Consider the following 53,383-nt stretch of genomic DNA (forward strand, 5'->3'; position numbering starts at 1 on the left):
ATAAAAAATAACAATTATTATGGGTGTAAATAAATAGAGGGTTCAACGAGTTATTCGTATAATATTCGTTTATTAAATTAAATAAATGAATAGGAGTAAGATTTTTATGTTCATTTACTAAACATAAGAATACGAACAAATGTATGTTTAATTTATTTATGTTCACAAATAAACTCATTTGAAAGCTAGTTTATTGGCTTATTTTCCCAATTTTCTTTTTCCTTTTATTTTTTAGATTTTAGATACTGGTAATTGTATGGACTAAATTGAATACATAATGAATTTCAGAGTTTGAACCATAAAATTTGAGGAGCTTAAAACTAGCGATGTAATTTTACAATTTTTCTATGGCTTTTAAATCATTGTATTCGAGAATGCCAAATAAACAAATTATCAAGCGTGTTCGTAAACGTTAAATGAACTAAATACAAATATCTTTAAAAATAAACAAATTAATATAAGTACGACATTAAAAATTTAAAAAAAATACGAGATAAACGTAAATATAATTAAATGGAAGCATCCATCACTCAAAAATAAATTATAGAGTGTTGTATTGTTTTTGATGTTAGTAAATTTTGTCGACCCTTACAGAAATCTGGAAATACAAGAGTAATAACAGCACATGAATATACATTATAATTTGTGCTCCACGTCAAATATTCTGCCCCGATATGCTTGAATTTGTCTTCGGCATTTCGTGTTGATAAGGAGGATTGGGAAAAAGGAGGGAAATTTGATGAGTAATTATGAAGCAGTAATAATTTTGCCGCACATGGTGGTGCTAATTAGATTAAAGTTTGGTCAAAACTTGTTGACTGACACAAGAATTGGTATTTTCCCAGATTTTATTAAACCTTTTCCCCCAATCTCTTTTCCGAAATATATTCTCTTTTATTTTATTTTCTGTATTTTTATTTTTTTATTTTACTTATTGTATTTTAATATTACTCTTATTTTGATCGATTCGAATTATTTTATTATTATTTTGATATTACATTATATTTTTATTATTATTTAATATAAATTAATTAAAAATATAAAAATAAAAATAGAAGGTGGTCGGACGGCACCACCAGTCACCGTCGATCGTCGTCGGTCTCAAATTTCATGGATCGGTTCGTTTCGACCCCTGATTCTGAATCTGGTGGTTGTTTCATCGGAAAATATCCCAAAACACATGAATTTCGAGTGAAACGTTTCGGCTTCCTCACTTTTAATCTTCAATTTGTGGACTTCGGAGCAAGTTCCAACAAAATGGAGAACAGACTCAGACTCACGGTGTCGAGGTGAACCGACCATGAAATTTAGGATCGAACGATCACCGTCTATGGCGACCGATGGTGGTGTCCGGCCACCTTCTGTTTTTATTTTATATTTTAATTTATTTTTATATTAAATGATAATAATGCCACGTCATACAAATAAAATAATAATAATATAATTCGGAATGATCAAAACATGAGCAATTCAAAAATTCAATTAGTAAATTAGAAAAACTAAAAACACAATAAGTAAAATAACAGAGATAATATAGTTAATTCAGTGATTAATGATATAATTTATTTATTTATTTATTTATTACTTTGCTGCCATATTCACCACATTTTCAAACGACGCCCAGCCTCGTTGATCAAAGAGCAATGAACCCAAAGTCTTTCATGTGTACAGTACACTGCCCTCCACTCCAGCCTTGCCCGTTTAATTATTCACTTTGAGGCATAATCTTGTGAAGTTGAAATAAGGAAGTTTTAAAAATAGTGGTTAGATGGGGGGTGCTCTCTTTTCAAACGAACTTTCACACGGCACAAGGAAGCTTAGGACAAATATTAAAAAGGAACACCGAGCCCAATGCTACTCCAACCCAGAAAACACGTTGTCTTTCTACCTAAAACCAATCCATCACTGTTTTTGATGCGTAGTTCCCCTTGTTAAATTACAAGGACATGGGATAGTGTTAAAAACCAATTAAGTTCATGCATTTCCCTCCTTAATTCTTATGCATTCTACTTTTTTATCTCTTTCTTTTTCCCTTGGAATATTGTGAACCCTACTACTTGTTCTACTAATTATCATGATGACATATCACCATAAGATACTGCTTCATCAGTATTGAAAATATAAAAATGCCACGTCATTATAATCGTTAATTTAATGACGTGTGAAAAAATGTGCTTAAGGATAGTTAATGAAGGTTGGTCATAAGAAATTATTGTTCAGTTTATTGTTTATTTTTATGATATATTTCTATGCTCTCCCTATATATATATATATACATATGGGTTAGGATCCATTTGTACATGTGTAGAACTTTTAATTTTACACTCTTTTAGAATCGTTGGATGAGGAGAAATCGAAGGTTGAGATTAACTGCTTATTTTTTTCCTATGAATATCTTTTCATTTCTTACTATTAATCTTAGCCTTTGATTTCCCCTTATTCGACGATCTTAAAAAGGAATAAATTTTTTTTGGTTTTACATATGTAATTGGATTATATATATAAAAGGAGACGGATTTTTTGTTTAATAACATTTTAAGTCTTGAGTCTTAGTCAAATGAACATTTTTCCTTACATTTCGAGTTTAAATATAAAATATTAAATTAAAATTTCAAACAGTTATAGCTAACAAATTATTTTTATTGAGTTTAAAAACAAAATAATTTGTTAATTATAATTTTATGCAAAAAGTATTTTAACCAATATCATTTATAATTAATTACTATGTTGCAATGTGTAATGTATTTGAAACCTGTCTTTCACCTTTTACCTGTTGAGTTGAGTGTGATATAACTGAGGGGTTGTTTGTTTGACTCTTAATGGAATCATTCAACGTTGAATGCTGAACGGTTCAACATTCAGCGTTGAATGCTGAACGGTTCTGCATTCAGCGCGTTTGTTTCGTACATCTGAATGATTTAGTGCTGACTGATTCAGCAAAACAATGATGAATGATTCAGCACATAAGTACATTCTGGATGATTCAGAGTCATTATCAAACAACATGTCACATTCAGAGCTATTTCATACAGAGCCTATGAATCATTCAGTATTTGAATCATTCAGCGCTTAATCATTCTGAAGTAAACAAACAGCCCCGAGTCAAGTGTCTTTCCTATTCCCCTTTAATAATTATAATTTAGTACCCTGATTTTTGTCTAAACCCTAATATTCACATTTATCCAAGTCCATAGAAAACATGATTTGATGTATAAACAAAATAAAAAATGTTTTCATTACTCTCTCCAGCGTTACGTGACATAAAGTGATTAGTGGATTATCAAATATTTCACATTTTGTTTTGAGTGATCAAGGAGAGATGAGTTGCTTGAAAGGCAAAGTTTCATTTCTAGTTTGTTTCATAATGTATTTTAATAAAAATAATAATTACATATAGTATGATTTAAATATTAAATATTATTTTTGAAAGATAATTACATGAATCAAATAACCAAAACTGAATTCATGGTATCATGTGTATATATATTTCAAACAGAAAGTTATGAGGTGTGCATCAGAATAGAAAACTGGCTTTTTGTTTTGTTATTTTATTGTATGCAAATAACAAAACAAAATCATTGTTATCTATAGAAAATTGAGTTTGAGGCTTCAATAGAGTTGTAACCCCCTAGACCCGGTCTGTGAGTTAGACCCAAACCTAAGTGGTCACATATCCCATTCAGAGGTTTTTTTTTTCACTTATAGGACGTTAAATATAATATAGAACATAATATTAATAATATAGATATGTCCAAAACGATAATAAAATACATGTCACCAAGCATAACCGAAAAACATATAGAAATATATGTTCGTACAAAATAAAATAGTTGATTTCTCCTGATGCCAAATCTGCTAGCTTATGGTCTGCTGTTATCTGAAAAATGGTAAAAACTACAGAATGAGCTAAAAAGCCCAATGTGTTCCATACAGTGTATATAAAAACATACTGATAAAAATATTCCAGTAAAGTCGGTTTATGCAATCATGTCGTCAAAAAAAAAATATGAACACTACCCCCAGCCCATCACAACAGAATGTGTAGGTTCCCCATAACCATACACCCAGCCCACACAACAAATAAGGCCCTGAGCACAAAGCCGAGGAACTTGCGGATATACTTCCTTCAACGATACCCCCCAATGATAGAGATGTTCATGAATGTATTTGAATGAAAACAATGATTAAATCTTTAAAACATAAAAGTGTTCATGCTTAACAATAATATACAGAGATACGTAAATCAGAAGACAAGTCAGTAGTATACAGAATTTCAGATATCGAATATTCAATATTCAGAAAATCGGTATAAAATACCGTAACCAGAAATCATATCAGAAATATGTGGCAAATCAGATGTCATATACATAATGTTCAGATGTATATTTTAAAACAGAAATAATTAACACTGTCGGGAAACACACCTGTAACAGTCTGATAAATCAGATAGGGAAGCCTATTACTGGGTCTGTCGATCACGTTCCACTGCAGCGCTAGATCCTACGAATTGGAAAATCCATATTGGAATCCTAATATAAATAATCTAAATATTATTTAAATAATATACAGAAACCTACGGGTAATTCTCGTAGTACGTGGTTCAGGCTGATCTAACGAACAGATAATACCGGACCTAATTGATCCTTGCTCAGGTGAAACACGAGTACCTTCATAAAATATTTTATTGAATAAATCCTTGACCAAATCTCATTTAAATAATCAAAATATTAAAATATTAAGCCTTTTGGGTTTACAAGCTCGATTCGGGAATTTCGGGTCAGAATTTGGCAAAACGGACTTCGGAATCAAATTCAGGACGTCGGAAAATATAAAGTATGACCTTCCGAAATTTCGAATTCTTGGTCAAAATTAAAGTAAACGGTTTTGACTGACGATTTGGAGACTTTCGGGTTTGAATTTAGCAAAACGGACCCCAAAAACGGATTCGGGACGTCGAAAACTATCAGGATAGGTATTCTCGGTCGAAAACAAAGGTCGTTTAATAGCCGGTCAAAGCCGGTCAAAGTTCTGGTTAAAGGAGGTCAACAAACTGTCAAACATTTTACACAAATAGCACCATTTTCGAATTAATTCCCAAAATATCATTTTTTTTTTCGAAAAATTACTAAAATAGCACCCATTTCGAATTAATTCCCAGAATAGCACCAAAACCGAATTAATTCCCAGAATAGCACCGGTCAACGGTCAACGGTCAACGGGTCGGGTCAACGGTCGGGTAAACGGGTCGGGTCGGGTAAACTGGTCGGGTCGGGTAAACGGGTCGTGACCGGTCAAACCGGTCAAAACCGGTTTCCAGCGTTCACTCGCCTGCGGCGGCGCGTGTGGTGCGTGCGACGTCCTCCGGGGCTCTAAAAATCACGGAAAATTTTCTAAAAATTATTTTGAGCGATTTCGAGATACTTACAAAGATCGGTTCAAATTTTTGAACGGCGGAGAGCTCGATTTTGACTCGGTCGAATCTTTGACTGATCCACCTCCCCAAGCGCCGCCGTCAACGGAGGTCGAGGATGACACCGGCGGACTCGGAACGGCACAAGGAACACGATGGTGCGGGAGGTGTCGTAAACGGAGCAACGATCGGCGATGAATTTAGGATTTTTTCTAAGCGATTGCTAAAAAAACGTCGATGCTTTGACTTGAAATTCACGGCGTTTGGCAGCGTTTCGCTTCAATTAAATTGAAGGGTTTGTTCCTCGCTCGATGATGAACACGATGGTGGTTTTTAAATGACGATCGGAATTCGGACGGCGTCGGGATCGTCGTCGGAAGTTGAGGTTGGGAGAGGGAATTTGGGAAGAATTGGTTTCTGAAATCAGAAACCAATTCACGTATATAACAGCCCTTACCTAACATTTTAGGGTAAATTCAGGACTTGGTCCCTGAATTTTCTTTAACTCTTAAACAAGCTTCAAGTTTTAAAAACTTTCAATTTAGTCCCCAAATTTTCACCAATTACTCAATTAAAACCTCAATTCCCAATTAAATATTATTTTAAAATTTCCGGGTTGTTACAATTCTCCCCTTCTATAAGAAATTTCATCCTCGAAATTTACCTTATGAAAACAGATGAGGAAATTGAATCTCCATTGACTCCAATGTCTCCCAAGTAGCTTCTGAGGGGCTACGATTACTCCATTGGAATACGCCTATTCCGAAGAACTCGCTCATCCCTCTCTAAAACTTGAACAGGCTCCTCCTCATATGACAAATCAGGTCTCAGCTCTACCTCATCAACCTGAATGATGTGATCTGGATCTGGACGGTATCGCCTCAACATAGATACATGAAAAACATCATGAATACGACTGAGCTGGGGAGGTAACTCAAGTTGATAAGCAACAGGTCCGACTTTCTTCAGAATACGATACGGCCCAATAAATCGCGGACTCAGTTTACCTTTACGTCCAAATCTCAATACCTTCTTCCGTGGAGATACCTTAAGAAAAACCTGATCTCCAACCTGAAACTCGATATCCTTACGTCGCTTATCTGCGTATGACTTCTGCCTATCAAATGCCTCCCTTAAGCGATCACGGATCAGTCTAACAGTATCTTCAGTCTCTCGTACCAAGTCTGGACCCAAAGTTTTTCTATCATGCAACTCTGTCCAACATATAGGAGTACGACATCTACGTCCATACAGAGCCTCATACGGTGCCATGCGAATACTTGCCTGATAACTATTATTGTAAGCAAACTCAGCTAATGGCAAGAAATCTTCCCAACTACCACGAAAATCAATCACACAACCCCGTAACATATCCTCCAACACCTGAATCACTCGCTCAGACTGTCCATCAGTTTGAGGATGAAAAGCTGTACTGAAATTCAAACGAGTACCCAGAGCCTCGTGCAAAGCTTTCCAGAACCTGGAAGTGAATCTCGGATCTCGATCAGATATGATAGACAACGGAACACCATGAAGTCTAACGATCTCAGAAATGTACAACTTAGCCAGTTTATCCAGAGAATAATTAACCCGAACAGGGATAAAGTGCGCTGACTTGGTGAGTCAATCAACAATCACCCAGATAGAATCCTTTTTGGAAGGAGTTAGAGGAAGACCAGTAACGAAGTCCATCGTAATACGCTCCCATTTCCACTCAGGAATCTTAATTGACTGTAACAATCCAGACGGTTGCTGGTGCTCTGCCTTAACCTGCTGACAAGTCAAACACCTCGCCACAAAATCTGAAATATTTTTCTTCATACCAGTCCAAAAGTAGCGCTCTTTGAGATTATTGTACATTTTATCCCCACCAGGATGCATAGCATAAGGACTACTATGAGCCTCCTGAAGAATAACCTGTCTTAACTCATCATCTTTAGGGACGCAGTAACGACCGTGAAAACACAAAATACCATCCTGATCCACAGTATACTCCGAACTCGATCCCTGTTTAACTTGTTCAATAATGGGAATCAACGAGCTATCAAGGAGTTGTTTGGCCTTAATCTCATCGGCCAAAGTAGGTTTAACTTGTAGCTCCGCTAACAGACTGTTATCATCAAATAAGCTCAAGTTGGCAAATAAGGATCTGAGATCTGATATCGCCTTACGGCTCAAGGCGTCTGCCACTACATTAGCCTTCCCTGGATGATATTCTATCTCAAAATCATAGTCCTTTAAAAGCTCCAACCAGCGACGCTGTCTCAAATTTAATTCTTTCTAAGTAAGCAGATACTTCAGACTCTTATGATCAGTATAGATATAACACTTTTCTCCGTAGAGGTAGTGTCTCCAGATCTTTAAAGCAAAAACCACAGCAGCTAATTCCAGATCGTGAGTAGGATAGTTACGCTCATGCGGCCTTAACTGACGTGACGCATAAGCGACAACTTTCCTATCTTGCATCAAAACACATCCTAATCCAGAATGAGAAGCATCACTGTAGACAGAAAAATCCTTCCCAGATTCAGGCTGAATCAACACTGGGGCTTGAGTTAGAACAATCTTCAATTTTTCAAAGCTAGCTTGTTGGTCCTCAGACCAGACAAATGGAACATCTTTCCTTAATAGTTTCGTCAGAGGAGCTGCAATAAGGGAGAACCCCTCAACGAAACGACGATAGTAACCAGCTAAGCCCAAGAAACTACGGATCTCAGAGACGTTTCTGGGTTGCTTCCAGTTTAGAATAGCCTCCACTTTGCTTGGATCCACCTGAATGCCATCAGCGGAGACGATATGTCCAAGAAAAGTCACTTCGCTGAGCCAGAACTCACACTTGCTCAACTTAGCGTATAGCTTATTCTCCCTTAGAGTCTGAAGAACAATTCTTAAATGCTCCTCATGTTCTACTTCACTTCTAGAATACACCAGTATATCATCAATGAATACAACTACAAACTGGTCCAAATAAGGTCGAAACACTCTATGCATCAGATCCATAAAAGCAGTAGGGGCATTAGTTAACCCGAATGACATCACTAAAAACTCATAATGCCCATATCGAGTACGGAAAGCAGTCTTTGGAATATCCAAATCTTTCACTTTAAGTTGATAATAACCAGATCTTAAGTCTATCTTTGAAAAGATAGAAGCCCCTCGAAATTGGTCAAATAGATCGTCGATTCTGGGCAGAGGATATTTATTTTTAACAGTGAGCTTATTTAGTTTTCTATAATCAATACAGAGTCTCAATGTCCCATCTTTCTTCTTGACAAAGAGAATTGGAGCTCCCCACGGTGATACACTAGGTCGGATAAATCCCCTGTCCAACAACTCCTGGAGTTGGATTTTTAGTTCTTTAAGCTCCTTTGGGGCCATACGATAAGGAGCCATTGAAACTGGGGTGGAACCAGAATAGACTTCAATCACAAACTCGACTTCTCTATCTGGAGGTAATCCAGGTAACTCCTCGGGAAAACATCAGGAAATTCCTTGACAATTCGGATGCTTTCAATATCGGATTGTGTTCTCCTAGTGTCCAAAATATAAGCAAGAAACGCCTCGGAACCATTCCTGATCATCTTCTCTGCTACCAAAGCAGACACAACATTCGTCAGAAATCCACGTCGTTCCCCGATCATTACAATCTTTCGATTATCTGAGGTTTTCAGAACAGCTCTCTTAGTCTCAAAATCAATATTTACTCGATGTTTGTCCAACCAATCTACGCCAAGAATCAAATCAAACTCTTCAAAGGGTAACTCCATCAGGTCAGCCAGAAAAATCTCCCCATTGATCTCTATAGGGCACTCTCTAAAAATACGATCCAACACGATGGATTGGCCTAAGGGACTTTGAACTATCACTGAACGCTCAGTATTCTCAACAGGAATATTTAGACCCTCAGAAACGGAATGTGATACATAGGAATTTGTAGAGCCACTATCAAACAATGCAAAGTATGGAACTGAATGAATAGTAACAGTACCTGCAGTCACATTAGGCCCATCTCGATCTTGTCGAAGTCTAGCAGTGTAAACCAATTCAGGTTGTCTAGCCTCAGATCTGACTGGACCCCTACTCTGAGATGCTCGGCCTCTATTAACCGATCCAGGTGCTCTCTCCTGAGTACGACCACCTACAGGAGTCTGAACAGTACTCTGAGTACGAGCGGGAGTACGAGCTGGCGTCTGAACTATAGTAACTGATAATGGACAATCCCTTATAAAATGGTCACCAGAACCACATTTAAAACAAGTACCAAATTTTCTCCTGCATTCCCCAGGATGAGGTTTTCCACAATAATTACATGGCTGCGAACCAGAATCAACAGGTCTAGAAGATTGAACAGCTGGAGAACCGGATGCTACAGGCCTGGCACTTGCACTACCTCTCTGAAAAGATTCACCCCTGCCCCTCTTGCTAGGATGTGCAGAAGAATTAACAGAACCAGAAGGCCTCCTGAATCGGGTTTGAGCTCGATCACTATCTCTCCGGTGCTCCATACCCAGTCGCTCTATTTCCTCAGCAGTCTTGGCTATCTCAACCAAAGCATCAAAATTCCTCTCTCGGTGAGTAGCGACTCAACTCCTGATTTCATACCTGAGTCCATTCTCGAACCTCAAGCATCGATCTGTCTCAGTATCCACAAGTCCAGGAGCATATCGGCTCAATCGGATAAATTCAACCTCATAATCCATAACAGACATATTACCCTACTCCAGATTCTGAAACTCCTGGCGTTGCTCCTGCAGATATCTCTCTCCGATGTAGCGACTTCGGAAGCGCGTCTTGAAAAGATCCCATGTTAATTGGTTCCTCGGAATACTACCAGAAATGGATTGCCACCATCTGAAGCTTTCTTTCTTCAACATAGTTAGGGCCCCCTTTATCTTTTGCTCAGGTCTGAGGTCCATCTCATCCATAATCCTCTCTGTGTCCTCCAGCCAATACTCAGCGTCTGTCGGAGGTCCACCAGTAATACCCTCAAATGGAACTACACCAGCAGCGACCAAAGAATTTGAAATCTCCACTGCAGTCATGTTACTAGGGGCTCTAGCAGCTCTCTGAAACATGCGGAAGATAGCTCTATTAATGGCGTCTTCATTCATCTCAGAATCCTCATCTTCAGTGACGGGAGGGTCTCTCACAGGAGTAAACTGATCATCATGAGAAAGAGTCGTATCTACTTGCTGAACAGGAGGATCACGTGGTGACATCGGATCATCTATCGTAACGGAAAGTCGAGCGACTCGCCCTCTACCACGTCCACGTCCACGTCCAGTACTACGACCTCTAGCAACATTCATCGTTGGATCTATAAGGCTCTACAGAAAGAATTTGAAACATATGTCAGATTAGCATCAGGGATCTCGAGAAAACTTTAAATCATAACTAAGGTGACATGTTTTTTTTCCTTAAAAATTCAAAGTTTAGGACCCATATACAGTCCGAGTGTTTAAAACCGAAAGCTCTGATACCACCAAATGTAACCCCCTAGACCCGGTCTGTGAGTTAGACCCAAACCTAAGTGGTCACATATCCCATTCATAGGTTTTTTTTTCACTTATAGGACGTTAAATATAATATAGAACATAATATTAATAATACAGATATGTCCAAAACGATAATAAAATACATGTCACCAAGCATAACCGAAAAACATATAGAAATATATGTTCGTACAAAATAAAGTAGTTGATTTCTCCTGATGCCAAATCTGTTAGCTTATGGTCTGCTGTTATCTGAAAAATGGTAAAAACTACAGAATGAGCTAAAAAGCCCAATGTGTTCCATACAATGTATATAAAAACATACTGATAAAAATATTCCAGTAAAGTCGGTTTATGCAATCATGTCGTCAAAAAGAAAATATGAACACTACCCCCAGCCCATCACAACAGAATGTGTAGGTTCCCCATAACCATACACCCAGCCCACACAACAAATAAGGCCCTGAGCACAAAGCCGAGGAACCTGCGGATATACTTCCTTCAACGATAACCCCCAATGATAGAGATGTTCATGAATGTATTTGAATGAAAACAATGATTAAATCTTTAAAACATAAAAGTGTTCATGCTTAACAATAATATACAGAGATACAGAAATCAGAAGACAAGTCAGTAGTATACAGAATTTCAGATATCGAATATTCAATATTCAGAAAATCGGTATAAAATACCGTAACCATAAATCATATCAGAAATATGTGGCAAATCAGATGTCATATACATAATGTTCAGATGTATATTTTAAAACAGAAATAATTAACACTGTCGGGAAACACACCTGTAATAGTCTGAGAAATCAGATAGGGAAGCCTATTACTGGGTCTATCGATCACGTTCCACTGCAGCGCTAGATCCTACGAATTGGAAAATCCATATTGGAATCCTAATATAAATAATCTAAATATTATTTAAATAATATACAGAAACCTACGGGTAATTCTCGTAGTACGTGGTTCAGGCTGATCTAACGAACGAATAATACCGGACCTAATTGATCCTTGCTCAGGTGAAACACGAGTACCTTCATAAAATATTTTATTGAATAAATCCTTGACCAAATCTCATTTAAATAATCAAAATATTAAAATATTAAGCCTTTTGGGTTTACAAGCTCGATTCGGGAATTTCGGGTCAGAATTTGGCAAAACGGACTTCGGAATCAAATTCAGGACGTCGGAAAATATAAAGTATGACCTTCCGAAATTTCGAATTCTTGGTCAAAATTAAAGTAAACGGTTTTGACTGACGATTTGGAGACTTTCGGGTTTGAATTTAGCAAAACGGACCCCAAAAACGGATTCGGGACGTCGAAAACTATCAGGATAGGTATTCTCGGTCGAAAACAAAGGTCGTTTAATAGCCTGTCAAAGCCGGTCAAAGTTCTGGTTAAAGGAGGTCAACAAACTGTCAAACATTTTACACAAATAGCACCATTTTCGAATTAATTCCCAAAATATCATTTTTTTTCGAAAAATTACTAAAATAGCACCCATTTCGAATTAATTCCCAGAATAGCACAAAAACCGAATTAATTCCTTGAATAGCACCGGTCAACGGTCAACGGTCAACGGGTCGGGTCAACGGTCGGGTAAACGGGTCGGGTAAACGGGTCGTGACCGGTCAAACCGGTCAAAACCGGTTCAAAACCGGTTAAACCGGTCAAAACCGGTTTCCAGCGTTCACTCGCCTGCGGCGGCGCGTGTGGCGCGTGCGACGTCCTCCGGGGCTCTAAAAATCACGGAAAATTTTCTAAAAATTATTTTGAGCGATTTCGAGATACTTACAAAGATCGGTTCAAATTTTTGAACGGCGGATAGCTCGATTTTGACTCGGCCGAATCTTTGACTGATCCACCTCCCCAAGCGCCGCCGTCAACGGAGGTCGAGGATGACACCGGCGGACTCGGAACGGCACAAGGAACACGATGGTGCGGGAGGTGTCGTAAACGGAGCAACGATCGGCGATGAATTTAGGATTTTTTTCTAAGCGATTGCTAAAAAAACGTCGATGCTTTGACTTGAAATTCACGGCGTTTGGCAGCGTTTCGCTTCAATTAAATTGAAGGGTTTGTTCCTCGCTCGATGATGAACACGATGGTGGTTTTTAAATGACGATCGGAATTCGGACGGCGTCGGGATCGTCGTCGGAAGTTGAGGTTGGGAGAGGGAATTTGGGAAGAATTGGTTTCTGAAATCAGAAACCAATTCACGTATATAACAGCCGTTACCTAACATTTTAGGGTAAATTCAGGGCTTGGTCCCTGAATTTTCTTTAACTCTTAAACAAGCTTCAAGTTTTAAAAACTTCCAATTTAGTCTCCAAATTTTCACCAATTACTCAATTAAAACCTCAATTCCCAATTAAATATTATTTTAAAATTTCCGGGTTGTTACAAGAGTTAAGTTTAAGATTTATTTCTTTCATTTTGAGTCTTTTTAAGCTTTTACGAGCTTCAATTTATGATTTTGAGTTCGAGTCGAGCTTGAAAAATTTTAGCTCACGAGTTTTTGAGTCGAGTCGAGCTCTATTTTAGAGTTTTCAGGTCGAAACGAACTAAACAATACTGGAACTCGACTCATTTACTGCCCTACTTAGGGGTGTACAAAAAATCCCCGCAATATTATAATATTACATGTCATACACCTTTTCACCAAAATTTATGCAATACAAATTAAAAATATAATGTAAGATTTGAGGTTTATATAGAAATTTGTCAAGAAACATAATAAAAAAGTATTAGATACTAAATTAACTTTTAAAACTGATATATGTCAATTATAAAACATTTCGTAATTTTTTCAGCACAATAAGTAGATGCTTGTGTTGAAAGTTTTAACAATATAAACTTTAATAATAAATATTTATTATTAAGTTTTAAACTAAATTAACTTTTGGAATTGATATATCAATTATAAAGCAATTCATAATCTTTTCAGTTCCGGTAGACTCGCAAGTTCATTCGGGATCTCCCTTTAAAATTGCTGAAGCTCAGATACCTAATTAATTTTCCGATTAGTAGGAAGCAACGATTTTGATTATCATAACGTGAAAAAAATACTTCCAGATGTTTCTTACAAACGTGTTAGACTCGTAAGCTCGCCAATTTCAGCAAATTACTACAATAAAAACATATAATTAAATAAATTACATGGAAATTACCGATTATCTCATAATCTAGATTTAAAACAAATGAACATACAATATTTTAAAGCGTTTGAGCCGCCCGAATATAATTAATTTTATATTCGATCTTACTTGAGTATACCGTTTCCCCTTTTATATATATCAACTGCAAAAGTTAATTTACTATAAACCTTAATAATAAATATTAATCTAATGTAATTATTTAAATATATTAACATATAAAAATATATAATTTTAATTAATATAAACTTTAATAATAAATATTAACCTAATGTAATTTAATAATATTGTATAAGTAAATTCATTAGATATAGAGATAAACAAATTAAGGAATACACATTTTAACTTTTATCACACATTGTCAAAAAACATAACATAAACACTTCAATATGCCTATATAAACTAACTCCATTAAACTTCAACTATGAAACTAATATGTATTAAATTATGATGTTAGTCGTTATAGTTTTATTTTTTATTTTTTAAAACATACTTTTTTAAATATTTTTATGATGATTTGGACCTTAGAAAGTATGTCATTTGAAATGTATATTCTTATATAGTGTTATGTCAACATTTTTCCTAGAATGTACGTTTCAGGAGACACTTTTACCATCTAATCAAAATCATATTTTACCTAATAGGTAGAAATAAGGTTATATCGATAAAATTTAGAAAAATAATGACTGACAAGTAATATTATGATATTTTATTGGTTTTTGGGTAGAAATCTTAGGCACAAAAGACTACTTTAATTCAATAATGATTGATTGGTTATCAAAACTAAAATATTAGTTTAGCCAGAAAATTTATTGATATAAAATATTAGTTTTAAAAAGATTGATTCTTTATATTTTCTATAAAATTTATAATATTTATCGATATAAATATAAAAAATAGTTTTATATTAGTAAAAACACAAGATTCAATTATTTTCTAGCAACATGTATACATAAAATATGATTGTTATATTTGAAAGCCATTGATGCTAAGCTACATTTTCATATCAGATGGAAGTTGAAAAGACACTGGACTCGAACTTTCAACTTGCGCAACATGCAAGTAGGGATGGTAAACTGGTAGAGCGGGTGCATATATTCTTTTTTTTCTATTTTTATACCTTTTTAATATTTTTGTATTATCACTTATCTACATTCGTTCACGTGGATATATTTTTAAATTTGTCTCCACACCTACTATCCAACTAGATATTCATCACTCATCTCGTACTTGTTTATACCTGTCAATATCTGCCTGATAGCAACCTCACATATTACATAAGAAACAAAATATAAAACAAATACATCTATTGAAAAACATAATAAAATAAAGGCTTATATCATAAATAAATATATAAAATATACTATTTTTTCATTTAAGTACTTAAAGTATTATTTGGGTCAAAATAAATACCTAAAATCATCTTTTTAGTTAAAATAGACACTTAAAGTATTTTATGTCAAAATAGGTACCTAGATTATTCAAAAAAAATTATCTAAATTCTAAAAAAAAGTAACATGTGACATTAATTAAAGAATACTTTAGGTATTTGAATGAAAACAAATTGGATACATTAATACCTATTTTGTCCAAAAAAAATACCCTAAGTACCTATTTTGATCAAAAAGACGACTTTAATTATTTATTTTGATAAAGAAATACTATAGGTACTTAAATGAAAAAGATGATATACTTTAAGTATTTATTTGCTATATAAGCTTAAAACAAACCAATGTTTAATTCAATTTATACCCTAACATTCGATTAAGTTACAAGTTATGTTCTATAAAAGCTTAAGATTTATAGAATATTCTTTGAAATTATACTTAAATTCATAATGATCCAAAATTTTTATGGTGGGTAATTAGTGGGCATGTGGATGCAGAGTGGGCAGATGCGGAGATGATAAGGTCTTAAACCTATAACCTAACCCCGCTACCCACTAAACTTATATCTATCTTTGCTCTAATTAAAGTTGATACAATACGAAATCTAAGAAATTATACCAGTCTATCATCCCTACATGCAAGATTATAGCCCCTCGATAACATGTTTTTGATAGGTTTGGCGATGTGGGATTCGACGTCAAATTTGTTAGATTTCCATTTCACTCACTTGATGTGATTAACTTCCCATTAATGATGTAATTTATGGTATCCTGGCATGTTTAGCTTAATTCATTTTCATATTGGAGAGGCTGATGGGGGACCATGGACCAGTAGGACAAGGCTTATCCTAGTTCAGTTTTGGTCCAATGAGCCCGTGCGCTTTCAGAGCAGAGTCTGACCTAATAGTGACATAACTTGTACTTTAAAATCAAGTTTTAATCTTCACGCTGTGAATAAAGAAAATGCAAGAAAACATAAATCCAGTCGTTATTTTATTATATCGTGTATATGGCGTTTTGTTTTGTTATTTTATTATATGCCAATAACAAGTTAAAATCATTTTTGCATCTAGGGATGTAAATGAGATGAGACAAATCATGAATTACGAGAGATCGATTCGATCAAAATTTGATAAATACTCAATTTAAATTTTTAACGAGTCAAAACGAACTACTTGATACTTGACTTGAAAAACTCATAAACAGCTAAAAAATATAATATATTAAGATTTTTTTAAAAAAAATTATTAATAACATTAACAATTATGTGTTGATTTTTTTAAATACAGTATAAGATTTCTATGTATTTGAGGTTCGAGTTTGAAGTTTCAATCGAGTTAAATTTAAGATTTTTTTTTCATTTCGAGCATTTTCGAGCTTTTACAAGATTCAATTCATAATTTTGAGTTCGAGTCGAACTTGAAAATTTTATACTCGCGAGTTTTCAAGTCAAGTCGAACTCCATTTCAAAATTTTTGAGTACAAATATTTATTTAAAATTTTATTCTCCAATTATTTTTATTTATAAACATACAAATATTTATTTAAAATTTAAAAAATATACAAATATTTACTTATTTATGAATTCTTCAATTACTTGTGTATGTGTTATGTTCGTAGAAATAGATCCGACAAAGTGAACCATGTTAAGATTTTGTTATCATCTATTCTTTTGATTATTATCTTGTAAAATGATTGTAGTAAATTACTATGCCATTCCTAACGAGTTAATGGCTTCAATTTGAGACGTTTTTTTTTAAATGAAAAGGTTTCAGTTAGGGGTGTAAACGAGTCGAGTCGAGTTCTAGTATTACTGAGCTCGACTCGAAAACTCTGAAATGGAGCTCGACTCGACTCGAAACTCGCGAGTTTAAAATTTTCAAGCTCGACTTGAAATCCTGAACTGAAGCTCGTGAACAGCTCGGAAAGGCTAGAAATGAAAAAAAAATCTTAAACTTAACTCGATTGAAGCCTCAAACTCAAACTCAAACATAAACCTTAAATACATAAAATCTTACAGTATTTTTAAAAAAAAAAAATACATAAATATTAATATTATTAATAATTTATTTATTTTTAAAAATAAAATCTTAATATGTTATATTTTCGAGCTGCTCACGAGCTTTTCGAGTCGAATATCGAGTAGCTCGTTTCTGCTCGTTAAGAACTCGAGTCGAGCTCGAGTCGAGTCGAGTCCATTCGATCCGAGTATTTATCGAGCCTTGATCGAGTCGATATCGAGTAGCTCACGATATGTCTCGTCTCATTTACATCCCTAGTTTCAACAACTTTAGTCACTAAATGAAGGCTTTTTTTATTTTATTAATCTAGAATGGTTATAAGTGATAATATTTATTTTATAAACTTTTAATTATTTGATAATAAACACTTAAATACTTTATAATTTTTTATGCACGAACTCAGAACCTCTAGGGATAACACCAATTCTTTTAACTACTGAGATCGTTTGATTCGTACTAAAGAAGGCATGAATTGAAATTTTCCCAATTCCGTGGTATAACCTATGAAGCAAAACTCAAAACTCAAACATTAAATTCATGTTTATAATTCGATAAAATCATGAATATCATATATTTTATTTATATTTTTTTATTAATAATAAAAAAACTATGTTTTTTTTGTTATAAAAATCGTATGTTTTCTAATTTCAAAGATAAATACATCTTCAATCGGTTAAACTTTTACAAATTGTAATTTTGTGTGTATGATTCTAGCAACCATCAATGATTATGCAAACTCCACAAAAATGGATTTTTATAAGAAATAGCAATCGTTTAATTAATGATAAAGTTTTGGAATCGTACATGTGAACTTACATGATGGTGACATTTTCATTTTAAAACTATATTAATCAACCATTGTTTTTTATCAAATATATTAGTGAATGTTTAATAGCATTGTGTAGTCTCATGTGAGGGGGTTTGTTTTAGCAATAACACGAGTCAAAGTGGAAAACACTGCAATTCGTTTATATGAACACCGCGCACCGACCGGCCATTTGGTCCATCTGGTCGGTTTAGTCTCATCTACCTCCAACCAACATCTGCCCTAAACTTTGCCTTGATTGATCCGTGTCATACACTTGTTTCGGGGTGAGTCTCTCAGTAGGGTTTTTATGCATACACATAGACTCGAAATCGAGATATTACTTAAACGTTACCAAACTACTTACCACTTGAACTGACTTTATTGGTTTCAAGTTACATGGAAAATCATCAACTGTTGCATGCTTTGAATTTTAACGTTTTTAAACCACAGAAACTGCGTAAACATGGGATGGTTGGTTGGCTCCCGTCTGAATCCAACTAATATTAGGGTTTGAATCAATGGAAACACGAGAGAGAAGACCGGCAGATCATCAACAATTCATTTCTTTATTCATAAATTATATGAAAGAGATGAGAGTAATAGAGACGAGGAATAAGGCAAAAGTCAAGGAGGAAGAAACTAAGCCAGATTGCAGATCCTTTTTGGGGACTAATTACATACTACTACACTCTCATTTTTATTTTCAAATGAAAATAGCTATACAACTTTTAATATATATTATATCTCTGTGTATTTTTCTCCTGTACATATAATGAACTCAATTCATATATAGTTGAAAAATTAAAGATTTTACCTTTCGGGATAGATACAAATTTTATATTAATCGTTGAATTTTTAAAATTTTAAGAAACGACAGAACTTATAAAATTTAAAGTACAAAAATATACTCTCAATAAAAAAAAAAAGAAAAATATCTAAAATACTATATGATAATTTAAAATTTTTAAGACTCGATTCATCTTTGTTATCAGCTCCCGAAGAAGGTATATAGATGAGAAAGGGAAAAGAAGAAGAAGAAGCTTGTTATTCAGTTAATCAAGCAAAAGGTGCAATATTACAATGAGAGTGTTTACATAAAGGTTCCTGGAAACTTTAATCAAACCTAAGAAAGAAATTCTGCCAGTAAAACTCCAACTTTCAATGGAGAAAAAAGCAAGGGGAAAGAGGGGTCATTTGCAAAATTTCAGGTCAAAACCCCTCAAAAACCTCTTGAAGCTAAATAGCTATGGTGGAGAATCCAAATACAGCCAAGCCAAGTAGGGAAAAATTAAACGTGGTGAGCTCCACGAAAAAAAGATAGTTACCAAACACATGAAAACCCTCCTCTGCTTCAAAACCTTGATCCTCCGAGCTATTGAATATAATTGCAGGTCACTGGCTACTGTTTCTCTCTTTAAGGTTTGAGGTAAAAAACACCAAACTATATAAAATCATCACTGATCCAAAAAAAATGTAAAAAGAGCTCTGTGTAGACCTTATTCCTAGTTCCAATCTTGTTTTGCAGTTGTTCATATCAGATGAACTTAAGAAAAGCCAGTCGTAGGCATTTCAAGAGATCCTTCACTGTCATCGAAAACTCAGCTTCCATCTGCAGATGACGATAATAAGTTAATTATCATGGAATATTCGAGGTTTAAGTTAAGGGTTTTTAACCTGTAAATCGTACAATACCTGAGCAACAATGGTTATGTTAAGAGTGGCTTGTCCGAAAGGTAATACATTGGTATTGAGCACAGAGAGATGAAGCTTTTCGACTTCGTTTAGGATGTTGGAGATGAACCCTTTGTTCTTCTCGCAGTGGATTCTAATCAGCACATCTTTGTCTGAAACTCTTGCTTCGATCTCAGGGAAGGGCTTATTAGATTGAATATCAAAGTTCTCATCAGATGAAGATGTCTCATCGTCTGCATAAATTTGGGTTTTCTTCACGAAGATCACTGATTCCACTGCTTTCTTAGCAGCTTGTTCCTCGAGTGTTTTCACTTTCTCTTGGAGCTGTTTCAGGTACTTGATAGCATCTCCAAGAACAGAAGTCCTATCCGTCTGCATAAACACATAAGATCACCATAACTCATAAGCCAATGTCTTATTTGGATCTAAACTATGAATCTATGGTGAAACTGGAAGACTCGGTACCTTTTTCAGGCTAGGAATGAGCGCTGAAAGTGAGATGAACCTCTGGCTGAGCTTTTCACGGCGTTTCCTTTCGGCAATAACATGATCTTGAGCATGTAATGGAGTTCTGGTCAATGAACCCACTACCCTTTTTGGTTTCACACCGCAGTCTAGACCGTAGTGTTGCTGAGAGACAGCAGGAGGTGAATTTGAGTTGTTGAAAGAGATTATTTGGGAAGATGGGGAAGAAGAAGAAGAAGCCTTTTGTAGGATGTTTTCGCTCATGGAAAAGCCCCAGTTGTTGGTCTTAGGTTGTTTCGTTGGCCTTTTGAACTCATCTTCCACTTGACGATAACCTTCAATACTATTGCATGAAACATCGTTTTGAGAGATTTTCTGGTCTATATTTTGATAAGACGAATAGCTCTCAGAAGAAAAGGATTGGAAATTTGTGTCGTCAAATGAATAGTCGACGATAGAAAATTGTGGGAAAAAAGTGCGATCCTCCATTTCCTGCAAACCATACAACTTTCATAAGAAAAAAATTGTTTTTTTACGGTGGCAGAAATAAGAACGTTTTACCAGTTCAGATATCCATTTGCTTGAAAGGATTTCCATTAAAAAAAAGCTTTTCTCTTTCACTTGATTTCCTGGGATGATCAAATAAAACAACAGAATCTTAGCAAACAATTAAGACCCAGATTTTTTTTTGAAGAACATGGAAATTAACATACGAAATAATAAATGGAGAGCTCCAAAAACCTTCAAAAGTCGGGAATTTGCCAATTTGGAGTTGCAAAGGAAAAGCTAACCTGAGTATAAAGAGTGGTGTTCAGATGTGAGATTTGAAGTTTGATGCAAATGATTATCTTTCCCGTGTTGACTGGATGAACCAATCCCTTTGCTAAGAGCTATATATATACATACATACGTACATATAAACACACATATATATATATTCTACCAGACGTACGCGCTTCCAAGTATTAAATTGTGTTCTCCCACGTGTGAAAATATCGCTCCACTAATTTTTCTTAAGGGTAAACTTAAATGGACCAATTAACTATTGTTAGATTTCATTTTAATCATTGACATTTTGATTTAATCAATCATATTATCGAACTATTTAAATATTTTAATCAAGTCACTTGCCGTTAATATTTAATGAAGTAGGTGACATAGCAGTTAAAACATTTTTCTATAATTACACGATTAATCCATGTTATTTATATACTCTTTCAGTTTAATCATAATTTTAACAAACTAAAATAAATTTAACCTTTGAATTAGGATATGTTATGTGTCATCATTTAATTGAAGGACTAATTTCATTTTAAATTTATTTTTAATTTAATAATTTTTCTCCAATCTTAGAGTAACACGTGTCCCCTCTATTTGAAAGAAAATAAATTAACACACATGGGGCAGGGGGAATCAAACCAAGTACGCATTGAGTGATGCAGTAGGAACCAAACTATTGAGCCAAGGTAATTATTTGATATATTTTGGACAACAAATAATATATATATCTTATATCTTAACATATAAACACTAAATTCATAATATTTTATGTTCTTAACTTTTAAAAATATATTTTATTTTTTAATGTGTTAAATATATTTTATTCTTATTTTAATATAAAAATATATGGTTTAATTTTATCTTTAGTTAATTATATTTTATTCTTATTTTAATTTTAAAAATATATTTTATTCTTAATTTAAAATATATTTTGAAGTTAAGATATTTTAAAAATAATTTTTTAATTTAAAATTATAATAAAATAGAATTTTAAGTAAAGATAACAACAAAATATATATTTGAATATTAAAATGATAATAATAATAAACTATTTAAATATATTTTAAGTTAATATATTTTAAAAATTAAGATAAGAATATAATATATTGTTAAGTGAAGATAAGGGTAAAATATATATTTTTACATTAAAATAAAATAAAATAAAATATATTTAATAAGTTTAGATAAAATAAAAGATATTTTTAAAATTTAAAATATATAAAAGACTTTTAATTTTATGTAAAGTATTTATATATTTAAGATATAAGATATATATTATATGTTGTCTAAAGTATACGGAATGGTTGCCTTAACTCAATGATTTTGTCCAGCTACTTCATTTAGGGGATCCTTGGTTCAATTCTCCTTGCCCACCTTGTATGTTGATTTGTTTTCTTTCAACCAGAGGGTGACACGTGTTATCCTCTGATTGGAGGAAGCTAAATCTATAAATTAAAAATAAATTTAATCTTTCAATCAAATGATGACACATTTCATCAATGATACATGACACTTCTTGGTTTGAGGGTTAGATTTATTTTAATTTATTAAAATTAGGCCTAAATTGAAATAACACATAAGTAACACTGACCAATTATGTAATTATACCAAAATGTTTTAACAGTCACGTCACCTACTTTGCTAAATGTTAACAGTAGGTGGCTTGATACTCTGTTAAATATTAATAGCAGATGGCTTGATTGAAGTATTCAAATAGTTAGGTGGTTTAATTGATTAAAATGAAATATGACAATAGTTAAGTGGTCACCATTGTAGTTTACCCATTTTTTATTGGGTAAAGTATATGTCTAGTCACTAAACTATTAGGGTGGTTCTATTTTGACAATTGAATTATGAATTTTATCAATTAAACCACTTAACTATTTAATTGATGTCCATCAAACTTCTTACTGTAGTTAAATAAATTTTTATAATTATATATTCAATTCTCATTATTTATATATTCAATCAATTTAGTCCTAATTTTAATTGAATTTAATAAATTTAATCTTTTATAATAAATATTTTTTACTGTGATGATAAGTGTTACCATTTAATTGGATGAAAAATTGGTAACCAAGTATAATCAAAAGGGATCTAACCTAAGAAAGACAAAATTTAAAAGAATCAACAGTCTAGCCAAATTCTTTATTTGATTAAAAGATTGACAACATTCCTTATTAAACATTATCTTATTGGTGAAAAATTAAAGAAACAATTTACTAGGTATAGGAATATATTATCACTTAGTCAAATCCAATATTTGATTAAAATTGACAACATATTATATATATAGTTTAAACTGTAATTAATAAACTATTAATATCATCATGTGTGATATTATATTATTATTTTAATAATATAATAAAATAATAATATAATTAATAACTTAATTTTTAACGCTCAAAATATATTTATTAAGAATAATTATTAACAGATTTATATTATATAAATATTTCTTCTTTATATGCTTATATAAATATTTATTGAATATATTATTATTGTAAAATTTTATATAAAATGTTTTATTTCATTTAAATAGTAAGTATGATCTATTTTAATTTCATTTAAATAGTTTTGCATGATTTTATTAGGAGAAACACGTACAAACTGACATATACTTCGTTGAAAATTTTTCTTAAACTTAAATGGAGGTTAGTTTCAAAGTAAATAATTTCATTTGATTAACGAGTAAGTCTTTTGAGAACAGTAGTTAAGATATAAGTAATCTGAATTATTTTATTCTAATTTTTATTTTAAATTTTAAATTTTTATTTATTTCATATAAAATGTTTTATTATTAATATTATATATATATATCTTTAAAAGTTTTTTTAAACCGGTCACTTATTGTATCAAGAGTGAAAATGGTAAGAGGAAGGGAGAGATATCCAGTACCACATTTTATTCAAATTGTTAATGAGACAAGATAGATCGCAAGCTACTCGAGACAGACTCAATTAAAGCTCGATAAATACTCAACTCGAATGAACTCGACTCGAGTTCTTAACGAGCTGAAACGAGCTACTTGATACTCGACTCGAAAAGCTCGTGAGTAGCTCGAAAATATAATATATTAAGATTCTATTTAAAAAAAAGAAATTATTAATAATATAACATTTATGCATTGATTTTTTTTTAAAATGCAATATAAGGTACATGTTCGAGTTTGAGTTTAAGGCCTCAATCGAGTTAAGTTTAAGATTGTTTTGGGTAAATTACATGTTTACTCACTGAACTTTATTCTCTCACCTATTTCACTCACCATACTTTCAATTTTTTCAATTTACTCACTGAATTTTAGACATTGAACTTTTTTATCACTATTTCGATGACATGTATTATTTTAATATTTGGGTAAATTACACGCTTACTCATTGAACTTTATTCTCTCTCCTATTTCACTCACTGTACTTTCAATTTTTTCAATTTGCTCACTAAACTTTAGATATTAAACTTTAGACGTCAAAAAAATGGCTAAAGTTCAGTGAGCAAATTGAAAACATGGTGAGTGAAATAGGAGAGAAAATAAAATTCAGTAAGTAAGCGTGTAATTACCTTTTTTTTCATTTTGAGCTTTTTCGAACTTTAATTCATGATTTCAAGTTCGAGTAAAACATAAAAATTTTAAATTCACGAGTTTTTTAAATCGAACTCTATTTCAAAATTTTTAAATAAAATTAAGCTCAATATTTCAAAAAATTTTAAATAAATTTTTTAAACAAACGCCGCAATAGGTGTTGATATTTAGCGGCGTTTTTCCCACAAACGCCGCAATAGGTGTTGAGATTTAGCGACGTTTTTTCCACAAACACCGCAATAGGTGTTGAGATTTAGCTGCTTTTTTACACAAACGCCGCAATATGTCTTGAGATTTTGCGGTGTTTTCCCCACAAACGCCACAAAAGATCTGGTATATAGCTGCGCTTTTTAGAATAAACGCCGCAAAAGGTTATATCTATAGCGGCGTTTTAAGATACAAACGCCGCTAATTACCTCTCTATAGCTAAGAGAAATTGATTTTGCAAATTAAAACTAATTTGTCAAATGTTGTTTTCTACTCTTTTATTACCCAAATTTAACCTGTAGCATTTTCCAATAAACTTGACATCTATACCGACAAACTTAAAATCCATAACAAGAAAATTAAAATCCATAATAATAAATCAAAGTTTACATTAACGTAAAATATAATGTAGTTCAACATTATTAACTATAATAAACAATAATATCTAAGATATTTTGCTTCTAATCTGGGAAAACAATGATGCAGAGCTAGTATCGTCCTATCATTTCTTGCATAGATATTTTGCTTCATGAGGTCTTACTCCAATTGGCATGCCACTTGAAAAGGCCCCATCCATGGCAATGCAAACCCGATCTCTAGTTTCATATCCAAATAAATCATCAGTTTATATGAAAATCCATTATATCTTACGTTAAAAAAGTTAACAACACATTTCTGCATGGTCAGTCCCAGCAGGCAACAACTCTATGATATGCGCAACCATCATGATGATAAGCAAAATATAGAGATAGATCTTAATAATTGTGCAGAAACATCCAAGCTTGAATTTCATGATAACTTTTAACAGCTTATCGGACCAAACATATTTTAAAACAATAGCGCCCAGAAAAAGGCTCCAAAACTGCATTCCTAACAAACAGAAAGATAAAAAGATAAAAATATGACAGCTTACCAAGGACCAAATCCTTTTAAGCATTCCGCTAAAACAACCTGAGAACAGACAAAAGCACAATCTAACTTAAAGATACGGAAGCAAAAAGAGAATTTAACGGAGATTGTAAATTAATATTTTATCCCCATTTGTCACCTCAGTATTTTCCCCAAGAATTTCAATTATAAGCCCCATCAACTTATGTGCATAGGCCATTGGTTTCAATTGAATGCTTTTCTGTGCCAAACTGTACATGCTTTCTAACCCCTAGCAGAAGAAAATAAATAAACGAGATATGTAATACAAGGAAAATATATACCACTGTGAATGGCCTGATGTATAACAAGTGAGAAATATACAATTCTATCCAATGGCATGTTGCAGAGCATAGACTATTAACATTACCCAACATTATTTGTAACATACTTCTCAAACCCTCATGAGTTTGTTGGTGAGCACACTGAAACCAGAACACCTTCAGAAAAGTGAATAGGTGAAAAGCTTGACGGATGGAAATACAAAGAATATATGGAACTACTTAGTTGATACAACCAAAACAGAACTAGCATAATAACAACAATCGTTTCCAAGTTAAAACACATTTTGGTCAAATAACTGAACAAAGACTTGCACGAACCTCTTAACTATTAAAATGTTTCAATGAAACTAAAGGTAAATAGAACTACATCTTTTGGATGCAATGCATAATAATTAATCTATTACCAACCTCGCAATTGCTGAGTTGATCTAATTGATAAGATCCATGCAAGCGCAACATTTTAACCTGCATGTGAAAATATAAAACTGCATCCAATCATAAAATTCCACTAAAAAAATAACCTAACATGCTTTCATAATTTTATTAAGCTATAAAACCACATTAGTCTGCCAGACACATACCACGATATCTAGCCAACCCACAGCAAATGCTGATGACAAAACTTCCCAGTATTTGGGATTATTCTCCACAACCTACATTCAATAAACTGGTTAAATAACACCATCTTAGATGAATACATAAGATTACAAATCAGTCAAACAACTCACAATCAGAAACTCTAGAACTGTGTTAGTATCATACAAAAGAAGTTAACTTCATAAGGAAAATAAAAGGTTAATTATTTCAGGACCTGCAAGTTTACAAGTTCTTTTTGAAAATCAACAAGCTTTGCATGCACTGTTGGGTATGTTCCTGAGAAAAGGTTGTTGTAGTCCTGCCAAGACACAAATTGGTTATTAGTAAACAAAAATCTTTAAAACCAACACAATGTAACACTTAATGGATATAGTTAAAAAAAAGGGAAGGGATTTATAGCTAACCGATCAACAAGGCGTTCAGGTAACCATGAATGAGATGACTTTTCAGCATAAAACATTTCCAATAGCTCCCACGCAGCCTTTAAACTAGTTGGCTCCTCTCCTTTTTAGGGTAAAAAAGGGCAACTTGAAATTAAACGAAAGTACCATTAGATTAAAACCTTCAAGCTTAACCATTAGATTAACACATTCTTCATTCTCCTTCCTTTCCATTCTTCATACCAAACAGAGCCAAAATGTCTATTACAAAATAAAAGAAGAAAAGAAGAGGAAATTACCAATATGACTGACTTCGGGTAGTCGATAACCGGAACTGAATCCAATTTCTGACCACCAAGAAAGGCATTTATGTCTTTTTTGTACTCCATTATGTAATCCCACCTGAACACAACAAATTCAATATTTTTCAGAACAAAAGAAAATAAACTCCAAATATATTTTAATAAAAATGAAAATTTGAAAACTAATTACCAGTAAACATCGTAAGGTGAGGAATTCATTGATATTTTTGACAAGCTGGAGACGACGTTTTTTCTGCTTTGGAGTAGAGCAAAAGGAGAGACCGAACCGTAGGCGACCCTCCACCAATGAGCATCACTGACTTTGCCATCTCTGCCGCCGAGCTTTACTTCCACTATTTTTCCTCCTACATCGTTTTCAACAGAGGAAGGAGCGGCGAAAACCGAGACCCGAAGGTAGTGGTCGCGTGACCATGAGACAAAGAGCCTAGAGATTGGAGACTTGAGGCAATGGCGGAGGGGATACACCGTCGAACCCTGGGAATCTGTACAAATCGGAACTAAAACACCTCTGCCATAATCTGATGAGACGCCGGGCATTTCTTTTCGCCAGTAAATCAGTGAGTGGGTCTGCTAGTCTCGGAGTGTTAGGGTTTTGGGATGGAGTATGCAAATGTTGCATTGTTGAGGAGAAGATTAAAAAATTCTTATTAAAAAGTTTCATTTGTATGGATTAAAAGTAAAAGTATTTAATGGAGTTTGTGCTTAAAGTGCCACTAAAGTACGAGTATTTGGCGGTGTTTGTGCTTAAAACGCCACTAAAGTACATTATTTTGCGGCATTTATATAAAAATGCCTCTATAGTACGAGTCTTTAGCGGCGTTTGTATAAAAATGCCGCTAAAGACTCGTACTATAGCGGTGTTTGTATAAAACGTCACTAAATTACAGTGTTTCGCGGCGTTTGTATAAAAACGCCACTAAAGTAAATTATTTAGCGGTGTTTTTAGAATAAACGTCGGTAAAGACTCGTACTATAGCGGCATATGTACAAAAACGCCACTAAAGAACATTATTTAGCGGCGTTTTTATAAAAACACCGCTATAGTACGAGTCTTTACCGGCGTTTGTTCTAAAAACGCCACTACAAATGCCGCTATTAACCCATTTTGTTGTAGTGTATTATCATCCACTTCCTCAAGCGTTGAGATGCTCATACCCCTTTATTGATATAAAGACGTCTCCACTCATTGTCTGGACTTCTCCGAAATATGTTGAATCGTCATCATAGGTCTGACACCAGTCGCCTTATAGCTGAGGTATTTATATCTTGAAGAAAGGCTGAGAAATGTGACACTCTTTATCTCACTGACTGTAATTCTTCACCCAAATCAAAAGAAATGAACTGTAAATATCTATAAAACTAAATTATTTCCATGAACCACAATATGTTTGATTATAGTGATTATTAATTTTGTTGGAAGGAAAAATGAAAAAGAAAAATAACAATTGTGACACTAAAACGAAATGGCTAGCCGTATCATATCATCATGCTACGTAGTTATTGACACGGACACATCTTCAACCACGACCATATTCATATTGTATAATTGGTGAAGATTTGTCTGGTGTAGGGGAAGGTGTCTCGGGGGAATAAACGCAAAAAACAAAACGGACTGGGGGAGTTCCCAACTCGGAGGAGATAATTGACAGATTGCTGCACTTTTCGCCTCCGAATGGATATTATCCCACAAAAATCACTACTCGATCATGCTCATATGTCTTTCTTCTCTTGCTGCATTTCAATCCACCATGAAGGCGGCCAATAATGTCCTTCCTTCATCTCGTTGTTGGCAAGTACTCAGTGACAGATCTAGAAATTAAAGAAAATGTTCAAAATTTTAATAATTTTTTTAAAAAAAATGGGTATGCTAACTTCACTTCTTTATTTTTATTTTCATTCTCCTAATAAATTAAACTAGATTTAACAATTTTTTTCAAAATAATGGGTACAAAATTGACCTCCTCAAAATCACATTCACCCACCCCACCCAGCTTCTGCCATAGAAAAGTTCCAATTCACTTTGAACTTGCCCATTTGTAAAGCAGTATTTTATGGGTTCTTCAGTTGGTCGTGGAATCGACGATATATCACCAGGTCTGGTCGAAGATTCAATCCATCGGAGTATATTCGAGGTATATGTTGTTATTCTTTAAAATTTTGAATTCGAGCATTAGGAATATTAGGGATGTGAGTGTTTAATGTCAAATGGTTGAGAGTTATATTTAAACATATATTACTTTAAGCTTACCCATATCGATAATAAAAATGTATATGTGGATTATGGAAAGTGAAATAAAGAGAGATGTTTTTTTAGGAAGGTTATATGAGTGCTGCTGCAAAAATTAAAATGCGACGTGTAAAAGAATTATTAGTGGGTTACAAAGAGATGCACAAATGAGGAGCAGAAGATTTATGTGAAATTTTAAAAACATAAATAATTAAGATACACACTAAGTGCACATAAATGTGATTTTATTCAGAAGAAATGGGCATAGTAATGATACACACTAAGTGCACATTTGTTTTTTTGAAAACATTATTGGTATATATATTAGTTGTATCAATAATGTGCATTTTTTTTTAAAATATTATTTAGTCTAATAATTATATTGATAATATCTTAAATGTAAAACATAGATTGAGTGCAATGGAAAGAGTTCTATAATCTTTCACACTAGTATCTTTTAATTTAATATTAAAAATTAGGGTTAACTACATGATTGATATTTTTATTTGTGTTTTGTCCACTTTTCCTCGTTGATTTCAACAAATATAATATATGGTAACTTTCGTTCTTACTTAATTAAGATAATGCCACTTTAGTTTTTATTTAATTAATATGTGGTCACCACGGGTTAAATATCATTAATTAGGTGACGTGATATTTTGGTATAATCACATTATATATACTCTCGATTTAGTCATACTTTTAATAAATTAAAATAAATTTAATCCTCCAATCGAATAATGACAAGTGTTACTGGTGTCATACGTCATCATTTGATTGGAGGACTAACTTTATTTCAATTGATTTTAATTTAATATATTTATTTTAATTTATTCGGTTGGTAAAAAATGAATATATTAAATTAAATAATGTTAGTCTTCCAGATGAATGACCCATAAATTGTATTAAGCCGAATAAATCAAATAAATATGATTAATGTGTATACATTGGCACATAAAGACGCAACATCATCAGCGGCCAGGATTCCTTGATCTATTTCACAAATACCAAATTTCTTAAATACCCTCGTATCCTTAAACGAGAATAAAACAGGAATTACCTAGTTTCGCCAATCCCTTTCTGGTCATTTCATCCTCCAATCATCCACTTCTCCTCCTCCTCTTCTTCTTCCTACTCCCACCGAGATTTCGTCCCCGCTATCACGCTGCACCGCAGATCCGTACGCTCTTCCCTTTCATTTTATCAGTTAATATGTATTCAAGTTTTATTTATTAAAATTAAATTATTTGATTTCTTTTTAATCTTATTCTTATTTTCTCTTCATCTATCTTCAATCTTGTTTACGTGTATGGAATTGTTTTGGATTTCCCGTTTTCTTTGCTTTTGATTTCTGGCGCTTTAGTTTCAGTAATTGAGTTGCAACTCTTAATGGCGTCTTAATTGTTTACTCGTTCGATTAAAATGTTAATTCGATTAAGGTGTAATCTGTTTGATGTTATTTTTTCCGATATTAATGCGATTAAGATAGTAATTGACCTTTCTAGCTTATACATCTTATATTCTGAGGTTAAATTTGTTGTTGCAAATCTCGCACTTGAATGACACACGTCTTTTAATTTTCATATTGATCTGAACACTGGATTTTAATTATTCATTTTGTTGCAGGGATCATCTCAACTTTCACTATACTCACCGAAGCTTGAGAAGGGTAATTTGATATTAATCTATTTGTATTATGATTGGCATTTTCTTTTTCTTTGGCATAATTTTTTACTTGGAAAGTTTCTTTTCTTTCTCATGAATTAGTTGATGTCTAGTTGTAATTTACATTATTATAAGATTTTTTTTTAATCTTTTATCCGATGCAAAACTTTTATCTATCTTTTAGCGCGTATTAATTTGTTTATCTGAGTCTCGGATTAGTCATGTTCCATTCCTAGCCTATGACTTCCTTAAATATCAAAAGCGTTCATATAGAATATATCTCATGGTTATGCAATTACCTCTGACAACAAGAATACTAACTTTAAAATCTAATCTTTTGTCCTCTGTTTATGTAGTATTGGCTATGCCATGCTTATCCAAAACTATTGTCTCAGACTAAGTAAGACTACTAACTGTTTTGTAGTTGCTATCCGCGGCCTTGTTTCTTCCCATACCTTGACATTGACATCTTTTGTTAGACAGCTTCTCTCTGGTGTATTTCTAGATCTTTACATTTCCAATCCGCCTTAAATGTGTTCTCCTTCTGTTTGTACTCAATCTACGCAAACTTCCACCTTCTCTTTTGTACTCACATTTTTAACTTCTATGTTTACTTGTTCAATCCTGTGATATTTTGTGAGTCTTATTTTACGTTTAACAGAATTTTCCCTAGGTTTAAGCACAGGACATCCAGTGTGATTGGTAATATTTTATTTGTCTTCATGTGCATTTGGAAATCAAGATGTGGTGGTCTGCTTGTGCAGCCAACTAGAATGATTTAAGCACTTTGTTGGCACATGCAACTTCTTCCATCTTATTTAAAACTAAACGTCAATTAAGTATGTGGTCGATATCAGCCTTGAAGCTAAAAGTTGTTATATCAGGTCTTGTCTGCCAATTTGTTTTCATCATGCTCTCTCTATTATTCATATGATCTACTGCAACCAAGCGTTTAAATTGAATACACTATTGCTATATTTCACCTGCTACCAACCTTTAACTATATTGGCTGCAGATCTGGGGTTTTGGTACATGTTTTGTGTGTGTGTTGCCACATATAAATTCTTTGAAATTAAATATTAACTGATAGGGAGTTTTTATTGTTTTCTTTGCAGGGTGCTTCTGTGACAAAATATTCTAACATAACGATTGATACAGTGAACAGGATTAAAAATGGAGTTGAATAGCCTGAAAGATGCATTTGATCGCGTTGCAAAGAAGCAAAAGCTGTTCTGCTCTAAAGCTCACGAAGTTATGGATCAGATTGTTCAAGAAATCGAGAAGGCAATAGAAATGATGCAACCAACGACCCTTGATCATAAATCCATACTAGCTGAACTGAAGAAAAAACTGCATGAAATTGCTCCACTCAGTCAGCTTGAAGGCACACAGAAGGAACTCAACATAGCATTGAGCAAGTACCCAAAAGCTCTTGAGAAAGCCCTTAATCCTGATATATCCAAAGCTTATCGAAATATTGAGTTTGATTCCCATACAGTTAATCAAATAATTGCCAGCCATTTCTATAGGCAGGGCCTGTTTGATGTTGGTGATTGTTTTATAACCGAGGCTGGGGAAGCGGAAGCTGCTGCTGCTACAAGATCACTTTTTCAAGAAATGTGTCAAATACTTGAAGCAATGAAGAGTAGGAACCTAGAGCCCGCCCTGAAATGGGTGGCCGAAAACTCTGATAAACTGAAAGAAAATGGTTCAGACCTTCTGCTTGGACTCCATCAGTTGCAGTTTGTGCAAATATTACAAAAGGGAAGCAGAGATGAAGCGCTCAAGTACGCAAGAACCAACTTCGTTCCCTTTGCTGGAAACCATATGGCTGAAATCCAGAAACTCATGGGGTGTCTCTTGTATTCCGATAGACTTAGCGAGTCCCCGTATGCTCATTTATTGTCGCCCACCAATTGGGATATAGTGGCTGAGGAGCTCACCAGACAGTTCTGCAAACTACTGGGGCAATCATATGAGAGTCCATTGAGTGTGACAATAGCAGCAGGGGCGCAAGTGCTACCACCTCTTCTAAAGTTTATGACAGTTATGGCTGGGAAGAAGCAAGAATGGCTATCAATGAAGCAGCTGCCTGTTCCAGTGGAGTTAGATAAAGACTTTCAATTCCATTCTATATTTGTGTGTCCCGTGTCTAAGGAGCAATCGACTGAGGATAACCCACCGATGCTGATGCCGTGTGGTCACGTGCTCTGCAAACGATCTATCAACAAGATGTCAAAGAATGGATCGAAAACTTTCAAGTGCCCGTACTGCCCATCCGATGTCGATGCAGCACGGTGCAGACAGTTGAATTTCTGATATATGTACCCTAAAATGCGATTGGGGTTGTACTAAAAAAAAACTGTTTCGTTTGGACCGAATCAAAAATGTGTAGAACTATAAATTGTTTGTGGTGAGATGTTGGCAATGCTGTGCAACAGTGTAGTATTGGCTGGACTTTATTGTAAATAGAAATGCATCCCAATATACATGCTGGTAATAAACCGATAAGCCTCTTTTAATGTTTATATGTTGGTGTGAACATTGAACTAGTTACTATTATAGGATTTTGGTTTGTGTTTAAATAGTTTGTATATAAGGATATCCATTACAAAGATAGGATGAGAAGGAAAAATAAAATATAAATTACAAATGAAGAATCATAATATTTTGGTTTGTGTTTAAGTAGTTACAATTATATTTTTCAATATAAATTACTCAGTTTCGAAACTCATCATTTGCACGAATAAATTTACCTGAGTGGTTAAAGAAATTGTTGTTCTTAGAGGTTACTGGTTCGAGCACTAGTAGCTACAGTAAGATGATTGAACGTTTATTGTCAAATAGTTAAAATATTTAGAGAACATATACTACTTTGTAATATAAAAAAACTCGTCATTTGATTTTTTTTTTTAATTTTAACGAAAAGGAGCTTAAACATTAGGTCTCAATTCTGCACACATCAAATTTGCAACCTCACTCGGTGGTGGTTCGAAGCAGTTCAAACCCGAAGGAAGATTACGCGCTAGCTTGACCATCGCGTCCGCAACTCGATTCCCTTCCCTGAAAACATGTTGCACAGTCACAGCCCAATTCCGACGAAGCAGCACCATCACATGGGGAACCATATAAGACAAAACGATCCCCTCACCATCTTGTCTACATTGCTAAAACAGCATCCTTGCAATCCGTTTCAAGGACCAGTCGACGCACCCCAAACTTCCACGCTAAATCGAGCCCTTCATAAATACCCCATAGCTCTGCATCGAGACTCGAACACGTTACCACCTTCTTCGAAAACCCAAAGCACCATCTTCCCATAGAATCTCTTAAAACTCCTCCGCACATAGCCATACCCATCGAAGGATGGCTCCCACCATCTGTATTTAACTTCAACCAACCATCAGACGGTGGCTGCCACACAACCAACTCCCGAACTCTTAGCCCCAAGGACTCCGACCCTCCTCCTTGGCGCTCCCTCATATCGGTCGCTTCCAAACATAGACGGGTACTTCTTTGGATAACACTCTCTCGAACAGCAACATTTGGCTAAAAAATTGTAAGTGAACATTTAATACTATGTTTTAATGCTTACAATGACTATTACTCCTCTCCGACGACTACAAATGTCTATAAAAGTATTAAAAGACAAAAATTTCAAGAATCAGTGAAAGAACATCAAGAAAAAAAATCAACATTCAAACATAAAAAATTAGTGTTTGAGCATCGAAATCTATTTTTTTTTAATCTTGTAAAACCACTTGCGAGCCATTTTATTATTACATTGGCTAAAATGTGTAATTGGGTTGAGCTTAAATGTGCAAATTCTTTAATCTCGTGATGGTTACTCTTTGTTCGTTAAATTTGTATTTTTTAGAGAGGTTTAAGCTTAAGATTTGGGTTGAAATAAGTGTCTTTATCTTAAGATTTGGATAGAAATTTTAATGGTTATAAGCTGGGATGGACCGAGGGTGACGGGTGGGTGCAGTCGTCCCCTCTAAAAATTTATGATATGTACATAATTGAAAGCACCAAAATTAATCATTTTAATCACGTATCCGACTATCTGGTTTGATCGATGGATACATAATTTTTAATCAAAAACAAAAGTTTTAAACTATTCATAAATAAGTTATGTAGGATTAAACTTAAAATATTTAGATTTAAACGATACAAAGCATCCAAAAATATACTCATGTCGTAACATTAATTCAACGATATTAGAAAGGTGATTGGGTTTTTAATTTTACAACTAAACAATGGACTTTAATTGATTGATTTAATAATGGTGTTGAAGCAAAACGGCTTGGTTGGGGGTGATAATGAGGAGAGCCGTTTATCTTTATTTGTTTATTATTAATGACAGCTAGGAAAGTGGTTTTTTTTCAATTATTATTCCTTTACTTCATAAAAAAAGAATAATTATTTGTTTAAATGGTTGATGTTTCATTTGTGTGCGTGTATTTATTTAGTTCGTAGGAAGCGGACGTAATTATGGCCACCCACCATTTCATGTTTTGCCCTAATTTCTTTTAATGAGTAATTATGGGTTTTGTTCATGGGTAGATATTTTTTTCCGATGAAGCTAAGGTGATTATAAAATTGTGTTTGTTCTAAATATTTTCAACTATTTAACATTGAATGCACAATCACCTTGCTGCAGTCGCTGATACTCAAATCCGTTACCTCTATGAACAATAATGATTCCTTTAACCGCAATCAAATAAAATTATTTCCCCTACTTTAACTTGTTTAATGCTCAAATGATTAATCTGGTTTGTATTATTTTATTCATACAAATGTAAAGGTTCTTTTTTTGTTGAATTAAATACCCGAATTATATTGTTTAAATTGGTCTCTAAACTTTTGAATGTTTAGATTTCATCTTTAAACTACGATTCTCGTTCTAAATTGGTATCCAAACTTGTGAACATTCGAATTTTATCATGTAACTATCTATGTATGCTAATGCATGTCCCAAGTAATTAAAACTGTTAAAATATATTAATTATCATGTAAATATTGACGTGTATCGTGTAATAATATGATGTGATATAAATTGTAATTAATGTTGGATTATTTTTTTCGAGTAACATGAGGTGTAATTAATGTTGGATTAGAGAATGTGATATGACATTGAATATAGTTTAATCACATCATCTTATTATATATCAATGTTTGCATGATAGTTAACAATTTTTTTAAATAATTTTATTAATAAGAGACTTTATTAGCATACATAAATAAGTTAAAGATAAAATTGAAATATTTAAAAATGTAAAGATCGATCTAAAAATTAGCAGTACTGTTGACATGATATCTTTTTATTATTACAACATTACGTTTTGATTCTAGTTTGATAATTCATTGTTAAAAAATTAACAGTAATACTTACATTACATCTTTTATTGTTTTTGAATACCAGTATGACATTATCTCATACTGACACATTAACATCATTCCTACCTTTATAACAAGGAATGATCAAAATAGAAACAAAATGTAATATTAGATATAATTTTTTAGAAAGTAATATTTGAATGACCCAAACAAGAAATAAGTAATAAATGGATGGCCAAATAGGTAGTTTGCCTGTGTTTTCTTTAAATAATTTAAATTCAAATAATATTATATGTAATTTTATTCAAATAAAAAATATAAATACTAAAAGAATGATATAATAATAGGTTAGGGTACACGTCACCATCTCCATGTCTTCATTTAATTATTCTAAAATAAATAGATTATCTTAAAATAAAATATAATTGCCTACATTGCATTAAATCATTTAAAAAAAGGGGGGAAAGAAACACTAATTTTGGTTTTATTATTTTTTATGTAATTCCATTATTTTGACTTTTGTGTTACAAAATAGAAAAATTAAAATCTGGCATTTTCAAATCCATGCAAATCGCTAACTCTATTCATATGCTTCCTCATGATCGCCATTTTTGCCAATCTCTCCGCCGTTCTCCAAGCCGACGTCGGCGTTAACGGCTCAGCCTTTTCCTCCACTCTCCCATTATTATTAATTACCCTTTGTTTCTGGCGCCGCCGGCTCAACTCGGCTAACTCAGACTCCAACCGCCCAATAAATCCCTCAGCCGAGCTCGAACCCGATTGCATCAACAAAGCTCGAGCCGAGGTGAGCAAATGCTGAGCCCCCGATAAATCGTTGTGCTCAATCAATCCACGAGACTCCGCCACAGCACGCGTGCTCACGTGGAGATTCCTCAACCGTGCGACGCCGGAAGATGGAGATCGAACGGACTGCGGCAGCCGAGGTAAAACCAAGCTTTGATCCCTCGAGTAGACCATCTCCCCAGTGAATGGATCCGTGTAAGATGATCGTACGGACATCATTCTATGGGACCCGCGAGAAGATACGGGCACTTTCAGTTCCACCAATAGTTCTCTCTCCTCGCCCGAATGCAAATCCCCAACCCGTACTGAACCCGACCCGAGTGCAGCCGGTTGGGCCGTCAACGAATAGACCGATAATATCTCGGCCGGGGCCGACCCAGATTCGAATCCCAGTTGAAGCCTCACATCTTGAACCACCACGCTTAACAGACCGTTGATGATTTTACAAAAAGCATCCTCGTTTGGAGCGTGGGTGCACGATCCGAAGCCGAATGAGTGCACGGGGATTTCTGAATGGCTCAGGCGCCTGGTGGAAACAACTGGAAGGTTCTGATTGGTTGAACTGGACTGCGACTGTTTATCATTGTTGTCAGATAAGATCATTATACTTGACAGCGCGTTTTTCTCTCTACGATCCTCCAATATCTTGACCGCCTTTTTCAGCGCGTCGTTGACACTCATCCCTTGCCTGTTTCTTCCCAGCCCGTCGATGATCCTTCTCGCGAATCTCCGTCCGCTGGAACTCATCCTTTTCAACGGCAACAACCGTTTTGAACTCGACGAGAAAATCACGATCGACAATCGGTCCTTCTCGTTAAGCAAAGAGATAATCCACCGCATCACGCGTTTCAGCATCTGCAACCGCATCGCACCACCGCTAACATCCAACACCGTAACCAAGTCGATCGCGGCCCTCTTCAACCCACGCGTTACTGTCGGCGCGCTCACTTTCATAACTACCACGTAACTTTCGTAACTCCTCCCGATCGCCACCATCGCCGCCTCCTGCGACAACCTAGCCTCCACGTTCCTTGCATCACTCCTCGGGGTGACAAAAAACCCATGGAATTCTTCCTCTTCGTCGTCGATTTCGGTTTCCTCGGACTCAGGGATGGGGTTAAACTGGGAAAGAGAAATAGGTGAGGCCAATGGTTCATCGTCGTCATAGACCTTTAACGACTTCGTTTTGATGTCGCCGAAAGATGTTTTATGGGGTTGTTCGGGGTGTTGAAGGGAGAGTAAAGGCAACTCTTTCCAGGTGGTGGAACAGACGGGGCAAATTTGTAATTGTTGCTTCCTGATATGAACAGCGACGCAATGGAAATGGAAGGAATGAGAGCACTCCGCCGTGAAAATCGCTGTTCCCCGCCCCGTTTTCACGTTTTCCAAACAGATTCCACACCGACCACCCTGGAAGAGAAAACAAAACAACAAAAGATCATTATTGAAAAGGACAAAATTTTGCATAAAGATAAAGAGTCAGATACAAATAAGAGTGGAAAAGCTTACCTTGGAGAGGCAGAGAGTGGATTTAAGGAAGGAGAAACTGGAAGGGGAGGAAGGGGAGGAAGGGGAGGAGAAATGGGAAGTTCTGCAGTGGAGTTTGGGGCTATTCGGAAGAGAAGAAGTCGGGGTGCAAGTGGAAGTGGTTCGGCAACGAAGACTCGGGCTTGAAACCGGCTGAGATTGTAACCTTGGGGTTGATGGGTTGGAGAAAAACCCAAACTTCGACGAAAATCTTGGACTTTTGGTGCTGTTTTTTTGCTGCTGTTGTGGTTGTTGCTTTTCTGGTAAAACTGGGCTGTCTTGTTTCTTGGGAATGGAAGTGCAAAAAGCTCTTCTCCAACCGGTCACCATTCTTCGAATTTTTTGTCTCTGTTTTCAGTCAAGCAGAATCTTTTTCTCTTCACTTGAGGCCTGAGGGGGGATTTTAGTTCATATGGAAGAATTTAGTTGGTTGTGAGGGAGAAGAAACGGATCGGGCATAGAAATGAAATTTCTGAGGAATTAGGGAAGCAAAATAAATAAAGATTAGATGGAGAAGAAAAAAGAGAGTAGCTATGGCCCCCAAAAGATCACTGCTTTGCCCTTTAACATTTTCTTTTAGCCCGAGACTATTATATTGTTCGCTTGTGTTTCGAAATCTCCCCCACAAAAAGATCACTGCAATCAAAAGCATTCGTTAGTCCAAAATTAACGAAGGGCCTTTTCTTTAGGGCACTGAGAGCATATCTATGTAGTGCGGGGCACATGAGCTGCTGCACATCTCACAAAAAAGGGTCAAATTTACTTCCTTTTGCATTCATTGTCCACACACACCAATCCCCAAAATACTCGCTGGATTGCTCCCTTTTAACATTTGATTGAAAAAAAAACCACAATGAAACGAAAGTACTTAACTTGTACAATGCTCAAATTATTCATCTGAATTGTATTATTTTATTCACCAAGAGACGAAAGACATTGACACACACAGCTAGAAACATTATAAAGAAAATTACCCTTTACCCCATCTCATCTTTGCTGCTACGTTACAAATCTTTAAACGGCGTTAATATATTAAAAAAACCTAATAATAATTAAAAAAAAAATTAAGAACAAGATTTTAGAAAAATAACTCCTAAATTATTCACGTAGGACAATCTCATGTCCTATAAAATAGGATTGATGTATTTCACGTTTTATAAGACGTGATACCTATCAATTTTTTCAAATAAAATTATTACATATTAAATGAAGATAATAATAAATACATAAAATTTATTTTTTGTAAAACACAAAATTTAATCTCAATTTTTATATAATGCGATGTTGACAGTTTGAGAATTATTCTTTGAACTAATCTGTTAAGGGTTGGTTCTTCAAAAAATAATTATTAAAGATTTTTAATATAATAATGCCTCTTTAAACTCTTGATTTGACTCACCACCCAAACAATCACTCTTTTCTACGTTTTTAAATTTTGGATGTTAAAGCGATTAATTTAATTAAGGGACAAAAAAATGTCTTATAATATACGATTTTAATCAATTTTTTTTGGATTTGCCAAAATGATCAACTAAATCGTAATGCGATCGATAATTCGTAACGCGATCTCCGGTATCGCAAATCAATTTCCAGATTTGTAACACGAACTTTGACTATTGTAATGTGAACTTGGACTATCGCAACGCGAACTTGCGAACTTTGATTATCGCAATGCGAATATGTAAATCGCAATGCGATTGTCGAAGTTCTCGTTGCGATTTATTCTAAATTCGTTGCGATAGTCTAAAATCGCAACGACTGGTGATATTGCATTTGTTTCTTAAAAATTTTCTCTAAAAAGATAGTATTCGCGCGGACGTGTCGAAGACACGCACTACCACTACCACTACCACTACCACGACACGACCCGAGACGAGACGGCGGAGGCAGCGGTGGCGCGCGCGCGAGAGTCCCCCTTGTTCTCTATCACTCAACAAGGAAGTGGGAAAGCCAAGCCTTAAATACTATTCCCAATAGTGTTTTCAATACTATGTGGGATTGAGCATTACCAACACTTGTTCCCAATATTATGTGGGATTGAGCCTTAAATAGTGATATTATTTTTGAATGTTTTGCTTAAAATTACAATAATCGCGATTGATTGTAGATTGACTTTTAATTATGACATATTTAATTGTATAATACTAATGTAATTGGTTGCTGATTCAGTTGTTTTAAGGTGCATGATTGTTAATTGTTTCATGAATAATCACATTGTATTGGAAACAAGTGTTGGTAATGCTCAATCCCACATAGTATTAGAAACACTATTGGGAATGGTATTTAAGGATTGGTTTTCCTACTTCTTTGTTGAGTGATAGAGAACAAGGGGGACTCTCGCGCGCCGGCGCCGCCGTCTGTCTCGGGTCGGGTCGTGGTCGTACGTGTCTTCGACACGTCCACGTGAATACTATCTTTTTAGAGAAAATTCTTAAGAAACAAATGCAATACCACCAGTCGTTGCGATTTTGGACTATCGCAACGAATTTGGAATAAATCGCAACGCGAACTTCGACTATCGCAATGCGATAGTCGACTATCGCAATGCGAACTTGGACTATCGCATTGCGATTTACATATTCGTATTGCGATAGTCCAAGTTCGCAAGTTCGCATTACGATAGTCGAAGTTCGCATTGCGATAGTCGAAGTTCGCGTTGCGATAGTCGAAGTTCGCGTTGCGAATCTTGAAACTGATTTGCGATACCGGAGATCGCGTTACGAATTATCGATCGCATTACGCTTTAGTTGGTTATTTTGGCAAATCCAAAAAAAATTAATTAAAATCATATATTATAAAACATTTTTAGTCATTGAAATTATTTTCTCTTAATTTAATCACTGATCGAACTGAATATTTGTTGTTACGAGCCATATTTGTTTTTTCGGTTTGTAGGAATGGCTATGATGTTAAAAATGATATATTTTGGTGGATATTCATTGCATTATATTAATAAAAATAGCGGGAAAATAAAAAGAAAAGGAGAATAAAACCAAAAAGGCGATATAGATAAGACTAAGAGAGATGGGTGAGGATTCAGTTCACCATCTCCATCACCTGACTTGCTTTCCTCTTCGGAAAGCGCGTAGCCGTCCGGTACTCCTTGTCCTTATTTGTTTACCTTCTACATCCACCAATTTGTCCTCATTTGAAAATTCTAAAAATAAATGGATCATCTTAAAAGAAAATGCCATTATCGACATTGCATTAAATCATTTTAGAGAAAGGAAAAGAAACAATGTTTTTATTTTATTTTAGAGAAAATAACCTCAATCACCAAAAATCTCAGGTAATATACGATTTTGACTAATTTTTTTTAAATGAACAATAAAATCGCAATGCGATCTTTAATTCGCATTGCGATCTCCACTATCGTAAATTCGCGTTGCATTTCGCGTTGCGATAGTTGAAAATCGCGTTGCGATTTTCCATTTCGTGTTGCGATAGTCTACAATGTCGTTGCGATTTTCTACAGTTGTTGTTGCGAAAGTCTACAGTTGTCGTAGCGATTTTCCAAATTCGTTGCGATAGTTAAAAAAAAGATTTTGTTTCTTAAGAATTTTCTCTAAAAAGATAGTATCCGTGCGGACGTGTCGAAGACACGTATTACCACGACCACGACCACGACCACGGCACGGCACGGCCCGAGACGAGACGGACGGCGGCGGTGGCGGCGCGCGAAAGTCCCCCTTGTTCTCTATCACTCAACAAGGAAGTGGGAAAGCCAAGCCTTAAATATCATTCTCAATAGTGTTTCCAATACTATGTGGGATTTGAGCATTATCAACACTTGTTTCCAATACTATGTGGGATTGAGCCTTAAATAGTGATATTATTTTTGAATGTTTTACTTAAAATTGCAATAATCGCGATTGATTGTAGATTGACTTTCAATTATGACATATTTAATCGTATAATACTAATGCAATTGGTTGCTGATTCAGTTGTTTTAAGGTGCATGATTGTTAATTGTTTCCTGAATAATCACATTGTATTGGAAACAAGTATTGGTAATGCTCAATCCCACATAGTATTAGAAACACTATTGGGAATGGTATTTAAGGCTTGGCTTTCCCACTTCCTTGTTGAGTGATAGAGAACAAGGGGGACTCTCGCGCGCCGCCGCCGCCGCAGTCCGTCTCGTCTCGGGTCGGGTCGGGTCGTGGTCGTGGTCGTGGTAATACGTGTCTTCGACACGTCCGCGCGGATACTATCTTTTTAGAGAAAATTCTTAAGAAACAAAATCTTTTTTTTTAACTATCGTAACGAATTTAGAAAATCGCAACGACAACTGTAGACTATCGCAACGCGAAATGGAAAATCGCAACGCGATTTTCAACTACCGCAACGCGAAATGGAAAATTGCAATGTGATTTTCAACTATCGCAACGCGATTTTCAATTATCGCAACGTGAAATGCAACGTGAATTTGCGATAGTGGAGATCGCAATGCGAATTAGAGATCGCATTGCGATTTTGTTTGTAGACTATCGCAACGCGAACTGGAAAATCGCAACGCGATTTTCAACTATCGTAACGCGATTTTCAATTATCACAACGCGAAATGCAACACGAATTTGCGATAGTGGAGATCGCAATGCGAATTAGAGATCGCATTGCGATTTTGTTGGTCATTTTCGCAAATCCAAAAAAAATTGGTCAAAATCGTATATTATATGAGATTTTTGGTCACTGAGGTTATTTTCTCTTTATTTTATTAGTTTTTATGTAATTCCATTGTTTGTATTACCAAAGGCGTTTCTCTTAAATATCACTCTAACCCTATATATTTTCTTATCAGATACATTTGCGACTATATTTCTCGATCTAACTCCATTTATAGGAACGCGCGTCCCTTGAACCGCGCTTTACGCCACGTGATAGAAGGCGCTTTACGATCTAAAACCCGGGTGTTAATTTTATAAATATTTATAAACGGGTGTCAAATACATCTTTAATTTCTATTATGGTGACATTTGTGTAAAAATATCAGCATAAACACCCCATGCACAATTCCAGGTGAGAGTTCTTGTCACAAGTTAATAAAGTGGACAATGTGTGTAGAGGTTGAGTTTATTAATATTTTAATGTGTAACAAGTTTTTTTTATAATAATAAATATTTTATAATTTAAAAAAGAGAAAATAACCTCAGTGACCAAAAATCCTAGATAATATACGATTTTGATCAACTTTTTTTGGATTTGCGAAAATGACCAACAAAATCGCAATGCGATCTCTAATTCGCATTGTGATCTCCACTATCGCAAATTCGCGTTGCATTTCGCATTGCGATAGTTGAAAATTGCGTTGCGATTTTCCATTTCGCGTTGCGATAGTCTACAGTTGTCGTTGCGATAGTCTACAGTTGTCGTTGCGATTTTTCAAATTCGTTGCGAAAATTCGTTGTGATAGTTAAAAAAAAAGATTTTGTTTCTTAAGAAATTTCTCTAAAAAGATAGTATCTGCGCGGACGTGTCGAAGACACGTATTACCACGACCACGACCACGACCACGACCACGACCATGAGACGGACGGCGGCGGCGGCGGCGCGCGAGAGTCCCCCTTGTTCTCTATCACTCAACAAGGAAGTGGGCAAGCCAAGCCTTAAATACCATTCCCAATAGTGTTTCCAATACTATGTGGGATTGAGCATTACTAACACTTGTTTCCAATACAATCAGGAAACAATTAACAATCATACACCTTAAAACAACTGAATTAGCAACCAATTGCATTAGTATTATACGATTAAATATGTCATAATTAAAAGTCAATCTACAATCAATCGCGATTATTGCAATTTTAAGCAAAACATTCAAAAATAATATCACTATTTAAGGCTCAATCCCACATAGTATTGGGAACAAATGTTGGTAATGCTAAAATCCCACATAGTATTGGAAACGCTATTGGGAATAGTATTTAAGGCTTGGCTTTCTCACTTCCTTGTTGAGTGATAGAGAACAAGGGGGACTCTCGCGCACCGCCGCCGCCGCCGTCTCGTGGTCGTGGTCGTGGTCGTGGTCGTGGTCGTGGTCGTGGTAGTGGTCGTGGTAATACGTGTCTTCGACACGTCCGCGCGGATACTATCTTTTTGGTCACTGAGATTATTTTCTCTTTAAAAAATTATAAAATTCATATATTTTTAAAAAAAATTATTGAATAATAATTCATTTGAACCTCCCATTGTAATTAAAAGTTTATTTTAATATTTTTTATATTTTTAAAAAAATTAATTTTAAAAACAATAATTTTTTCAAAAATATATAAAATTTATAATTTTTTAAATTATAAAATATTTATCATCATCATCATTTTGTAAAAGAAATACTAGTTATAATATTTTTATAAAATTAATCATATTTTAAAATATTTACCCTCAAAGTTTTTATATGCTAGATTATACATGTTGTGTAATTTTAATGCAAAAATTTAAATAATTTTATTAAAAATAAATAAACATTATTAACTGTTGTTCAAAAATAAAAATTAATGAATAATAATTAATTTGATCCCTAAATTATAATTAAAAGTTTATTTTAATATTTTTTATATTTTTAAACAATTAATTTTAAAAGACAATAATTTTTTAAAAAATATATGAAATTTATAATTTTTAAAATTATAAAATATTTATTATTATAAAAAATAAACTTGTGACACTAAAATATTAATAAACTCAACCACTACAACATTGCACACTTAAAAATACTGATGTTTTTACACAAATGTCACCATAATAGAAATTAATTACGTATTTGACACCCGTTTAAAAATATTTACAAAATTAGCACCAGGGTTTTTTACACATTTGGTAAGGCGCATCCCGGGGGCACCTTCAATCACGTGACATAAAACGCGGTTCAGAGGCACCTTCCTGCAAATGGTGTTAAATCAAAAAATATAATCTGAACAGTACCTGATCAAAAATATTAAATATAAAAAGTGATTTTTCGAAAAAAACACCGTTACTAAATAGGAAAGCTAAAATATGGTATTTTCAATCAATCCACCGTACGACGCTGGGAGACGAATATCGAACGCACTGTGGCAGTCAAGGTAAAACCAAGCTTTGATCCATGTTACTAAATTGCGGTTACAATCGCGATTGCGGAGGTTGCGATGTGATTTTTTTCCTAAAATTAACTATGTTTTATGTTATGGTTGTGGTTTGTGATATCCCGATGTAATTAAAAGATTGTTACTGTTACAATTTAATACTATTTGATCCCTAGAGTAGCACGCCTGCTAAAACGGTTACATTTTCATTACAACATTTGAATAGGTGACTTGGTAAGAAGAAGAAGATGGTTGCCCAGAAAAGAGTGGGTGGAGGAGGGGAGAATAAGAAGAAGTGACGTGTAGATTTTTTTGTGATTCTTTTTATTTTTTAATTATTAACTTAAAGCTTCATTAATGAGTTAGCGGAATTCAATAGTTGAGATATTAAAATTGAATGAACGATAATATAAGAGATTAAGCGCGCATGATTTTTGAACCGGTGACTAAAGTCAATCAAACCTAAAACTAAGGGACTATATGTATAGTTTATCCTCTTTTATTTAAAATATTTTGTTTTAGTGTATTGGAAAAGTAACTTATTAATTTTCATTTTTATTACAAACTAAATAATTGTTTTGTTTTATATCCAAAATAAAAGGAAAAGAACGTAATAATGTCACACAAAGTGAGCATATGCGTGAATTAAAAAATAAGAAAAAATTAACTCGAGTTGATTTAAGTGGTAATCATTTTGACATTGTTTAAGTAACGTCTTGAGGTCGAGTCTTTGTGATGTAAAAAATTATTGTTGGGAGACTCATCCACCAAATTCAAATATATGATGTAGGTCGATCCAGATTAATAATAATGAAACCTTGAAATCGAGAAGGTAAAAGGAAAGAATCAATGATGGTAATGGACATTGTTAGATAACCACACACAAAAAAATATAAGGGACTTGAATTGTGGCGAACATAATCCATTAGGTGCACCACCAATCCACCATACAGCAAAGCAATTACTTGGTGCCATTAGTCATCAAGATTTTGAATATGTATTGATGAATTTTTCGACTTCTAAATAAATTTTCTGTATATCATCATTCGTTTAAATATTAATCAACTCTTAAATAATTAAATATTTTAATCATTCCAACGAGTGTCTAAAGAAGTTGACCTTTTGTGTGGAATGTGAACATATATACATAGACTTATATCTCCGACCAGTGAAATTAGAAGCGAGTAAAACTCGATTCAATTTAAAAAATAATAATTTTTGGTTTGACTCTATGTTAAAAATCTTGACTTAAAAAAATTTTAAATTTGAGTTCAGTTATAAAATAGAACTCGAATAATTCAAATTTTTAATAATTAGTGAATTGATTTTTAAGTTTAAGTTAAATTACTTAACTATACATGATATATGTATTTTGCATATGAAAAAAATGTGTATATATATATCATATATGACTATAGAAAATTATTTAAATTAAAAATAAATAATATTATAAATATTTATAATAAAATTTAAATAAAAATAAAATAACTAAACTCAAAATAATTTAAATAAAATAAAATTCATTAATTCAAATAACACAAAACATTTTTACTGTAATCAATTGAATGCTCAGTCTTACGTATAATATAGACCACGATTTTACTCTTGACCTAAATAAATGAATCATTAAAATAATGATTGGACATAACATTAAGGGTAAAATATGTAAATAGTCCTCAAACGTTTAGAATGCTTATATTTTGATCATCTAACTTCTAAAACTTACTATACAATTATCGAACTTTTAGTTCGTTTTCAATAATATCTTATCATTACTGTCGTTAACTCCTCTCTCCTCCTCCTTTTCATCTTCTTCTTCCTCCTCCATTAAAACAACTTTTTTCACTATTTTCCTTATTTGTTTCCCAATCTCTCCTTGGCGTCGCTTCTCTTAGGGTCGATAGATTTCCTTGGCGTAGCTTCACTTGCACCGCTTGAGGCAATATCCATACATGTCGATGTCTTTTGCTGCTGCTTGTCGTTATCGAAGGAAGAACTCTCTCCACAGCTTCCGCCGCCGGAGCCCATTTGTGAAGGTGCTCATGGAAAGAGACAATGATTGAGAAGCGTCGCCGTTGTTTTTGGCCATCTCTTGTGCCGGTTGGTTCCTTTATCAAGTCTAGATCATGGATAAACCCATGGAGCTACTGCCGCCATTATTACCGGCATTACTGTCGTCTTCTCCGTTGGTTGTTCTTGCATTTGTTGTCGTGTCTTGTGACGGGAACATGTATTCACTGGTGCCGGTGGTGGAGTACAAAGCGTTGCAACCAAGGATACTATTTTGTTGATGGCGGGGAAAGAGTTGTTTCCGAGGAAGTTTTCGAGCTTTGATTCTTGTTTTTGGCTATTGCATGAACTACTGCCCATGAACATCGAAAGCTCTTAGTTTGAAACTATAAAGAATGGATTTTTGTTCTTCCTTTTTGTTGCTACAGGTTCACGTAGGCGGTTCCCAATGTATAGATTTGAAAGAAAAATGGGAAAATGAGGCTTTGGACAAGTATATGTTGTCAGCGAAATGGCACTGGTCCAGGAGCTTTAGATGTTCCAGATTATTTTTGCAGTGGATTCTATTGCTACTCTAATAGTTCATTCCTCATTGTTCAAGACTTGTTTTGTTTCTCATTTCTTCACCTGTGTTTGAAAAGAAGAGCATGATTTTGCAGTTGAAGAAGAAGAATATGAAGAAGCCAAAGGTTAAATTGAATGTATTGCAAGTTTTAAAAGATTGGTGAGCAAAATACAAGCACCCTAAAAGTTTGGGGACTATTTTTTATACTTTACCCTAACAATAATTATTAAAAGTTAAGTTGATTATTTTATAAATTCTTTAGAAAAAAAAAACCCTTCAATAATATTCTCCTTATCGGTCAAAATAGAATATTAATACTATACGGTCTAAACAAGCCAAAGATTTGATTTATTTTTTTTGTATAACTATCGATATCCGATCTATTGATCAGATGTTGCAGAGCGAAGTGTGACTCTCCTAATTCAGTTTATTCTATTTGTAATTATCGAGATTTGAATCTTTAATCTTGTTTAAAGAATCTAGTGTCTCATCCTACTATATTAAGCTGTTGTTGATTTTCATTTATTTAATCCTAACAATATGATCCAGATTGCAATATTTATTCTTAAACGGTCTAATGATAAATGGTGACGATGATGAAGAAATAAATAAATTTCCAAAGAAAAGTTGCAATTTGCAAAAGCAAGCAAAGCGTATGTTTTATATCATAACTTATACACGCCCGCCCCCATCTTATTGACCGTCAAAACTCAAAAGGAATGCATCCTTCCATTTTCATAACATCAATTTTATCTTTTTCTTTTTTTAGTCCCGATTTTAAGGTTTTATTTTGACTAATCTGGACCGACTCACGTTGTATATCTGATTTTGGTGGGCGAGTCTCCCTACAAGATGCATGAATTTTCTACATGCACGATGACTCGAACTTAAGAACTTGCTTAAGTGATATCAAGTCGCTTACCACTTGATCCAACCATGTTGATTTCAAATTATCATTTTAGTTTTAAATGTATTATCAAATCTTAAAGATCCAATCCTATTAATTTCCCTATTTTTTCTCTTAATTTTGATGACTACTTTTAAATATTAGATTAAATTAAAATTTAGAAAATATTCAAAAAAAATTATATATCTTACTTTTTTTTTTAAAAAAAATCGGATTTGAACAGTTTTATTTTAGGCTAAAGTACATAAATAGTCCCTTGACTATAGAGTATTGTTTTATTAAGTCCCTCGATTATTTAAAAATTATAAAATGATCTTGTAACTATAGACTATTACTTTGTTGTGTCCATCGACTATTAAAAGTTAGAAAATAATCATCCAATTATTCATTTTGTTCCAAAATCGCACGACTCCGCTAAATATTTGACGGTATTATGAGTTGAACGTTAACTTGCTGACTGTGATAAAATAAAATATAATCCTAGAATCTCAAACGACTCTCGTATCCCAATCATAATCTTAACATCCACCTTAGACAACCACCAATTTCTTAACGAAAAAGGATGAGTTAAACGATTTTATAACTTTTAATAGTCGAATGACTTAATAAAGTAGTATCCTATAATCGATGGACTATTTGTGTACTTTACCCTTTATTTATTAAAAAATAATTTTTAATGTATTAAAAATACCAAATAGGAAGGGGGGGGGGGAAGCAAAGCTAGACAAAGAGTGTTAGTTTACTCAAAATGTATATTTTGTATGTGTCATTGGACACATGCTGCTGCCTTTGACCACACTTCATTGATGGAGAATTCAAAACCATACATATATATATATATATATATATATATATATATATATATATATATATATATTATAGGAAAACAACATGATAATATGCTTTTGCGAGTTTTATAAGCATCTTGGACTACCCTAAATTTAATAATGATTGGATCAAGGAACTTTATTATTCATAAAAAAATTTCCCCTACTCGTATCCCTATACATCTGATCATATATTATATGAGGACAGCGTCCATCCATTTGAATATAAAGAATTTAGAAGAAAAGAGAACGGCAATAGATTTGATTACACATTACTTTTGGGTCTTTGGAGGGCACCCCATATGATGATCCAACATAAAATTTTCAAAAATCAAGGCTCCTTTCATATATTCAACCAGCATGGACCGACATTTTCAACACTACATTGTTATAACATGTCTCTAATTGATGTGTCAAAGATGTATCCTGTTATCTTCATGTAATGACCCCGAGGTGCATTTGGAGTGGATTATGCACATTGTCGCCTTAATTAACCCCTACTGCTATGGACCAATTGAAATCAATTTGATTCAGATTATAAAATATTTCGATCAACCATGGTGTCACACTTGCTAGATAATCATTCAGAGTCATGCTCATCAACCTTCGATATGATTTTGACAATCAAATCTGATAGTCGACAATCGTATTTGCATAAACTGAGAGTTTAATGACATACACGATGATTCTAGGTCTAACATCAGTCATCCTATAATCAAGATATTTATAACAAGGGAAACTGAAAATGTACTATTTCTCTTCTTTTGAGTTCTTATCAAGACCCACCATCTTCTCTACGCTATCCTCGTCATTCTTTGATAAAAAAAATCAACCAGTGAACGTTTAATCTGCCATCGATCGTTAATTTTTACCCAAACTACAAAAATATAAAATATCAACAAAAACAAATCTATTGCCATTAATATTTATTGTATAATTTTAACAATGTGTGTATGAACTGTTCTTAATAGTAAAAATATATTTTTAAAAATAAATGATGAGAAATCAATGATGAGAGCTGAAGCTAATTAACATTTTCGTTGGCCACACATGTCCAAACAAAACGAATACATTAACTGACATAATTATTACTGAAAAATATTTTTAAAAAATAAAGTTCCAATTTTTCTTAAAAAAATATGATTATTAGTTAGGATCATGAAAAGATTCCATTAAATTTAGGTGAAGTCACATGAAGAGGGAAATCGGGTTATAAAATTTTCCATTAAAAAAATAATATCGAATGTTAATCCATGTTTAATAATTCATTAAAAAGAAGAAGAAGCAATTAGTGATTTCATTCTCATTAAAATAATGTCTAGATTAAAATCCATTATGGAATCCAATTTAAAGGATTGACACATAACTGGGGCATGGTTGGTGGTTGAGTGGCTACCATTATTGGGGCACATGCCCTACAGTTCTAGACTCAATAACTGCTAGATTTTTACAACTAGGTTTAATTAGTGCATCTCTTTGTGAGATGCTTTAATTAATTAATTAATTAATTAAATCATTTCTAATAACGAAAATATTTGATTTTAATTATACAGTAAATAAATACGGGCACGAGTACAAGGTTAATGCATGTCTCTTGTAAAATGCTCTAATTATTTTTATTTTAAAAGATGAAAGTATTATTCGACTGTATATAAAATTTAGATGGGAATTGTCTTGTTCCAAATCAAAACAATTTCATAACCTTCGGAGAAATTATTAAAACATTGAATCTTATGTTGTTTCAACCTAGGATAAGCTCCATACATTGTACAATGCACATAATACGAATATTAATCAATAATGATTCGGATAAGTAAGAATTTGATTGATTCCTTGAATCAATTCTTTATGAACCCTAGTTTTAACGTGTCATGATATGCGCTACTCATCACTTTTCTTTGGTTATAATGAATAAAATTTTTACATTTTTATATATTACTTTTGTCATAACCATTTTTTTTTGTAAAACAATTAAATATTATTTTTAAAACGATTATGACTTTTATTTTGAAAAATTGAGTATTTTGGATTAACTTGGATTAAATTGAATAGAGTCGCCATCGACCTTCGAGTTAGGTAGGTCGAATACCTAAAACCGTCTTTCAAAACAATTTTAAGGAAAATCATTTTTAAAGACAAAAGGGGTCTACGTTTACCAAAAAATCGATTTGATGGGTCCGGGAGTCGGTTACGTATGGGGAAGGATTAGCACCCCCACAGCGCCCAAAATTGGTACTGTATCGCTTACATATCGTCGTGATGATGGAAATTATAAATCGAATATAAAGTTAAATTACGATCCATTTATTGAAATTTAATTAATTTGCTTCGAGTTAAATAAAGAAAATCCTTTAACTTAATCAGAAATCTTGAAATTTGCAATCCTCCGTCGGGAAAGCTATTTCAACCATTTCTCATTCGTAAAAGAATTTTCTACCATTGATTATGTTAAAAATACAAATCGAATATAACTAAAAACAATGTTTACATACGGATAAATTGATTAACTAAAAAACGTGAATTGAATACAAATTAAAAATTTTGAAATTTACATTCACATAAAATAAAGTAAATTGTCACTTAAAATAACACACATTGCATCGTTTGAACAAATTAATTAGCAAAATATACTCAACTTATTTTAAGTTACTATGTCGTTAAAATGCCGTATCGGATCGCACCACTTCGACCAAGTGATACTTTCCACGCTCATTCTACGCATACGTGTTCTTAAAAGTATTTGGACAATATTTAAATAAAGAAAAATGGAAATAAATAGAAATAGAAATATGTGAAATAAATATTTACAACAAATAAAATTAAACATATTTAATTACATATGGTACAAATAAATACATAACATGAAAAATCTACATACATAGGGGATTAAAATAAATAAAAAAATTAATATTACAAACCAAACTATAATGAC

General features: G+C 33.8%; 4 protein-coding genes across 6 annotated transcripts; 1 reads left to right on the forward strand and 3 right to left on the reverse strand.

Moving 5' to 3' along the window:
- Window positions 1–19,636: 19,636 nt before the first annotated feature.
- On the reverse strand, window positions 19,637–21,095 carry LOC120118902 (transcription factor bHLH19-like). The gene is made up of 4 exons (XM_039138816.1): window positions 21,002–21,095; window positions 20,441–20,932; window positions 19,976–20,347; window positions 19,637–19,892 (listed from the first exon to the last, which is right to left on the reverse strand). The coding sequence occupies exons 1-4, from the start codon at window positions 21,035–21,037 to the stop codon at window positions 19,818–19,820; spliced, it is 975 nt and encodes a 324-aa protein (XP_038994747.1). The 5' UTR covers window positions 21,038–21,095; the 3' UTR covers window positions 19,637–19,817.
- Window positions 21,096–25,668: 4,573 nt separating this feature from the next.
- LOC120119086 (nuclear pore complex protein NUP85-like) lies at window positions 25,669–28,055 on the reverse strand. Its single transcript, XM_039138977.1, has 10 exons — window positions 27,688–28,055; window positions 27,495–27,597; window positions 27,216–27,314; window positions 27,030–27,113; window positions 26,800–26,871; window positions 26,627–26,683; window positions 26,219–26,374; window positions 26,056–26,166; window positions 25,921–25,958; window positions 25,669–25,732 (listed from the first exon to the last, which is right to left on the reverse strand). The coding sequence occupies exons 1-10, from the start codon at window positions 28,053–28,055 to the stop codon at window positions 25,669–25,671; spliced, it is 1,152 nt and encodes a 383-aa protein (XP_038994908.1).
- A 2,763-nt stretch (window positions 28,056–30,818) lies between these two features.
- LOC120119005 (protein RMD5 homolog) lies at window positions 30,819–33,914 on the forward strand. Of its 3 annotated transcripts, none has more exons than XM_039138918.1 (3): window positions 30,819–30,925; window positions 31,372–31,414; window positions 32,526–33,914. In XM_039138918.1, the coding sequence occupies exon 3, from the start codon at window positions 32,584–32,586 to the stop codon at window positions 33,727–33,729; it is 1,146 nt and encodes a 381-aa protein (XP_038994849.1). In that variant the 5' UTR covers window positions 30,819–30,925; window positions 31,372–31,414; window positions 32,526–32,583; the 3' UTR covers window positions 33,730–33,914. The 3 variants fall into 3 exon arrangements, with proteins under 3 accessions (XP_038994849.1, XP_038994851.1, XP_038994850.1); XM_039138920.1 differs by having other exon boundaries at window positions 32,569–33,914; XM_039138919.1 differs by having other exon boundaries at window positions 30,822–30,925; window positions 31,373–31,409; window positions 32,520–33,914.
- On the reverse strand, window positions 32,985–39,897 carry LOC120119004 (probable E3 ubiquitin-protein ligase EDA40). The gene is made up of 3 exons (XM_039138917.1): window positions 39,064–39,897; window positions 37,279–38,964; window positions 32,985–32,995 (listed from the first exon to the last, which is right to left on the reverse strand). The coding sequence occupies exons 1-2, from the start codon at window positions 39,409–39,411 to the stop codon at window positions 37,291–37,293; spliced, it is 2,022 nt and encodes a 673-aa protein (XP_038994848.1). The 5' UTR covers window positions 39,412–39,897; the 3' UTR covers window positions 32,985–32,995; window positions 37,279–37,290.
- Window positions 39,898–53,383: the final 13,486 nt, after the last annotated feature.

The sequence above is a fragment of the Hibiscus syriacus genome, unplaced genomic scaffold, assembly GCF_006381635.1.
Source record: "Hibiscus syriacus cultivar Baekdansim isolate YM2019G1 unplaced genomic scaffold, ASM638163v2 tig00110330_pilon, whole genome shotgun sequence".
NCBI lineage: Eukaryota > Viridiplantae > Streptophyta > Magnoliopsida > Malvales > Malvaceae > Hibiscus > Hibiscus syriacus.

Excerpts from the sequence above, each read along its gene's own strand:
- LOC120119086 (XM_039138977.1), bottom strand. The coding sequence starts at position 28,055 with ATGCCCGGCGTCTCATCAGATTATGGCAGAGGTGTTTTAGTTCCGATT. Across the intron at positions 27,114-27,215 it reads AACGCCTTGTTGATCGGTTA|GACTACAACAACCTTTTCTC; the intron begins GCTATAAATCCC and ends GTGTCTTGGCAG. Across the intron at positions 26,872-27,029 it reads AAGAACTTGTAAACTTGCAG|GTTGTGGAGAATAATCCCAA; the intron begins GTCCTGAAATAA and ends TATTGAATGTAG.
- LOC120119004 (XM_039138917.1), bottom strand. The coding sequence starts at position 39,411 with ATGGTGACCGGTTGGAGAAGAGCTTTTTGCACTTCCATTCCCAAGAAA. Across the intron at positions 38,965-39,063 it reads CCACTCTCTGCCTCTCCAAG|GGTGGTCGGTGTGGAATCTG; the intron begins GTAAGCTTTTCC and ends TTTCTCTTCCAG.
- LOC120119005 (XM_039138918.1), top strand. The coding sequence starts at position 32,584 with ATGGAGTTGAATAGCCTGAAAGATGCATTTGATCGCGTTGCAAAGAAG.
- LOC120118902 (XM_039138816.1), bottom strand. The coding sequence starts at position 21,037 with ATGGAAATCCTTTCAAGCAAATGGATATCTGAACTG. Across the intron at positions 20,933-21,001 it reads GCAAATGGATATCTGAACTG|GAAATGGAGGATCGCACTTT; the intron begins GTAAAACGTTCT and ends TATGGTTTGCAG. Across the intron at positions 20,348-20,440 it reads TCATTCCTAGCCTGAAAAAG|ACGGATAGGACTTCTGTTCT; the intron begins GTACCGAGTCTT and ends GTGTTTATGCAG.